Source organism: Mesocricetus auratus, unplaced genomic scaffold, assembly GCF_017639785.1.
Source record: "Mesocricetus auratus isolate SY011 unplaced genomic scaffold, BCM_Maur_2.0 Super-Scaffold_6730, whole genome shotgun sequence".
In the NCBI taxonomy this organism is placed as follows: Eukaryota; Metazoa; Chordata; class Mammalia; order Rodentia; family Cricetidae; genus Mesocricetus; species Mesocricetus auratus.
In genome coordinates this window covers 111,082,602-111,154,690 of record NW_024429184.1, presented here as the reverse complement: position 1 = coordinate 111,154,690, position 72,089 = coordinate 111,082,602, and the positions used below count along the sequence as shown (strand labels likewise).

Sequence of the window (72,089 nt, the reverse complement as noted above, 5' to 3'; positions counted from 1 at the left end):
TGACAGGATGATCCTGATGGTACCCACACTGTTAACTACTCAATGGCACTGTAAAAATCATGAGGGCTAGAATCTTCTAGCTATCCAGGTTCAAGAACCAATTTGACCACTCTCTCTACACCCACATCCCTCACTCCCACGTACCACTAAACTCAGTGAGAAAGTTTCCCAGCTTTCTGGTTAGTGTCAGATAGTGTCTCTTTTTTGTGGCCTTCTCATTTCAAAAATAGAGCAAAAGCTGAAACCAAGACAAACACACCAAAGAGAACACAACAATCTTCCATTTCAACCTGATCCCTTTTGGCTTTAAGCTTTATGTTTTTCAGGTTAATTTTTTAAATTTAAATTAGAAACAATCTTATTTTACATATCAATCCCAGTTCCCTCTCCCTCTTCCCATCCTTCCGTGGTCCCCACCTGCAGCCCCCCACTCCCCATCTACTCCCCAGGAAGAGTGAGACCTTTCATGGGGGATCATCAAATTCTTTCACATAATTTGGGGCAGAGTCCTGCCCCCTTGTATCTAGGCTGAAAGTATCTCTCCATGGAGGAATGGGCTCCCAAAGTCCATTCATGTACTAGGAATAAAACTGGTTCCACCTCAAGAGGCCCCATACACTGCCCAGGCCTCCTAACAGACACCTTTGTTCAGGGGGCCTGGGTGGGTCTTATACTGTTTCCCCAACTGTCTGACTTGGGTCCATGAGCTCCCACTTGCTCAGTTCAGCTGTTTCTGTGGTTTTTCCCAGCTTGGTCTTGACTCCTTTACTGATCACTCCTTCCTCTCTACAACTGGATTCCAGGAGTTCCACTCAGTGCTTAGCTGTGGATCTCTGCTTCTGTTTCCATCAGCTACTGGATGTAGGCTCTAGGAAAGCTTATAAGGTAGTCAACATTCTCATTATAGGGGAAGGACATTTAAGGTAGCCTCTCCACTATTGCTTAGACTCTTAGTTGGGATCATCCTTGTGGATTTCTGGACATCTCTCTAGTGCTCAATTTCTCTTTAAAACTGTAATGGCTCCTCTATTAAGGTGTCTCTTTTCTTGTTCTCCTCTAGTCATTCCCTGACTCAATCTTCCTGCTCCCTCATGTTCTCCTCTCCCCCTCCTTTTTCTCCTCCCTCCTTCCCCCTTCCCTCATACTTCCAATTTGTTTGGGAGCTCTTGTCGATTTCCCCTTTTCTTGGGGACTATGTATGTCTTTCTTAGGGTCCTCCTTGCTTCTTAGCTTCTCTGGAGGTGTGTATTGTAATCCTTTCTCTATGTCTAGTCATATATGAGTGAGTACATGTCATGTGTGACTGAGTTATCTTACTGAGGATGGTTTCTTCTAGTTCCATCCATTTGCCTGCAAATTTCAAGATTCAATTGTTTTTTTCTACTGAGTAGTACTCCATAGTGTAAATGTACCACAGTTTCGTTATCCATTGCTTCTAGGTTCTGGCTATTACCTGAATAGGTAGGATCAACATAGTAAAAATGGCAATCTTTTTTCCCTCTCCTCTCTTTTTTTTAATTTAAATTAGAAGCAATCTTGTTTTACATATTAATTTAAGTTTCCTCTCCCTCCCAAGTTTCCTCTCTTCCCTGCCCACCCTTGCCCCCTATCCCAGCCCCTTTCTGCTCCCCAGGAAAGGTGAGGCCTTCTACGAGGCATCTTCAAAGTCTGTCACATCATTTGGAGCAGGTCCAAGGTCCTCCCTGTGTGTCTAGTATAAGATTGAACTTTGGGAGCCCATTCCAAATAGCCTTTAAACCTAAAGGCTCCTGTAGGGAGAGATCTTAGGTACCTGTACCTTCTACATACCTGTGACCATGCCCAAACAGCCATGGTCATGCTCTATAAACAGCCAGGGGGAGCAAAGGTGAGAAAGATGACAGGCCATTCACAAAGTCACACCACACGAGGTGCATGGAGACCTCACAAAAGGAAAGGGAAGTGTTGTGTTCTTGTCTTAACAGGAAAACCCATCTCCAAACAGCAAGAAGATACTAAACATGTAGATACTTAAAGAAGAGAAGATGGGTAGCCAAAAGAACCATCAAAGAGAAAAGAATCTGATATTTGGTATCGATGTCTAATTCTCTTAACCTATATCTTTACAAAAATCTATTTCTCTTTACTTCCTAGTACTCTTTTAGTCCCAATTCACTTAAACCAATGCTGGCTTTCAAGTTGGATTTGGCTCTCCTCCTCCAAATCCAAGAATGTTGTTAAAATAAATTTCGTAGTTTCTGTATTACATAAAGAAGTCAATTGATGTATGACAGAAGAAAACAAAATCTAGGGACTGTCATCTGCATACCTATAAAAGTTGAGATTTCTTTGTTGACATTAACGTTTAAGTCCTCCACAGAGCACAAAATAATTTCCTAACAGCAATCTTCGAACACTCTAGAAAGAAAATGGGGCTCCACTTCATCGATTCCAACTGATCCGATTTGATGCATCTGAACTGACAATTACCACCCTGAAACCAGTTTGGGACTACATCACTCTAGACAACTCCAAACAAACTTGTTGATATGGTGTACCTTCTTTTTACACTCTGGCCAGAGCCTCAGACAAGGACTTCAGTCAAGATAAGAAATTCAATCAAGAACTTCAATCAAGCATCTCCCACCAAACAGAGACTGGGTATAAATGTTGTTGCCAGTCCACTTGATACTTTCACTATTCTTAACATTTTCTTCCCACAGGATCCCATGAGGTTATCGGCATCCCATTTCAGCAGGAAGTAATTCTGAGAATACTATGCCTGCTTTCCCTACTGTTGACATTACAGGATAATTTACACCTGTTCAGAGTTACTTTTCAATTGTTTAGGGTTGGTATTGGAAGGAGGTGTTCAGACTTGAGCATCTCTTTCAAATAAGTTTAGGTTTAGATGGAACAGATATGAGTAGGATGGGATATGGGTATATTATTATATCTTCTGGGACTTACAAATTGTTTTTTGTAATTTGTCATACTGTGTAAAGTCTTTTTTCTATTAATGATGTTTGATGCATAAATATCCTTATCATCTTCTATGTATATATGGTTTATATATGTTTGAGACATTTTGTATATTGACACAATTTAGTTTTGTTTTAGGTCTAAATCTTTTCTTTAGACTAAAGGGATAATTGTAGGGAGAGATCTTAGGTACCCATACCACTGACCATGCCTGTTTGGACGTGTACACAGGTATATAGAAGGTATGGGGGATAAAAGAGCTGAGGGGAAAGATATGAGCTCTCTTCAGGATCCAATTGGATCTTGGAAAACAGCAGAGCACTGACCTTAGGTTGTTGGCTTCTCATGTAAGTGACTACTCCCTAATAAATGTCATATGACATCCCTACCCTGTGTAGCTTAATATACCTCAATAGGTTCTCTCTATTATGGTATCTCTTTTTCTTGGTCTCCTCTATTCTTCCCCCAATTCAATCTTCCTGCTCCCCCATGTCCTTCTCTCCCCTCCTCTTCTCCCTTTCTCTTTTTTCTAACTCCCTCCCCTCTTCCCTCATGCTCCCAATTTGCTCAGGAGATCTTGTCCCTTTCCCCTTTTCTGCGGGACAATGTATGTCTCTTTTAGGGTCCTCCTTGTTTCCTAGCTTCTCTGATGGTATGGATTGTAGGCTGGTAATCCTTTGCTCTATATCTAATATGCATATGTAAGTGAGTACATATCTTTTTGCAACTGGGTTGCCTCACTCAGGCTGGTATTTTCTAGTTCCATCCATTTGCCTGCGAATTTCAAGATTTCATTTTTTTTTTGCTGAATAGTACTCCACTGTGGGTAAATGTACCACATTTTCTTTATCCATTCTTGGGTTGAGGGGCATCTAGGTTGCTTCCAGGTTCTGGATATTACCTGAATAGGTAGGATGAATACAGTAACAACGACAATCTTACCAAAAGCAGTCTAAAGAGGTAGCACCACTCAGGATTTCAAGCTCTACTATAGAGTTATAGTAATGAAAACAGCTTGGTATTGGCAAAAAACAGACAGGTAGAAAAGTGGAATCAAATTGAAGGCTTTAAGCTTTATAATCAATTATTTTCTCCTAACTACAAGGCAGTTGCTTTTTAATATGCTTTGCTTTGCAGATACACTGTAGTGTAATCTCATTCTTGGCCACAAGAGAGGGCATGTGCACCACTGATTTGAAAGTGATTCTTGTACAGTTTCAAATTTCACAAATCCAAAGGATATCCCACGATTTGGACTTCTACTTTTTCCTCCATCCCCTCTTTAAAGCAAAACAAAACAATAATGATAAAGTCTTATGTATCCCAGGCTGGTTTAAAACTCTTTAGCTGTGGATGACCTTGAACCCTTGATCTTCTTGCCTCTGTCTCTTGGCTACTGAAAATAGAGGTACACACTCCTGTGAGGAGCCGCCCTCGCCATCGCTATTGCCGTTAGAAGATGGCGCTGACATCTGCTGTCAGTTGGAGTTAACCGTTAGAAGATGGCGCTGACATCTGCTGTCAGTTGGAGTTAACCGTTTAAGCTGTGCCTCTCCCGTGGCGTCATCTGGGGTGATGTGCAAACCACCAATCCCGGCTCTACACGTCTCACTCGGAGCTCCTAGGCTTATATAAGGGGCTGGGTTTCTTAGCTTGGGGTCTCCCTCTAAGAAGCTGATCATCTATCTCTCAAGATGCATTAAAGCTTTACTGCAGAAGGATCCGAGTGTTCTGCGTCGTTCTTGCTGGCGAGACGGTAGCGCGGGACATCTGGTGCCGAAACCCGGGAACTCTTCAACATCGCCGGCGCCGCGGGAGACCCCTCGGAAGACGGGGCGGATTCAGAACTGCAGGGACGTAAGTTCAGAGAGGTATGCTTTATCCTGAATACCCCCTTTCTCGACTTTGGCCTTAGTTTGTCATCACCGTGGGACGGGTCAGTGGAGGCTTTGGTGCTAGTCCTGTTTGTCCTTCTCCTTCATCGTGGCTGGTGCTGACAGAACGGTGCTGTCAGTCTGGTGCTGTCAGTCTGGTGCTGTCAGTCTGGTGCTGTCAGTCTGGTAACGGAGTTGAGCGCCGTTTTTTAGATAAGCCGCTAGCGCGATGGGGTTGTCACAGTCAGTGGTTACTGCCCTACAGACTGTGCTAAAACAAAGAGATCTTAAAATTGCACCACGAACACTTCAAAATTTTGTGAAGGAGGTAGATAGAGTGGCACCATGGTATGCTTGTTCCGGGTCCCTCACTGTGGCCTCATGGAACAAGCTAGGTAAAGAACTAGACAGGAAGCATGCAGAAGGAGATCTCCACTTAGGTACCAAAGCCATTTGGAAGCTAGTTAAAAACTGCTTGGAGGATGAGGCCTGTCACCCTGCTATAATAGAAAGTCAGGGAACCTTAGAGGAAGTTCAGGATAGCATGTCAGAAACTGAACGGAGTGAGAGAATGGGAGCTCGCAAAAGGAAAGACATGTCTAAGAAAAAAGGCCCTCCCCAAGAAGTTAAGAAAGGGGAGAGAAAGAAGGGAGTGATCATTCACCCCCTAACAAATCTAAGAAAAAGAAAAAGCCAGAATCTAGTCTATACCCTACAGTAGAGCTAGAAGCCTTGGAGCTAGATAATTCTGATTCTGACACTCTGTATTCTAGCGAAGAAGGTGGTCTAGAGGAGGAGGTGGCACGGTATGAGGAAGAAAGATATCACCCTGATAGACACCGGCCACTGAAAACAAAAATGAATGTGAGACCACCGCCTATAAATCCGGCGGGCTCACGCCCCTCAGCGCCTCCGCAGTATGAGCTTCGGCTGAATACTGGTACTGACTCCTTTTTACCTTTAGAGGAACGGAGAAAAATACAAGTAGCTTTTCCAGTATTCGAGAATGCGGAAGGCGGAAGAGTACATACCCCTGTAGATTACAATCAAATCAAAGAATTGGCCGAATCCGTTCGTAATTATGGGGTCAATGCTAACTTTACCACATTACAGGTGGAAAGGCTTGCTAATTTTGCCATGACTCCCACTGACTGGCAGACGACAGTGAAAGCAGTGCTTCCCAACATGGGACAATACATGGAATGGAAGGCTCTCTGGTATGATGCAGCCCAGGCACAAGCTAGAGTTAATGCCACGGCTGAAGATGAGAATCAGAGGCAGTGGACATTTGAAATGCTGACAGGTCAGGGTCAACATGCCCTTAATCAAACCAACTACATCTGGGGTGTCTATGGTCAGGTGTCGGCCGCCGCTATTAAAGCATGGAAGGCCCTCACAAAAAGGGAGAGTCCAGTGGACACCTTACAAAGATTGTCCAAGGACCCCAAGAGCCATTTTCAGACTTTGTGGCCAGAATGACAGAGGCCGCCAGTCGCATCTTTGGTGATTCAGAACAAGCTATGCCCCTGATTGAGCAACTTGTCTATGAACAAGCAACCCAGGAATGTCGGCGGCTATCGCCCCTCGCAAAAGCAAAGGTTTACAAGATTGGCTCAGAGTGTGCAGGGAGCTGGGGGGACCCCTAACCAATGCAGGACTAGCTGCCGCCATTTTACAAACGCACAGGCGTAGAGATTTATCTAGTCGAAAAGCTTGTTTTAATTGTGGGAGAATGGGGCACCTTAAGAAAGATTGTCAAGCCCCTGAAAGAACAAGAGAATCGAAGCTTTGCCATCGTTGTGGTAAAGGTTATCATAGGGCTAGCGAATGCAGGTCAGTCCGGGATGTAAAGGGAGGCTTCTGCCCCCTATTGAAGAACCCAAGGTACCCCAATCAAAAAACGGGTCACGGGGCCCGTGGTCCCAGGGCCCTCAGAAATATGGGAACCAATTTCAGAAAAGCAATCAAGAGGAAGTAGAGGCTTCCGAGGAACCCCCGGAATGGACTTGCGTGCCGCCTCCGACTTCTTACTCATGCCCCAAATGAATGTTCAACCGGTCCCAGTCCATTCCCCTGGACCTTTGCCCCCTGCCACCATTGGGCTTATTCTGGGCCGTGGCTCCTTAACTTTACAGGGACTCATTATATATCCTGGAATTGTTGACCCGTATCATAAAGAGGAGATTCAAGTTCTCTGTTCTAGCCCTCGGGGTGTATTTTCTATAAAGCAGGGAGATAGAATTGCACAACTGGTGTTGCTGCCCTCCCTCGGGGATGGAGAAACCTACACTTTACAAAAAAGGGCTATGGGATCTTCTGGAAGTGATTCAGCCTATCTGGCTATACCCCTAAATGAGAGACCTACAATAAAATTGTTAATTAATGGAAAAGAATTTGAAGGGATAATGGATACGGGAGCAGACAAAAGCATTATTTCACTCCATTGGTGGCCGAAGTCTTGGCCCACTGTTGTTTCATCTCATTCTCTACAAGGTCTTGGATACCAGTCCTCTCCTGCCATCAGTGCCTCAGCCTTAACCTGGCGGAATGCTGAGGGCAAACAGGGATGTTTTACCCCCTATGTGTTGCCACTCCCTGTAAATTTATGGGGACGGGATGTGTTACAAGCCATGGGCATGACCCTAACTAATGAATACTCCCCCCAGGCATCAGCCATTATGGCAAAGATGGGGTATACAAAGGGTAGAGGCTTGGGTAGGCAAGAACAAGGCAGAATAAAACCCATTACGCAACACGGAAATCGGGGTAGAAAAGGACTGGGTTTTATTTAGGGGCCGTTGAGGCTTCACGACCCATACCATGGAAAACAGAGGAGCCGTTATGGGTCTCTCAATGGCCTCTATCCTCTGAAAAATTAGAGGCTGTCACAAGATTAGTGCAAGAACAGGAACGGCTGGGGCATCTAGAGCCTTCTACCTCCCCATGGAATACACCAATTTTTGTTATTAAGAAGAAATCTGGGAAGTGGAGATTACTCCATGACCTGCGGGCCATTAACAATCAGATGCATCTTTTTGGCCCTGTTCAAAGAGGCCTTCCTTTGCTTTCTGCACTTCCTCAAGATTGGAAGCTTATTATTATAGATATTAAGGATTGTTTCTTCTCTATTCCACTTTACCCACGGGATAGACCAAGGTTTGCCTTCACTATCCCTTCTCTTAATCATATGGAACCAGACAAGAGATTTCAGTGGAAGGTACTGCCGCAAGGCATGGCCAATAGCCCAACAATATGTCAGCTGTATGTGCAGGAGGCTTTGGAGCCAATTAGGAAGCAATTTACATCTTTAATCGTTATCCATTATATGGACGATATTCTTATTTGTCACAAAGAGTTAGATGTTTTACAAAAGGCTTTCCCCATGCTGGTGGCTGAATTAAAACAGTGGGGATTAGAGATTGCCTCAGAAAAGGTTCAAATTGCAGATACAGGCCTCTTTTTGGGCTCAATGATTACTCCCAAAAATATAGTTCCTCAGAAAATAGAAATTCGCAAAGACCACTTACAAACATTAAATGATTTTCAGAAACTTCTGGGAGATATAAATTGGTTGAGGCCCTTTTTAAAAATTCCATCTGCTGATCTAAAACCCCTCTTCGATCTCCTGGAGGGTGAGCCTCATATCTCCTCACCCAGAAAATTTACCCCTGCCGCCCACCGAGCCTTACAGATGGTGGAAGAGGCCTTACAGGAAGCACAATTACAACGTATTGAGGAGTCACTACCTTTTAATCTGTGTGTTTTTAAGACAGCTCAATTGCCAACTGCAGTCCTGTGGCAACATGGACCATTACTTTGGATTCATCCAAATGCTTCCCCTGCTAAGATTATTGACTGGTACCCTGATGCTGTTGCACAGCTCGCGCTTCGCGGAATAAAAGCAGCTGTTACACATTTTGGCAGGGATCCTGATTCCTTGATTGTGCCTTATACTGCTGCACAAGTTCAGACCTTGGCAGCCACATCTAGTGATTGGGCAGTTTTAGTTACTTCCTTTTCAGGACAAATTGATAATCATTTTCCAAAGCATCCAATTTTACAGTTTGCCCTAAACCAGGCTATAGTGTTTCCACAAGTGACAGCTAAAGACCCACTCCCAGATGGGACTGTGGTGTACACTGATGGATCAAAAACTGGTATGGGAGCTTATGTGGTCAAGGATAGGGTTATATCTAAACAATATAATGAAACTTCACCTCAAGTTGTAGAATGTCTGATAGTACTGGAGGTTCTTGAGGCTTTTCCAGGACCCCTCAATATTGTATCAGATTCCTCTTATGTGGTTAATGCAGTTAATCTCCTTGAGATAGCTGGAATAATAAGATCCTCCAGCAGAGTTGCTAACATCTTTCAAAAGATACAAGCTGCCTTGTTAAATAGGAGATTTCCTGTTTTCATTACCCATGTCCGAGCACATTCTGGACTCCCAGGTCCCATGTCCTTAGGGAATGACTTAGCGGACAAGGCTACAAAGCTGGTGGCCGCTGCCTTGTCTACCCATGCACAAGCAGCAAAAGAATTCCATAAGCGCTTTCATGTGACGGCTGAGACCTTGCGCCGTCGTTTTGCTCTATCCAGGAAAGAGGCTAGGGAAATTGTTACTCAATGCCAGAATTGCTGCGAATTCTTACCTACTCCCCACATGGGAATAAACCCACGTGGCATTAGACCATTGCAGATGTGGCAGATGGATGTTACTCATATTCCCTCTTTTGGAAGGCTTCAATATGTTCATGTTTCTGTTGACACCTGTTCTGGCGTAATGTTCGCCACACCCCTAACAGGGGAAAAGGCCTCATATGTGATTCAACATTGCCTTGAGGCCTGGAGTGCTTGGGGAAAACCCAGAATTTTAAAAACAGACAATGGACCAGCATATACCTCTCAAAAATTCCGACAGTTTTGTCGGCAAATGGATGTTACCCATCTAACTGGCCTACCTTATAACCCTCAAGGACAGGGCATTGTGGAACGTGCCCATCGTACACTCAAATCATATCTGATTAAACAAAAGGGGAGTATTGAGGATGTTCTACCCTCGGTACCAAGAGTTGCTGTATCCATGGCACTTTTTACCCTTAATTTCTTGAACTCTGATGCCCAAGGCCACACTGCGGCCGATCGCCACAGTTTAGAGCCTGATAGGCCAAAAGAAATGGTAAAATGGAAAGATGTCTTGACTGATCTCTGGAAAGGCCCGGATCCTATTCTTATAAGATCCAGGGGAGCTGTGTGTGTTTTTCCACAGGAGGAAGAAAACCCCCTGTGGATCCCTGAAAGACTCACTCGAAGAGCTCCTTCACAACTCCAGAATAAGAAGGATGGAGGCCAAGTGGGTGATGAAGACTCTCCTACTCGGGATGATGGTTCCTAGTATGATGGGAGAGTTACGGTGGGCCATCATGTCTACCTTCCCCTACCGATGCCAGTGATGCAGAATGCCCAGGTGTTCCCTAGATTTTTCACAACTAATAGAGAGTTGGGGCTTGCCTTTTTGCCTTTAGATCCTCAGATACAGAGTTTTCAGGATGAGAGAACCTTGTCATTAGTAGGAAGCTTGTGCTTTACTGTGATTTCTTCATTAAAGGATAATTTTATTCATATGGATCCAGAAAGATCTAATGCTAATCCTTTTGAATTAATGGAAGCTGTACTGATCTTTCTCCTATGATAGTGAGAAGGGACAGATTACTTTTGATTGGAAAGGGGCATTAGGCAACAGTCTGAGTGAGGGACAGAGCTATGGATCATCTGATTGGTCCTCCTCCAATGTTAAGTATACCCCTTTTAAGAGAACTAATTATTCAGCTGCCCTTTATTTGGGTTGTGAGTAATGATACCTTAGGTAAGAATCAGAAAGAAATAAATTGCTCTGCTTAGAATTGTTTTTATGCATTATGCTGGGATGCTATTAAGCACCCTTTTGCTTTGGTAATGCGCATGCCTCGATTTGTTCCAGTTCCTGTTGAGACGCCAAGTAATTTGAGTTTGTTTAGGGAAAAGCGAGATTTTTGGGATCTCTGCTATTATTGTGGGCCTGATAGCCACCGCCGCGGTTACTGCTTCGGTTACCGCCTCGGCCCTTGCACTTTCTGCCACTGTGCAGACAACTCAAACCATTAATGAACTATAGGCCACTGTGACCATGGTCCTAAATAAACAGGCCACTGCCAATTCTCAGATACAAGGAGGCCTGATGTTGGTAAACCAACAGATTAATTTGGTTCAGGAACAATTGGATATATTGTGGCAGATGGCCCAATTGGGATGTGAACAAAAGTTGCCTGGCCTTTGTGTCACTTCAGTACAATATGAGAATTTTACAAGAGCAGCTAACCTGTCACAAGCTCTGTCTCAACATTTATTACAGAATTGGACTTTTGAGTTTGAGCAGACACTCCGTGAGTTGAGAATGGCGATCCTGCAAGTGAATTCGACGCATCTGGATCTTTCTCTGATGGAAGGCCTCTCCTCCTGGATTTCATCTGCATTTTCTTATTTTAAGGAATGGGTGGGGGTAGGATCATTTAGCCTAGTTCTCTGCTGTGGAATAGTGTTGATGCTTTGGATGGTGTGTAAGCTCAGAGCCCAAACAAAAGAGACAAAGTGGTGGTGGCACAAGCACTTGCTGCCTTAGAACACGGAGCCTCCCTGACATTTGGTTAACCATGTTAAAGCAATAGGTCGCTGGCCTCCCAGCTCTTGCACCCCACGAGGCTAGTCTCATTGCACGGGATAGAGTGGGTAGGCTTCAGCAGCCCAAGGAGTTGCAAGGCTAAGCACTGCACAGGAGAGGTCTGCGGTATAACGACTTTCTCCTGGGAGATAAGTCATCTTGCATGAAGGTTCTATGTCATGATCTCCTTCCCCCAGAAAAACGACATCGGACTGGTCAGGGCTCTCTCTGGGGATAAGACCCTGGAGAGGAGCTTTGTACATGTTCCGAATTTGCACATGGGGATTTGACCTCTATCTCCACTCCAAAGTTGTGGGTGTCCTATTGCTTCAAAAATAAATGAATAGGGGAGATGTGAGGAGCCGCCCTCGCTATCGCTATTGCCGTTAGAAGATGGCGCTGACATCTGCTGTCAGTTGGAGTTAACCGTTAGAAGATGGCGCTGACATCTGCTGTCAGTTGGAGTTAACCGTTTAAGCTGTGCCTCTCCCGTGGCGTCATCTGGGGTGATGTGCAAACCACCAATCCCGGCTCTACACGTCTCACTCGGAGCTCCTAGGCTTATATAAGGGGCTGGGTTTCTTAGCTTGGGGTCTCCCTCTAAGAAGCTGATCATCTATCTCTCAAGATGCATTAAAGCTTTACTGCAGAAGGATCCGAGTGTTCTGCGTCGTTCTTGCTGGCGAGACGGTAGCGCGGGACACACTCCAAACCAACTTTATGTGGCACTGGGAATCTCTGTTCTTAATAATTAAGAATTGAGAACAGGGCTCTTAAGGAATCAAAGATCTCCCTCAATGGTTGGGAGGCCTCAAGAAACTGGAGAAGTGTTATGCCAATGCCATGCTTGCCAGAAGCCCCTGCAGCTCTCCAGGGCTTCGTCTTGGTCATTAAAACCACAGTGGGTGTAAGCATGTAGGTAAAAGGAAATGGTTTCTAGCCAAGACTGTGATCCCAGTCCTGAACTTTGACCAAGAGCAGACTGAATTCCTGAGGGTCACTGAGTGTGGTCACTTTCAGTTTGACAACTATCAGGAGGGAACAAAAATCTGATTCTAAAGGGAGAAGGTGTCATTATTTTTCCATGTTATGATTTAGAATACAAAAGTATAAAACAAAGGTATAAGTGTCCTGGCATTGCCCCATACACCAGAAAGATCACATAAAAGAAATTGGTGACTACAGGGTACGTTTGGGAGGACCCTGTTTCTGGAAACCACTTGTAGTGTGCTGCTTACAGGTTTGGGTTGGGCAATGCATGAACATGGAGTCTTTCTGGACATGAGCAGGTCTCAATGCTTTGTGTTTCTAAATGAGTTTCTTTTCCCATTCAAGACCTCAGGTCATACCTTCTCAGATCCAGTATCAATCCCATTCAGTTAGTCATAGTTTATAATATTTGTGTCACACTTCCCAAATAAACCATCAGGTATTTGATTTCTGTGCTGGGCATGTGTTGTGAAGAGAATAATACAAAGAATAGAAAATTGAGAAACCCTAACCCACCCATCTTTGTTGTCAATCTACTGAATTACTTCAGTTTACTTTCGAATATGCCATTGCAAATTCTAGATTTTCTCCTCTAATCATTCAAATCTTTAAACTCAAGAACCACTTTCTTGGGGAAGTCCTGTGTATATGTCAATAAATTACTGCTGGCCAATAGGAATCTAGATAGGTGGGGCTAGGAGTTGAGGAGGATTCTGGGAAGGGGAAACACAAGAGAGTCGAGATGTAACCGCCATTGGGGTAGGAAGCTCGGAAACCTCTCCGGTAAGAGACATACTTAGATTAACAATTATGGGGTAAATACTTAAGTCAGAGCTAGCCAGTAAGAAAAAAGCAAGGCCAACAGCTTCATAATGAATATAGCTTCTTGTGTGTTTATTTGGGACTGATGCGGCTCTAGAACCAGGCTGGCGTGGCAGAGCCCAGGTGGATGGTGGGAGATAAACCAAAGCAGCTAGCAAGATAAAGCATCTCTTAACAAAATGATGTCAGGAGTGGGATCATGAATTTCCACGCAGAATGACAAAAGCTTTAAAGGAATTTTAGAAACAGAAGAACAGAGAGAAGCACAGATTTTGGTAGCAGCATTTTTCTCAGGTGTTTTGCTAGCAACAAGCCGAGATTCACGCGGCTCGTTTACTGGAGTCTTCCTGACTCGGCATAAAAAGAAAAAAAAACCAACAAGGTTATTTTAAGAGACTCTGCTAACGATTTAAAGGTGTGTACGTACAGCTGGAAGTGGCAGCTTTTGCTGGATGTCAGCATGGACTGAGGCGGTAAGCTGGAGTCACGCTTACGCCCGCCATCTTGAAACGGCAGTTTAAAACAGCCCCGGTTTTACAGATAAGACACGTGGCCAGAAAAACATAAAGATTTACAGTAAAGTCAGACTTGGATAAAGAAAAACCTCTAAAGGGTTACAGTGTGTTTAAAAATATATGTGAGATTGAGAGAGAAAATGAAACGACAAAGTGGTAAATAAATAAAAAAGCCGGCGTTGTGGTGGCGCACGCCGGTAGGATTTACTCCAGAGGCAGAGGCAGGCAGATTTCCAAAGAGAAACCCTGTCTCAGAGAAAAATAAATAAAAGTAAAATAAATAAAGTAATAATAGATAAATAAATAAGCCGTGCAAAGATGGAAAAAATACAGAGAGTCTGGATACTGTCCGGTATTTTGTTTTTCAGTTTTTTGCTTGCTCAGGAAGGAACTGCTACTAAAGTACACTTGCTTATAAATGCTGCTAAATTAATACAACTTGTATCTTTTGAAAATGCCTTGACCTCAAAATTTAAGTATAAGGATATGTTACTTGGAAAAGGAGAATTTGCTTATGTTTCTACAGAAAATGAAAAGCTGAGAATTCCTTCCAGGCTTCTGTGGTTTCACGAACCAAGACCCCCGGAAGCAGTGGACCAGGTGTTCCAACGACTGAGACAGCTAAGATGATACAGCTTTACAGACCCCGAAAATACGGACTTATACAGGTTTCTGAGTTTTGTCATTGTCCCCATGGTATAAACAGCACCCCCTTCCAGCAGGAAGCAGTTTGGAATGAGCGATGTCCCAATTCCCATCTTGTTTATAAATCTTTGTTTTCATTTAAATGGGATTGTTTATAATTGGCTAATGATCACAGCCAATCTTTTTTAATGGTAAAAAAGGGAATTAGGGTATGGGTATTGTTTTTCATTTATTGATACAAATTCAAAGTCAATTTTGTGATAAGTATATTTCTCCTCTTGACTAAGTATTGTACTTATACTGTTCTTTTAAAATGTAATGCATAATTAAATACAGACAATAGATAGTTACTTATAATAGTTAGAATTTATAGTTAGATAAGTTAGGTTTTCTAGATATACAAAAATATATTTTAGATGGACAGTCTTCAAACCTCTCAAAGACCTTCAGAACATGGCATTTAAAATGGTTTAGGGTTTTTCTTGACAATGAGAAATGTCTGCTCCTGGCAGCACCAATTACGTCTGAGAGGAAGATGGGCATCGAAGAAACTTGTTATGGAGTTTGCTTTCAACATGGCAAGATTAGCCATTTGGGCAAGAAACTGCTCTTGCCTAGACTGTTTGACTGCTGTTGTATACACTGGACATGCAGGACCCACAGGAAAGTGACTACTGAACTCAGTCTTACAGGGTTCCTGCTTCATGAAGAGTCTACGAGACTTTCTGCAGGACAAAGAAAAATGACTGACAGACTGCCAACGCAGATGGACAGTTTGAAATTTCCTGCTTTGCTGAGAAGTGTTCCAGACACATTGTGGCCTATGGGCTGAAGATGGATGCCCCAACGTTACAGAGGAACTTTGGGTGACTGTCCAGGCAGTAAGATGTCTCTGTCAATCCTAGTGTTTATATATTATCCTTCTGTGGTCTTTGATGGAGTTGAAGACAGATAGTTATAATTATAGTTTTCCTTAGTTATGATAAAAGATAAGCTACATATAGGACTTTGGACTCACAAGGATGGGATGGATGATATTTTCTTTAGATCTTGCTAAATGTTAATAGACAAAATGTTGTAACTGTGTTCTTACTTGATAACTGTTCTGTCATGTACAATTTGACTATGTTAAAGTTAAGACCTTTCTTTTTGTTTAAACAGAAAAGAGGAGATGTTGGGGAAGTCCTGTGTATATGTCAATAAATTACTGCTGGCCAATAGGAATCTAGATAGGTGGGGCTAGGAGTCGAAGAGGATTCTGGGAAGGGGAAACACAAGAGAGTCGAGATGTAACCGCCATTGGGGTAGGAATCTCGGAAACCTCTCTGGTAAGAGACATACTTAGATTAACAATTATGGGGTAAATACTTAAGTCAGAGCTAGCCAGTAAGAAAAAAGCAAGGCCAACAGCTTCATAATGAATATAGCCTCTTGTGTGTTTATTTGGGACTGATGCGGATCTGGAACCAGGTGGGCGGGAAGGCTCCACTCAAGGAAAGCTTCTCTTAACACCACTTGAAGCCATGCAGCCTCAACCAAAAACTCCTCATAATAATAAACTTTGCAGAGCTCTATTAGAATCCAAAATGAGCAAACAACCTTCTCAAGATACTCATAACTAAACCTCAGAAAGGAGATTTTAGTATGAACATCCATGATACAAAGAAAGGTTTTAGCATTTCCAGACCAAACATGTGAGAAAGGGTTTGAGAATTCTCAAAGAATAAATTTTAAAAAAGATTTTATTTTATATATATTCTTACCAGCAGATTGATTGACCATCAGTGTAAATAGATTCTGGATCTGGTACAGGAACATGGCCTAGCATAGGGAGGGCCTAGGAACTCACAGGATCAGCGAGGTCTTAGAGAGAGAGATGAGTATGTAAAATGTGGCCAAGAGCTCTTCTTGCTGTTTCCAAGGGAAATGGTAAGAAAAATAGAGAAAATGAGTTAAAGAATGGCTAGTTTGAACAGTTTCCATGGGCTCCAGATCTACTGAACTTCCTTTAGTCAGCTAGCACATGACTGCAGTGACGAGGGCAGGGAAACAGAGATTCACAGTGTCTTAATGACATAGCTCCTGCCCTGGGAAAGCGTTTGGACTCTACACTGTTTGTTTTGCACATGAAAAAGTGCACTTATGGGTGAGTTGCTCCCAACCTCTGGAAATTAGAAATTTGAGTGAAGTCATTGTCTTTGGCCTCAGCAAGGGTTCTACATGTCTTAAATATAAGAAATATGGACTAAAAAGGCAATTTACATAAGAGTTCAGAACATTAGAAGCACAGATGAGACCTTGGTTGGAGGGAGCTAGAGGCAAGGAGAACATACAGTGGCTGCTGGCATGTCACCTGAAACAGGGAAATGGAAACTCTAGAAATCACTATCAAGAAAATTCATTGTATTACATCAGAAGAGAGAAGGGCAAGGCAATGATTTTTAAATCAAACTAGCCCATGGCAGCCTTGGTAAAAGACACTGGATATTTAGTATGTCAAAAGAAATGATGACATAACTTTCTGGAGACAGCTTTGAGAAGTCAGCGTAGACACATTATGTACTAAGAGGGTATTAATATGTCTGAGAAACAGAATAGTACATAGCAGAGAAAGCAGCACTGAGTTTGCACAGAAACAAGCTTTAGTCTTTTCATTTAGTTTATCAGTAGCTGAATTTAATGACAGGACAACAGTACAATTTAGCAATGTATAGAAATTAGTAACAGGCTATATATTAATTTTGATTTGATTTGGTACACATATGTCTTTGTGCATTTTGTTAAGTCTTCATAGCAATATCATACCTTCATATGGGGGCAAGTTATGACAAGTTTGATCTCACAACATACTTTGTCTTCTTGGCATTTTGTCGTGTTAGAAATAGGCAGTAAAATATGACGAATGGATTCTCAGCTCATTCCAGGAACCACATGGACTCTGTTCTGTTTCTCCTATTGAATATTCTCTTGTGCCCTGTTCTTTGCATTCAGTGCTCAGCCAATGCCCCCAATGAATTCCAGTAAGTGTAGTTTACTGATGTGGTATTTCTGATGTCCCATGGCTGAGTTCTGTGAGGGCAGTCATGGAATTGGGTTGCTTCTCAGAATGTAGATTGATATAGAGGTTATAGAAGATGCTATAGATGATGCTGACATAGACATAGACATAGACATAGACGTAGATGAGGATGATAGATAAACACACCCCGAAATCTCCTTGGATTACTAGAGGTCACCAGAAAGGTAACAGAGATCTGGTGACTTTGTCATAACCAATATGTGATTACTGATCTGTGGGTAAATTCAAGAGAAACATGGCAGTGTCATTAAGCGAAATCTAGGCAGTGCATCAAGTAATTCGATTCTCTAAACTTTAAATAAAGAGAGAACAAACTGGAGGAAAGTGTGCCTTTGTCCTGACATAAAGCCGTCACGTCTTCTTAAGTGTTCTTCCAGGAGAGCAATTCTTTGCCGTCTGCCGTGGCTTCTATGTGAAGGATTGGGAAAGAACTACTTGAGACTACTTCCGTGTATGGCTTTGCTTCTCACAAGGATGTGATGAAAAGCAGAAAACTCTCCAGAGTGTTTACTTAGGAAGCATGCCCTTCATGTTCTTCTCTGCTGGGGGTGAGTCAAAAGGCAGTGGTTGAAAGTCAGGTATTTGCTGCATATATTAGCACCTGTGTGGGTAATCATCCATTGCTGTGACGGCAAGCAGAACTCTTGACTCTGTGGATTTGATGCACTTTAGCACTGCATCCCGAAGTCCAGGAAAACATCACAGACACTAGCTATGAAGCTGCTATCTGTCTTTCTGCTGGTGACCATCGGAATTTGTGGTTATTCTGGTAAGTCTCCATCTGGAGCATCGATAGTTCTTTACTTTTCTGTTTCTATTGTAATAACACAATGGCATACCAGCTGTGGAGTATGATAAAAGGCATTTCAGATTCACAGAAAACGCTGGTAAATGTTGGAGGATAGTGGAGATCCTCTATCGGTCAAGCTAAACCAATGTAAGTACTACTTCCGATGCACAGTAGATTCACCAATTCATGCTGAGGGTCCACAAAGCCCATTCTGTTACTGGGGAATGGACATCCGTTTTTCTTAATCCCTAATAGATTTTTGAAGTTATTCTTGCTATTATCTCCAATTAGTCAGGTTGTTTGGTGGATTCCCTTGAAACAATTACATTTATCAGCTATAAAAGCTGTGGTAAAGGTGCTTACAGTTGGGCATGGGATGAGACTTCTACAGAAATTATTGTGCTGCACGCGCTAGTGAGGTATACAGGCAGAGCGCAGTGGGTGTACTGAAGTGTTTCATTTTCTAATAAGGTACAGAGGCTGGCTTCTTAGCAGGCGGAGCCACTCCTTTTAGAGGGAGCCACTGTAACTATCAAAATGAGATGTTTGGGTTCTGAGAAAAATGCTTGATGATAGCCATTGTTTACCAAGGGTAAAAGGTTCAAAGAGTGTTCCTCAGAAAGGTGTAGACACTCACAGACATGTTTAATGTGACCGGTATGAAGATTATTAGCATGAGATTCCAAGTGTTACCTGCACAAGGATCCTGACCTAAGGTCATTGTTTGTATTGGATGTTTTTATGAGAAATTTATCCCGTTTTGAATATTTCATTGTTGTGCAGTGTGCAAAGAAAGCTTTTGTAGACAAATATGTCAGCAGAAAGGAACATGGGTCAAAATAAGAACCGCCCTATGAGGAGAACGTTTGAGAGGGAAAATAGGTGATAGAAGATGGAGGCAGGGTGTGGACCAGGCTCAGTTTCATAATTCGAATCAGGAAACAAGAAGCTTTTCAAAGAAAAAATGAACCATGGAAGGTCTTAGCTAGCAAGATACAGATTGTTATGTGAATGTTCACATATTAGCATGTATTTACGTATCTGCACTGGTTTTCCAAAAAATATATCATGCATTTTCTATGGTTTATTTTCTATGCAAAGTAATTTTCTTCCTTTTTACCAGGAAAATTATAAACCATTATTTCAAATTGCAATCATTATCTTGTCAATTGTATTAATTAATAGGTTTTATATGATATGTGCACATATTAATACATCATGAACTAATTATGTGCATTTTCCATTCTCTCTACATGTCCCTTCTATAAGTACCTTGCTAAGGCTCTAAATATCCCTTCTTATTTCTTCCTATCTTCACCCTCCATGCCCCTTCCTACTTCTAGTGAGTACTATTCCTTAGAACAAAAATGTCAAATGCAATCGTCCCATTAAAAAACATTGATAAATCCCTACTGTCCTCTGGAAAAAGTTCCATAATTATGGGTATGGTACTGCAGGATTTAAAAAATCTTATTTTAATAAAGTTTTACAGCACCACCCTGTCATCTATGTATTGGTCATACCCAATGAAATTCTGCACTTTGCTCTCCCTCTCTGGACAGATGACTATACTAAGTGTGTGTGTGTGTGTGTGTGTGTGTGTGTGTGTGTGTGTGTGTACATGCATACATACATTGTCTAAGTGACTCCTTTCTTTAGTCTCAGAACTGTTTCTGCTCTAACTGGTGGCAATTATGTGTGACATTGAACTGAGTTGATTTCATCGACTGTAACCTAGTGCATCCATGCTTGGCCTTGAATGGAGAAACATTATGGAACCTCTCCTTTGGCCTGAAAACTGTGACTGTGGACAGCATATATACAAAGTGCTTTCTTTCTTATCCAATCACCTGTTAATATATACTGAATTAGTTTTCAGTACTTTCTCTTATTACATGCCCCAGTCAATTCTGAGCATCAGGCACATCAACAAACACAAATACCTTAGTCTTGTGAAGTTTCTATTCAAATGAGAGGACTAAGCATGTAAAATAGCATGTATATGATATTGTAGATAACAATAAAAATATGAGAAAAGAGTGAGAGAAGATGCTGTTCAAATATAATTGCTGCTGCGGGCTTCTCTGAGAGGTAACATTTAAAAGCAAACCAGACGGCAGGAGGAAGAAAGGACTATAGTTACCTGGAGAGAGAAGGTTCTAGGGAGACGGGCTGCTGCCTGCAAAGTTCCAAAGGCATGAATATTCATGAAAATACAAATGAATGGATGCAGGAGTGAGATTGTGATGGGTCTCAGACAGGAAAGGATGCACCATGTTTCCCTCTGTTCTCCTTTGCTCTGCAGCCACTGCCTTCCTCATCAACAGTGTCCCTCTTCCCGTTGACAAACTACCCTTACCGTTAGACAACGTTATTCCCTTATTTGATCCTTTGAAGATGCTTCTGAAAACCCTGGGTATTTCTGTGGAACATCTTGTGCAAGGGCTGAAGAAGTGTGTGGATGAACTGGGACCAGAGGCTTCAGAGGCTGTGAAGAAGCTTCTGGTAATTACAACTTGGATGGGGGAGGTCTTGTTTCCATGGGAGAAGCCTTAGTTACCCAAATGCCCTCTCATTGCTTATAAGTGTATTATTTCTTCTTCGTTGATTATACTCATGAAATTTGCATATCCCAGAGACTTCAAAAAGTAAAATATCTACATTTATGGCAATGACATTTGAATAGTACAAGCTGTGACTTTACCTGATTGGACAACTTCAGGATCCTTGATAAGGCATGCTGAGTCTTTGCTTCAACATCAGCAAAAACTTGTCAAGTAGAAGAGTGAAAGTGGATATTTTTGAAACTTGCTAATTACATGTAAGCTAGGCCTGGCATTTTATCTTTATACTTCTATTTTCCAGGAGGCCCTGTCACACCTGGTGTAACATCGGCATAAAGAGTGAAGGCGTGAGTGGACACAGAAGGATGTGCACATCCCTGAAGGCTGAATCTCATTCTACCATTTGTAGACTGAATGTCTTAAAGTGTAGTGAGTCTAGAAAAGAATGAATAAAGCAATGAAAAGATCTGTGGCTCAGCCTGTGTTCATTCTGGATCATAACTAGACAACTTTCCTTTTGGGTCACAGTCTCTAGAGACTGTTATTGGATGGATAGTCTAGCGCATGAAGGATATACTCATTACTTTCTCTTATCAATGTATCAAATATCTACATTCCCTACCGTTCTTTTCTAGTGGTATTTCTAGATTCATCATTTTCTTATTCTATCGTTAAAAATTGAATTTCAAAATGAAGAAAATGAAGTAATGTTTAATAAGGCTAAGATCATGTGATATAATGCAACCCTATGATGCCAATTTCTATTATGCCTGGAGCCACATTAAGTTCATCCAGTAGCTTTAATGGTCCTTATCTCAAGTTAGGCCTTTATTACACTGTCCTTAGATTTGTGTTTCTAAATCTAGCATCTGCAACAACGATGAACTTGCCTTTCCAAGGCAGAATTTTTGCTTCTGCTATGACCACCTGCAGAATAGATTTAAACCTTCTAATTATGACATGTAGAGCTCTTTACACACATTTCTAACCTCATCAGTATCATTTTTATGTGTATAATCCAGTCCCAGACACATAAAACATATCATTGAACCTCTTTCGTGCTAACAGACCATAAAAACTCAAGTTTTTCTTTCCTATGGAGAGTGTTACTGCATTCTACATCCTTGGGCCTATCACAGTCTTAGAACCATTTGCTATCAGACAAATTTCTTTCTTCTTCCTCTGTTCTTGTTTCTTTTGAAGGAAGAGAACAAACAGCATGTTATTTGTCGCAGACTGAGCTTCTGTGGTTCACCAGTCAGTAGACTTTGGGAGGCCCAGAGAATTGACAGGCATTGAAGAAAGAGTAATCTACTGTTAGAGTAACTCCCTTTGCTTTCCATTGGTGGAAGTCTCTGAAAGTGTGGGCACACGTTCAAGTTTTTGAGTTCTAGTGGTTAGGACTGCAGTAAACCCAAAAATTTCCAGGAGACTCCAGTCTCTGTACTCTGTGATGGCATATAAGGTAGTCATCAATATAATTATCGGGGGAGGGCCTTTAAAGTAGCCTTGATGCAACTTGAAGTCATCCTTGCAGATCTCTGAAAATATCACTAGTGCCAGATCTCTCTTTGAACCTATATTGGCTCCCTCTATTATGATATCTCTCATCCTGCTCTCCTCTATTCTTCCCCTGACTCAACCTTTCTGCTCTCCCATGTCCTCCTCTTCCCTTCTCTTCTCTCCCTCTTTTTTCCCCCATCTCTCTCTCCTCTTCCCCCATACTCCCAATCTGCTCAGGAGATCCTGTTCTCTGGGGTACCATGCATATCTTTCATAGGGTCCTCCCTGTTTCCCAGACTCTCTGGCAGTAGGATTGTAGGCTGGCATTCCCTTGCTCCATATCTAAAATTCATATATGAGTGAGTACATACCATGCTTGCCTTTTTGTGACTGGGTTACCTCACTCAGGATGGTTTCTTCTAGTACCATCCATTTGCCTGCAAATTTCAAAATTCTGTTTTCCCCCCCATGGAGTAGTACTCCATTGTGTAAATGTACCATGTTTTCTCTATCCACTCTTCAGTTGAGGGGCATTTAGGTTGCTTCCAGGTTCTGTATATTATAAATAATGCTGAAACATAGTCATTTCTTAGGAAAAAAGGATGTCCAGTGGTCAAAAGAATTGGTACAATTTGAAGTCTGTTCAAATAGAATCTCTCCTTTTGACCACCACTTACATGAAGGGCATAATGCAGATCTACAAACTGTGGAGTGAAGGGAGGAACTTGTGAAGTCAGAATAAGTGGTGTTAATCATATCCACCAAGGCCATAGATGCTATGTCTGGAGTCACACATGCTTCTTTGATGTTCACTCAGTCTCTATTCCTGCCTTTGGAGTCCTGTGCTTAAACCCAGTTGGGCACAGGGAGCCTCTCTACCTATCTTCAATCACACTATGAAGTTTCCTTGAGACCACAAGATCATAAAAGAAAAACATTATTCATATAAAAAAGCTTTTCTTTTCAAATTGAATATATTTGATGCCTGAACATGTGGATCTTAATGGAGTGTAAGGAAAAGGTAACAGCAGAGGCTGAGAAATTTTTTTTGTAAAGAACTGAGAATTGCCTGGCAGTGGTGGTGCCTAGAGGCAGGAGGATCTTTGTGAGTTCGAGGCCAGCCTGGTCTACAAAGCTACACAGAGAAACCCTGTCTTGAAAAAACAAAAACAATAACAAAACAAAACAAAAATGAATTTCCAGAGTTCTTGAACAGCGGTTGCTTAGCTCTGCTCCAAATCCTTTATCGACAATGAACCTGTTCCTATTTTCAGTCCCACTCTGAAAGAGTCGATTCAGAATGGATGACAAGTGTGTTGCTTACATGGTAATGCATTGATTTGTTGTAGTAAAATTACTTTACAAGTACAAATTAGTGAGTTAAAGTCTGAAGGGGACTAAGGATACACCTCAGTGTCTAAGAGTGCATGGTGTGCAATAGTAAGGGCCTGAGTTTGGATCCCAGCACCCAAGTAGCAAACTGGGTGTGGTCCTGTCAAGGCCTGTAAACACAGCATTGGAGGTAGAAAGAAGAGACTCACATGAGCTTGCTGACTGCCAAGCGACCAAAACACTCAAGTTCCAAGTTCAAGGACATACCCTGTCACAAAGAAATGAAGCAGAGAATGGTAGAAATAGAGAAGACTGATATATACTCTCCTCTGGTCTCCATGCAATGGGTGCTCCTGATGCCCACATAGGTGCGAATGCTCTCTCATTCTCTCTCTCTCTCTCTCTCTCTCTCTCTCTCTCTCTCTCTCTCTCTCTCTCTCTCTCTCTCCAACCTTCCTCTTTTCCTCTTCTCCTCCCCCCTATTTTCCCTGTCTCTATTTGTCTACCTGTCTCTGTGTCATCTCTGTCTCTATCTTGCTTAGAGACAGAACACGTGCACAGCATGTAAAAGACTCTGGGTTTAACCCACAGTACTACAAACAATGCCTCCCCCCAAAGACCCATAAAGCCCTGAAAATAGATTTTAGCACGATTGGTACAGAGAGGCATTCTAATTGTCGGATGCTGAGTTTAATAGAAATTTTAGGTAACTTGGTTAGGAAGGCTGTGACATTTAAAACTGACATCATTCTCCAAAAAAATGCAAAGAGAAGGTCATCCCAATTCACTGTAAAATTCAACGTTCATTTTCATTTCCCACTGGTTCAGTATTCAATCTTGGTTTGTCCATCTATATCATTGACAGTTCTTTGTGCTGTATGAGAACCTATCACAGATAAATAAAAACAGCAAAATAGATAAGTAATAGCTATGGAAACACCATGGCTGCATTCAAGGTGGCATTGGGAACAGGAACACTGCTTGAGAAGGACGGGACCCAGGGGCAAATCTGGTGAACTGAACAGTAGAATCAGAGTGGGTGCGTTTTCTAGACTCCGGGGCTGCCGTGGTCACCTTGCTCCATGACTTCAGTCTTGCTCTCCTGAACATACTAAGTAGGTGGGGGAGCATGTGTCTGTCAAGTGGGGCTGTGGCTACTCAAGGCTCAGCTCTGTGCACTGAAGTGGTCGTGTGAAGGGGCTGCACTCAGCAATTTAGACACTCTCCCTCCTCAACACCTTGACATTCTAGAAGGAGAATAATGGCCATGGAGGAGAAAGAGACACTTGGATGAATAGAGGAAAATCAGTGAATCAATGCTGAGTTCACTGACACAGGGCATGAGGCTCAGATATTTTTAAAGAAAAACTTTTTTTTAAAAATGTGTAAAACAGTGAAACGTCATATATCTTTAGAAATTAAGAAATTAGTTTTTGGAGCAAGATTAAAATCCTCTGTCTACAACTCCTTGTCTTTTTTATTTTAAATATTTTACTTGGTCCTTTAGAATATGTTACCATAATACTTATATTGTACATACGAAGAAGCCTTGAGTTTGCTTATGTACATATGTATATGTACTGTATAATCTCATTTTTTTGCTTCATTAAACACTCCAGAGAAAATTGCCAGGAACCCCAAATATGTAATTCTATAATTCCAAGAGGATACTTTTTTCGAACTTTGTAGAAAGAGGAATGTAAGGTCAAAGAGCTCAAATGGATTGCATTTGTCTGAAAGTGGGGATCCGTTCCTGGTGACTTGCTGGGAGCTGCCTTGAGGTCTCTGGTTCTGGATGACTTTGTGAAACAGAACTGGATGATCAGGATCTGGCTGTCCTTGCTTTGTCCAGCTGCCAGATGGGCGTGGCCTTCAAAACATAAGTAGAGAGAGGTGGAGAATTGACATTTTGCCTTAACAAATAGAGTGAAGACTTTCTACCTTTTCTTTAAAATGTTAATGCTTCTGCACTTTAAAGCATGAGAGGATTCAACTGTCAAACAGGTTTGAGAATATATGTAAAGTAACAGAAACAAACAAAAAAAGGTATGTAAGCAACTACTCAGTGACAAAGGCAAGTATGGAATGCAAGCGGAACAAACTTAAGGATGAACAAAGACATTGTCATGATGACCTGGACACTTGATAAATGGAAAAGACACAGTAGTCACATACATTTTGTGATTGGAGGAGACCAAAAGGTCCTAGGAGAGGCCATAGTGTGCCCAACTTTAATTGTGGTCATCAGCTGCATCAGAACTTTTCAATTAATTTACTTATTTTTAGGTATTACATAGTAAATCTAAGCACAAGACTTTGTGTGTCCAAAATACAGATTTTCTTAACAAAAGTAATGGGCATAGAAATAAAAAATTAGTAAAGGACATTCTTTTTCACTGTTTATGCCGAAGATCTTAGTTGACTAGTTAGCTAATGAGGTTTATCTCTTTTTTTGGGGGGGGGGAGGAGAAAAGGTAGTTTATAGCCAAATATGTCAAGTGACTTAAGATAAAAGAGGGAACAAATTGAATCCAAGTGGCTTCAAATAATTCAGGACAGTAAGAGTTCAGCGTTTTTGGAAACCCTATGCCTAGTAGAAGTCACATCAGTGTAGGGGAGCTGAGGTTGAGAGGATTTCATATTAATCAGGTGTTCAACTGCTGGAATGCCTTTATTTTCTGATCTCTGAACTGATCTCTCTTCATTCCCTGATACTGTGTGTAGACCTCACACAGTTAATCTTCTTTGTAAAGCATTTGTCATGCTTACCCATCCTGCAGGGGTTCCCTGTTGCCCAAGACATTTGCCAAGCCCTCCCATAGGTACCTGTAATTTACCTGCATGTTCTCAGGGTACACTCAGCTCAATGATAGCTCAGATGACAAGCTTTCTATTGGCAACACTGACAAAGTTAACATGTAATTGGAATAGATTAAATACTTATTAAAGGAGTGTGTGATTAAAGGTGATACATAGTACAAAGAAAAACCACATTGCTTAAAGAAATGCAGGACACCTATGGATTCTCTATCAATTATCTTCAATTGTGTATATTTTTAAAAGATTTACTTTAATTCTTTTTATATGCCTGTGAATGTCTGTGTGTTTGCATGCATATATTCAGGGAGACTAAATTTCTTGGCTGCCCTGTAGCTGGATTCATGCACTTATGAGAGACTCCACATGGGATCTTGGAAGCAAACAGGCCCTTTCAAGAACAGTAGTCACGCAGACTTTTGAAATAATGCTCCAGCCACATTAATCTATATATCTTAGTTTAAGAAATAAATAGAAGTCTGTTCACACTTTCTGAGCTGGAGAAAGAGACATTGCTGTGAATCACTTAATTGTAAAGTGATGACTTGCTTTTGATTAGATCAGACAGTTACCATAGAACCAAAACTTCTCAACTTACCCATTAAGAGCTATCCATAAGTGACCATGTCCTGGTCATTTAAAGAGATACTCCTTATCCAAATTGTATTTATTTATTCATTTTTTACAACTCCATATTCAACTATTTTTCATGAATTCTTAAGGCATCTAGGGTTCATTCAGAAATCTATTTTTTCAAGACTTTTTTAGTGGGTAGCTAAAAAAACAAAATCCTCCTATTCCATTCTGGAATCACTACATTCCTCTAGTGTTTCAAATTCAAAAGGAGAGAAATGAGGTTTCAGGAGGTGGAGGCCCTCATCAGTGGAGGCACAGACAGCAGGTGTCCACGGTATAGGCCGAGCTTGTACCATTTTGCTGCCAACGGATCTTTTACTCCTCCGTAATGCCTCACCTACTTGATTCCTCCTACACTGAAGCCTAGGTTGGCCCTGCAAGGATTTGGGACATGGGCACAAATGATTACGGGTGTATAGCAGCATTCTGAATGAAGACAAGGTATTAGGACACTTGAAACAAGAGGAAAACTCTTTCCCAAGGAGAAGGTGGAAACATGAACCCACAAGTGAATGTTTTTGGAAGTGTATCTTGCTTTGAGCAAGAGTTGGGATTATGTGTGTAGGGCCTATCTTGATTACAATGTGCAGGCCTTATTTCCATCCTTCAAAGTTCATGAAAGAGTAGGCTGTGTTCTGGCACAATGTAATAGTGGCTTTCTGAGCTCACATTGGCCACACCTAAATTATGAAATGGAGCCAGTAGAGAAAAGGAACTTTCCCAGCCCAGATAACAACAGATGTTGGGAAAGGCCGTGATTTCTGGAGGTGTACATAAAGCAAATCAACTAACCAAAAGGGAAGCATTTCATTTAAGCAAGCATCTTGGCTTAATCATTACTCTCAGCTGCTTCCTCATATGCCATTCTCTGCTCTCTAGTGGTGATAGATGGCTTAGATATAGGACGCATATCCTGGCATGGGACTCAATACCAGTCTCTTCCTCCTTCCTTATTGATGTGGTCATATCAACAATTGTTCCCATACCTTCCTTTTTTCATTTGTGAAACTTAAGAAATGATGTTTATCTTCTACAGAGACTATAAATTAGGTATGTATCCAGCACTTAAAATGAATCTGTAGCTCATTTCAAGTCAGGTACTGATACTGCTTTTCCATCTCCTAAATGTTTGTTTTTATATCGCAACCCAAGTTCTCAGGAGATAATTGAATAAAGAAAAGAATGTGTGTTCTGGGAATTCAAACCACATGGCTTGCACACGTGTCTATGTGTGGCAGAGAAATTGCCGGTGTTTTCTCCATGGACTGACCACAGCAAATTCGTCTCCTCCCATGACTGACTAACTGCATGATTTCGTGAGTGCTTAAGATTTTTTTTACTGTTTAAGTGTGCACTGCCCTCATATTTCACAGGTGGGCTTGTACAAAGCAGGCTAGAGTTAGGATGTGGAATGCTCTCCCAAAGGCCCAAGTGTGAAAGACTTGATCACTAGCTCAGTGCTATTGGGGGAGGAAGAAAATCTTCAGCAACTCTGGTTTGCCTCTCATTCTCTTCTTGGCCATGAGCTGAGGGCTTCACCGACCCCTGCTATGATGTATCCCCTAACTATTGTCCCAAAGCAGTGACACCAGTGCACTGGAGAGTGAAATCTTGAAAACTGAGAGCCAAAATGAATGACTACTCTTTATAGCCTGATTATGTCAGGCTTTTGTCAAGGGGACAGAAATCTAATAGCAGGTTCTGAGGAGAACTGTAGCGGGGATCAGACTTTTTCATCCCCATAGCTCATTGTTTCATGCCACACTTCTCCCTTAAGAACCTCCCAGTAAGTTGACAAGTAAGATGATAACAATATAGACATTTCAGTGTAATTCTAGAAACAAACTACAATTAGGACAAAGAAGGAACAGAAAAAATACCTACCTTTCTGGTTATAATTATGTATGAAATCCTGGAAAATCAATGAATGTAATTACCCAAACCCCTGTATTCTGTGTCTAAAATGCTATTATTTTACCTGCAAAGTATAAGTTAAATCACCTTAGGGTGTCACTTTTGAAGGTGGCTGTCCAGGGTCCTCATCAAGTTCCATAAAACTTCTTGAGAAAGAGAAGAAGAAGAAGAAAAAAATAAGCAGGAGTTATGCAAATTTATGAGAACGTCAGCATGATCTCATTACCACACTGTCTCATTTTGCCTTTTCTTTCTTAATTTCTTTACATTTGAAGCTTTCACTTTTACTATATTTTTGAAATTGAGTCTCACTTGTTCCCTAGCTAGCTTCACATGTGTGACTCTTCAGCCTCGGTCTCTCAAGTAATCTGGGTTACAAACCTGTACTGCTGTGCCTAGGACAAACCTTCTCATAGTTGAGGTTTAATTTTATTTTCCTGATTTTCCTATATGAAAGTAAAGTAAGACCTAAGATTTTCACAATAGTTTATAGCTGTCAAGATATTTGGGCATGATTACCTCTGAATTCAGTAACAAACCTATTAGTTAGTGATCCTTTAATAAAATCCTCTAAGCAGCAAGCATTATGTATGTATGTGTATATATATGTATATATATAGTGATAGCTATGCATATATATGTGTGTGTGCTATCTATGCATACACACATATGTATAATGCTAGCACTTAAAATGGGATCTAACATACAATACGAATCTGAGTATGTTTGTTTTACTAACTTTTATAATTCTTTTACAGGTGAAAAAAACTCAACAAAAAATATGAAACCACATTTTCACAACAAATGGCTGATAGACTGCAAAGTTCAAAGCTGAATTCTCTAGAGTGATGACTAAATTCCATACACACTACCCTCTATAGTTCATAGGCAGGGAAGCAGGGTAGGTTTTGAGATAATGAAAGATGATGCAAATATAGTTTGATGCAAATACCTGGTTTTTGAATAAACTGCAGCCTAATGGAGAACAGGAATGTGTTCAGGGACAGGTCATTTAAAACAAATATGGGAACACTATTTTACAGATTCATATTTAGAATGGAGAACTCCCAGCAAGAAGCTGCATTTTGGCTGTGAATGAAAGCTCCCTAAAGGAATCTGTGTCTACAGAGACTGGCTGGCTGATCAGAATTGTGAAGAGATTGGAATATTGCCATTCCAGAGGCTAATTACGTTATCTTGAGCTAGGTCTCACCTTCTAGAACAGTCATTACATACCATTACCCATTTCCCCACCCACCCCACATGAGAACTATTATCTTGTGACAGTAGATTAAAGCCTTTTGGAATCTTTTAATTTAGAAGACCACTAGTTTCTACTAATCCAAAAGCTAAGAATATCATCAGATAGCATTTTGAGCCCATAAAATAGATTTATCCATCTCAATGTACCTGCCTCTGTGACTTACACCTCAACGTTTTTAAACTTGTCTTGATTTATGACTTTCTCTGTCCTGTAACATTACAAAAACTTCATGAAACTGCCTTCATGTGGGAACATGGAATTTGGGGTAACCTAAATCTGTGCTCCTTGGCCATGGTCACTCAAAGTGTCTCCAGAATAAACCATCCCTTACTCCACTAAGGATGATATCAGTTGCTTTGTATCGACAATACAAAGTATTGTGGATTCCAAGCTGCAAAACAAAACAAAAAGATCCTGAATTTTGTAACCCCAAAATTGTAGGAATCTGTAACTTCTCAGAGCTTGTTTTTGAACTGGGCCTTAGAAAATAATTAAGTTTGTTGAACAGATAAAGAATGGTAGACTGCAGACTAAACTGTTGGCAGAGGAAGGAAAAGCTTATGCAAAGTCATTGAGGGTTCCTACACATATCATCTGTGTGTCAGGCTGAGGTATCTGGTGAGATGGATGGTGGAGATAACAGGAAATACAAGGACATCTAGGACAGACCTTTACCATCAGTCATAGGCATGTGCTTTGCTGTGTGATTGGTGGAAATTCATGGAAGAGTTTCAGGAATGGTAGTGAGTGAGCAGCTTTGTGGGTTTTTTTATTTTTGATGATGACATGAACAAATTTGTATATATCTACATTTTATCTATTTTTAACTATCTAAATTATAGTTTACATTTTCCCCTAAGAGCTTTCCAGTGGGTGCTGGCCCCATTGCCTACTCTGGAAATACTCTATGATATGCAGATAGAATTTATCTTGCTGGTCATTTGTAGTTGTCTTTGTATTAACTTATGTTATCTAGCCATAAAGACTAAAGACTTTTAAAGAAGGAATTTGCATATAAGATCTTATCCTTCACAGTTTACATCCTAACTTTTCACTCATTAAGATCCTAGCAAAGCTTTTTTTTTGGAAGCCTCCTCTCATGCAACACCTCCAACAACACCTGTGGTCTTCATCTGGGAATGAACTTCTGTAGTATGCTTGACATCCTGACTCCACCCTTAACTATATTTGTTCACTTGAACAAGGGATATTTGCTTTTGAACAAAACCCCTTAGGTTTCCATAGTTGATTTAAAATACATGGGCTTTAGGTACAATCTCTAAGTTATTTTCTTTAACTATTTCATCAAATGGATAATTATTTACTAATTGTCTGACACCATGGGAAAGATGCTCTGATATTATATTTGTACTAGATAGACCTATCTTGTTTCTGTGTTTCATTAAGCTACATGAGTACAAACAAATAGTTTTAGAATATTGCAAATAATATTACACCTTCTAAAAGCAAAATGACAGAGAACAGTGAGCAGGGAGGGAGAGCATAGTAATAAGAGGATAACAGAATTGTTTTTTGAGGAGTATGAAGATGAGTGAGCTCCAGAACCAAGCAGTAAGAAGTACACTGTGCATTGAAGGTAGAAGGCAGCCCTAAGGCAGCATGCCAGACCTCATCCAAAGTTCTAGTATCTCAAAGCAGAACTCTGCTCTGAATATGATGTAGAGAAATATAGACAAGGAGGTAACATTTCTTTTTTTTAACTTTTTCTTTCTTATCACTTTAATTTTAAATAGCTTGCTTCACATGTCAATCCCAGTACCCCTCCACCATCTCCCCCAGCCTCCCACCCTATCCCCACTTCCTTCCACATAGGGGATATCCAGAGTCTGTCATTTCATTCAGGGTAGGGTCCAAGCACTCCCCTAAGAGTCCAGGCTGAGAGAGCATCCCTCTTTGTGTTATGGACACATGAAGTCCTTTTGTATGCCAGGGGTAAACACTGATCTACTGCCCAGGGCCCCTGAGCTCAGAATCTCCAAGTCCTTAACGCAACGCATAGTAAACTTTCAGGACAGTACAATGGTGTATTTGACATATTATATAAAGGGACTTCCCTAGTGGAGGGGAAGTAATTATTTTGTCTCCTTGATTTGCTAAGCTGTGTAGATGACATTATTAGCTGTTTTGTATTTTGCATAGATCAAATGTTTTACTTATTCATTTCTTATGACTTTCCTTCTTGTCTTTACTAATAATCATGAGGAGACAACATATGTAAATAAAAATTACCCAAAAGGAAATGAAACAACAAAATATATCAACTTTGAGTTTTAATAATTTGTGGAGAAGGTTCATAAGCAGAACCGTATATAAATAAACATATAGATTTTAAGCATATCAAAGACTAAAAGAAGAGAACCAACTACTCCTTTATAAAAATGTTTTATTTGTTCTTGATTGAATTTAAGAAGTGATGTAAACATGAACAGAACTTCAAGGTTTGGTATAACTTTAGGACTCAGCTCCACAGCTGAGCACCTGGTTAGGTGTGGCTTTCGTATAAGATTTACCCAGAAAGCTTATGAAAAACGGTACTGCTAGCCCTGACTTTGATAAGCTATGCTATGGAATGCAGAAAGACTAACTCAAGCATAATTATCCACTGTGTCGTGAAACTGGTAGGTAATTAATCAGAGTTTTGTAAAACTCCACTTAGGTTTCTAGATAAAAATGAATTAAAATCAGCAACTTTCAGGGGGTACAGACTGAAATGTATGAAGAATAATGAGAGGTGATGTCAAATCTCAGGTATGTCAAATCTAAGGGGTAATAAGAAGCAGACTGGGAATATTAGAAAGACTCTGCGTTGCATCATCCTTCCTGGTGGCCAGTGTGCTACTCCTGGGAGTTCTGCACATTATGTCTGAAGAGAGATGATCAGCTACTTCAACTAGACCTCCTGAGGTACTCAAACTAGAAACCAAACACAGGACTCCTCACTTTCGTTATCAAGGGCACAGCTTGTCTTCCATTTCTCGTTTCAGAGTCCGTTTGCCCTCCTATTAATGACCCTGAGATTTTAAAATATTGCCTGAAGGATCTACTCTCACTCTAGAATTCAGGGCAATTCATTCATATGTAAACTGTACTTAAGGTAACACTTTTTTCCAAGAGGAATGCATGCATTAGTTGCATTTCATTTGGTTTCATGAATGCAGTTATTATCTACAGTGAAGCTGGCAAAAGCGAGGTGAATCTCAGTACTTACGACCCCCTGGACATTGACCGAAGGATGAAATCTACTGCATTCTCTATGATCTCAGAACCCAAGAGGCTTAAGAATTTTGGGAACTCTGGCTCTGGTTTTTTACTGGAGTCTTCTGGCTTGTTATCTGATTTCTCATCTGAATTGTCATCTTCCTTTGGTTTATCATCTGAAAACAAAAAATAAACAGGAAAGATTCTCAGATGCCGTTGTTAGCAACTAAAATGGTAAATCTGTTTCTCATGTGGGAGCTGTTGAGCTCTTTGGTATCCACCTGGTTCCAACTCATTAGTTATATCTTCCTGTTGCTGAGCATCCAGTGCCTGTCTGGCTGACGTCTTTACAACATTATCTCATTATTACTAAAAGCAAATGAGTAACAGACATTTAGGTAGATATTGGCTACATTTGGTTAACAAGAAAACAACACAGAGGTAACTTTCCTTTTTTTGTAAGACTTTTACTCCTTGAGAATTTCATGCAGTGTATTTTGAGCGTGTTCAATCCAGCTCCCCCCATTTACCAACCTTCCCATGCTCCCATCCCTTCCCATCCAACTTTGAGATTACTTCTATTTCCTTTATTCTCTCTCCATCAAGTTCAGTTTGTGTTTCCTAGCTAGTTTTTAACTTGTATCTGTTCTAGTGTCTGTCAGCCTATCAGGGTGAGGTGTTAAAGAAAAGTGACTTCTCTCAGTAGCTATCAAATGCCAAGAGTTCCTCAGCTAGTGGTGGGTTTCATGTCCAGACACTCCCTGCCTTTCCCCATCATTGCAGAAAGATTTATCGGCTTGAACTGCATTAAACAGTATAGATGAAAAGTCCAAAATTATATTTCAAAAATTAACAATATGTCTATTTAAAAATCAACCTTATTTAAGCTGAGATTTTATTTTGTTGGAATTGTGAAGGTCTTGTGCATGCTGAAACAAGCTGCTGTGTATCTACCCTGGTGTGTCTGGAAAACAATGGTTTCTTTATGTTATCAACTACTTCGGGCTTTTACTATCCTTCCAAGGACTTTTTCATGAAGCTCTCTGAGCCTTAGAGAAGAATGGTGTGATAGGAATATCTGGTTTGGGGCTGAGCACTCCACAGTCTTGTTCTCTGCATGATGACAATTGTGTGTGTGGAGAGTGTATCTGTGTTAATCGTCATCCACTAAAAGTAGAGGCTTCTCTGAAGAGGACCAAGACAATCTTTTTTATTTAAATTGAAACAATCTTATTTCACATACCAATCCCAGTTTGCTCTTACTCCCATCCTCCCATTCCCCCCAACATCTCCACATCTCACCACACATCCACTCCTCAGAGAGTGAGGCCACCTACGGGGTTCATCAAAGCCTGTCACATCATTTGGGGCAGGGCATAGGCCCTCCCTCCATATCTAGGCTGAGAGAGTATCCTTCCATAGGGAATGGGCTCCAAAAAGCCCATTCACATACTAGGGATAAATACTGGTTCCACTGCGAGCAGCCCCATAGACTGCCCAAGCCCCCCAACTGGCACCTACATTCAGGGGGCCTGGTTCAGTCTTATGCAGGTTCCCCAGCTGTCAGAGTGGGGTCTCTGAGCTCCCACTTGTTCAGGTCAGCGGTTTCTGTGGGTTTCCCCTTTGCTCATCACTCCTCCCTCTCCACAACTAGATTCAAGGAGTTCTGCTCAGTGCTTAGCTGTGAATCTCTGCTTCTACTTCCATCGGCTACTGTATGAAAGCTCCAGGACATTTAATGTAGTCACCAATACCAATAGATGCTCTTATCTACAGCTACATTGCATTACACTAATGTCAGTATCAGGTTTGAGACATAGAAAAGCTAGCTGTCCATGTAATAAAGGACTCCATTGTTTTCACGTGATTTCTTTGCCAATGGTAATATAAAGGAGATAAAAATCTTCATTGGTAGTCCCCATGTTCTGTATCAGTTTATCTTCACAATTCCATGTGGTAAGAAAATTACTAAGCCAATTTAAAATTGAAGAAGTAGAGGTAGACAGAGATTTCAAAGCTGTTTGAAAGAGAAAGAATTACCAGGTGATAGAAATATAACCCCAGGTCATGTATGTCTGATATCTAGATTTTTACAGTATTCTGTGGAAGAAACTGTGTGCTCTTTGCAGGAAAGGTATACAACCTGAACTTTATTTTTGAGATTAAACAGAAGATAAAGGACAAATAATTTCTGCCAGTTTTATATCACCTATTAATTTTATGAACAATGATTTTTACAAATCTTGTGCAAGTTTTCTCCCTGGGTAATGTTTTAAGATACAAAATTTTTATCATATTGGATGGAGAAATTGATAATATTTGGGGACCAGAAGGCTGTGTGAAAGTAAGAGAAGAAAGCATGGTGACTATAGGACTCATACACCTTGTCCTTCATCATCCATGACTAGGGATACATGTGTGTCCCTTGAGTGTTAATGGTAAAAGGAAGACCAAAGAAGCCAGGGATTTCTTTCAATCCCTGAGGATCATAACATCAACTGGTCTTGAAAAAAATGAAAATGATTAATTGTGAGCATCTGCATGGTTTTATACATCTGACAAGAAAGTACAGAAAAGGTAAAGACCTATGTTAGTTAACTGTCCACGGAATCACACTCGCAGACATTAAACTTCAGTACATATGAGATGGTATTCAGACAACCATGTCTCACTAATACTTTTCTCCTTGGTATGGAAAATGTTACCCAAGATAGAAGACATCAGGATGTTGGCTCCATTTTAGCACTGAACTGTCTCCTTGCAGTCAAGAGAGATGAGACCACTCCACTGTTGTTTTCCATTAAAAAGCACAGGATGATTAAACTTCTTCTTTTTCTCTCCCACTCTGGAAGTCATCTTGGAAGAATCCCACACTGTCCTTATAGTCACTGAAACAGCTACTGAAAGCATAGCCTGAGTTCATCCGCTTTAGTCTAATCCAGAGGCCAAAAGTCAAGAGTAAAACAAGAACCAGACCAATTGGATGCATGCTCTAGTGAGCCCATCAAGATATTCTAGTGGGCTTTGATTTGGGTATTCTAAAAGCATCCTCTGCTTTAGCTTCCCCTGATTCTTTGCTAGGGCCAGCAATGCTAATTAACTTTGTCTTCTCTTTCATACGTTTTTCTGGGCACTAGTTAAGGACTTCCTTACCTCTCTAAACATGGCTTTATCGAAATTGCCAATGCTCATTTGGGGCCTTTTAGATAGACCCACTGAACTGGTTCCTGAACTGTGGTACCCAACAACCTCTTTCAGCTATATGAAGCCATGCTGGCCATTGCCATAGTAATTGCATGAAGGAATTTAGAGTCTCCTAGAGCGTGAACAGGAGGTAGAAATCACCTAAGCAGTTTAAGTTTTAAAAAAACCTGAAAGTACTCAATTCTTTCTCTGCTAAAAACAAATGAATTTGTGTCTCTTAGCAACCTTGTCTTTACCAGAGGCCAAAGATGCCAGAAATGTTTTGGGGTCTCTGCCTGACATGGTTCCTAAATGGTTCTAAGGTTAATGAATCATGTTAGAGTAGCAACGAAGGTCAAGAGGATAGAATTTCTGGCCTGGGTGGAGACCTAACATTTCACTAGTACCGTGTAGGTCATCTGGCTAAGGGACCACCCCTTACAAAGAAGGAAGATGAGTTTCCCTTAATCCATGCCAAAGAGATGTCTGGAATAAGTTTTGCTTTAATGAAACATTGTACTTTTTTCCTCCCAGAATTCCAAATCCTTGGCACAGTAGCTTACCAAGTTATACCCAGGCAGCTTGGTGAGACAGCCAGATTGCCTGAAGTACTCAAAAACTGTAACTTTGATCTTATTCTGTCTCTATATTAAGCATGCACCTTTCCCAGTCACTTTGGGTTTTTCTGGTACTTTAGGCCTTTTTAGCTCCTTTGCTTAAGCCGCCTCCCTGTCCTGACACCATGTATCTGATCTCCACACTGGCAAAGAGCATTCTATACAAACTCACACATACACATTGAGACAAACAAACTGTCTGGGGTGTTTTTCTTTTAAACTCTAGTAAAACTGTCCTCAAGCCTGAAAATAATTTATTTATACATGATAACAAGAACATTTAGTATTTATTCAGTGATTTTCTTGGCCAGGCACTACTCCAAGCTGTTGTCTCTTTTATTTAAATTTTATGACCTATTTGTGTGACTGCTAGCAATTAATGTTCCTTATTTGTGTCACATCTAGAAGTATTAGATATCATGCCTCAATTTAAATTTCTATTTAGCAGTAGAACCACTATAGAGTGCTTCTGGAAATTATCTTTGTCATTGAATATTATTAATCATAATCACTAAAACATTCCACAGACACTTCTCAATGAATTTATAATGTCATAGTGTCACTTCATATCTTAAGAATATAAGAAAAGAGACTCATTCCAAACACCATACATTTACTATAGTTGGTTGATACAATCAGAATCAAGTTTAATAAAACTGCTTTCTGTATTAGATGTGTTTCCAACCTCCCAGCCCCAGTGTTCTTTCTGTGATGCCAAATATCCCTCCCCCTTTATGTTCTGAGCCAGCTTCCACCCAGCATTGCTAACTAAGGCAGAGTTTCTGGAGTTTCTGGGCTGTGATCAGAAACACTTACCTGCCTGGCTTGTCAGGATTAGGGCACACAGTCCCAGGACAACTGTCAGTCGTAGAACTGAGACAGCCATTCCTGTAGTCCTGGGTATTGGTGCAGATAAATTGCTTGGGTGCACCTGAAGCTTTGCTCCATTTATAGGACAGTTGTGGTGACATCATCCGCTGTGGAAATTAGGCTGTTGCACAAGACGTATGCACAGCTTGCTCTGAGATCTCTACCAATGAGCTCTGCCCTGGTTTTCAGTATCAAAGCAGTTTCTTTCTTTCCTTCTTCCTTCCTTCCTTCCTTCCTTCCTTCCTTCCTTCCTTCCTTCCTCCTTCCCTCCCTCCCTCCCTCCCTCCTTTCTTTCTTTCTTTCTTTCTTTCTTTCTTTCTTTCTTTCTTTCTTTCTTTCTTTCTTTCTTTCTTTCTTTCTTTCTAGTTTTCGTTAGCTTACAAAGAATTGGGTTTCGTTTAGGCATTTTCCAAATGAAATTTGCATTGTCATCTCTCTCCCCATCCTCTCTATCCCTCCATTCTGACGTGTTGCACCCCTAACAGCCTCCTATCAGTTTTCCCGTCACATGTGACCTTTTGCATTACGTCACTTTCGCGTTGCTTCTCCTTCTTGTTGCCCTCTCACGGCTGCCTGCCTGGTGTCACAGTGCACACCACGCCCCACAGCTGATCATCTACATGTGTGTGTGTGTGTGTGTGTGTGTGTGTGTGTGTGTGTGTGTAAGCATGAAAAGTTAGGGTTTTCTTATGAGGCGAAACGTGTGAATTTTGTCTTTCTGAGACTAGAGGGCCTTCTACTTTCCAGAAACCCTAAAATTTCATTTATTTTCCTTAGCAGGCTACATTTCACTATGCAGGCATCTGTGGATGAAAATCCATTTTCTAGATATTGTGAATAGTGCGGCAGCAGTGACCGTGAGTGTACGTTTATCTGTGGTAGTACACATAGTCTTTGAGTATACCGAAGAATGGTTCAGTTTAGTCATATGGTAGTTCTACTTTTAATTTTTTGCAGGAACCTCCATATTTGCTTCAACAGTTTACACACCCACCAACAGCGATTAAAGGATTCTTCTTTCTTCATAATCTTCTTGGTCTTTGTTGTGCTTGTCATAGCCAAATTGACGGGGGTGATATGGAATATCAAAGTGATTTTAATTTATATTTGCCTTATGATTGTTAAGGATACTAAACATTTAAAATATGCATAACTTGGCTTTTTTGTTTCATCTTTTAAGGACTATCTGTTCATCAACCCAGTTATTAAGTGGCAGTTTTGTGGTTCAGGGTGTTTAATTTTTTCTGTTCTTTATATATTCTGGATGTCAGTTTCATCTCTGAGGTAGTTTACTAACTGTGCAGAAACACTTTAATCTCATCTAGTCCCATTTGTCTATATTTAGGGATATTTCCTGTGCTATTGAAATCTTGTTCAGAAAGTTCTTGCCTGTACCTGTAACTTCAAGTGCATTCCCTCGTTTTCTGCTGGAAGCATCAGCATTTTGGGTTTTAAATTCAGGTTCCTGATCAATTTTAAATGGAGTTTTTCTGTACGGAGTGAGTGATATGGACCTGAGTTCATAGGTACCTCGTTCTGCCAGTACCGTATGTAGAACAGATGCTATAGACATGACTTGATTTCCTTCAAAATCCCAATGAATTTCCTCACACAACAAAAACGAAACAATGAAAAAATATATATTTGGAAACATGAAAGACCATGCAAAGACAGAGCATTTTAAATTTATTGTTTATTTTAAGTAATGGTTCTATTTATTTGATACTTTTATATGATGTACTTTGATAACATTCTAGGTCCTCCCGAGGTCCTCCCAGCTCCTCCCCCACATCCACACATATCCAACTTCATTGTCTTTCTCTTTCCTGAGTAGACAGAAACAAACAGACAAAAAAGCATGATGTCCAATTTTTACTGTATGACCGCTCCTGAGCAAGGGAGTTTGCCCTGGCGTGTGGTTGATAAACCCACTGTCACTCCACCTAAGAAAAGTGATTTTCCCTTTCCCAGCAGCTATCAATTACAGACAGCTGGGGAAAAAAAAAGAGTTCAGAGACCTCCACGAACTGTGTCATGGATTCTGGCATGTGGCTATGTTTCTAGAAAAACAATAATATGTGAGGACATTCCAGAGTGGCATGCTTTTATAAAGCACCGATGGAAAGAAAAGCTTTAGACATTGTAATTTATGATAGAATTCTGCTGGCCTATTGGAAAATCAACAGGATGAAGCAGGTGAAACCCATGTGAACTGCTCTTATTAGTTGGGTAGCAAGAAAATGGCATTGTCCTATGTATCAGATTGCTAGTACCATGTCTACATGTAGAAGATAACTAATAAATATATAATGAATAAATGAAATAATGAATATTTTTGAGATGAGAAACCTACAACTGGATGCCTTAAGTATATCTGTCAGCCAATATCTGTGTTACAATGACTGGTGCCACTCTGAGATCCGGCTGCTTTATCTGTAAAATCAGAACATTATGTTTATTGACATATGTCTCCATAGTACATTAAAAGCAATGATGGAATGCCTGATAATCTGCATGGAGTCTGTCATGAATGCCAGGCTAATGGCAGTTAACCAGCTATGCCTTATCAGTCACAGGCATAAGCAGATGAACTTGATTTAGATAAAGAGAAAAGAAAGAGAGCTTTACCCAAACTGGTAAAAGGAAGCAAAGGATCTTTTGTTAGGATGTGTCTCTAACTTGGTTAGGAAGTATGCTTTAGATCCTATGAACATTGACATAGCCCTCAATTTTTCTCTACCTTCGGTTCAATGTCTGAAAAATAATAATATTTATATTTCTTGTGATTGTCTATAGATTCAACAGGAAAATATATGTGGGCAGGTAGCAACTTCCTTGTACATAATAAGGGAAAATAAATGATTGGCATATTATTTTCTCCCCTCCCTTGCCCTTCTCTCCCCTCAACCTCCTCTCATTATCCCCCTCCTCCTCTCCTCTACACCCTTCTTTCTCCTCTCCTGTTTTCCCTTCCCTTATATTACACTTCATACAATTCCATCCCACCCTTTCCCATCCTGTTCACTTGGATTGTCCCAGGAAAGAAGTGACATTTAACCATGCTAGAAACGTTGAGATTAAGACTACTATTGCTAATAGAATACTCTGGACACACAATAAATAAGGTACATGACATAAACAAAGAAGCCTGAAATTGCCATTATTATCTTCATTTTATATAATGAAACACAAGTTTAGAAAGACTAGGTAGTTTGCTAAAGGTCACAAATTCCAAGTTAGACAGAGCAGGGCATTGATCCCAAGGTTGTGTGACTCCAAAGAATCTGCTAGAACCATGGCATTATATTACACTGGCAGCCACTGAGTTGCCCTGGTAGAGTGTCTGGATCAAGCAGGGGGAACTGCGGTCCCCCGCCTACTTTACTAATTCATCTGCATCTGCTCTGATCCATGCATTGACCTCTTCAGTTCTTATTGGCCTCTGAAGGAAGTGTTAGTCTTCTGCACCCATGTTAGCTGGACCAGGATGCGCAGTGCTCATAGTGCCTTCTTAATTCTTGACAGAAGGCAAACAGGAGATAAAACTTGGGGGCAACACGTGATAACTAAATACACTGGAGAAGTTCAAGTGAGAATTATATCTCAGAAATAAAACTGAGTTTTATTCTTTTAGCCAACATTGCAGTTTAATAGAAAAATTCTATGCTTATTTGTGGAATCTAGTAACTATGTTTCATTATGCCCTCATAAATGTTTTTGTACATAAAACTTTATATCATGGAGTTATATAGAGGACCAAAGTAAATGGTAAAGAAATGGTATATTAAAAAATGAGCAGTGTGTGAAGAGCCCAACTCATGCATGGCATTAGAGCTCTTTGTTGGATAACTGGGGTGTGCTTTCCTCCGAGAATTCCCTAAGAGAATCCTACCTGGAATATATTGGCCTCCTTAATACTGATCAAGAAGTCACAGGACCCTCTCTTATTCCAGCTCCATTTCAGCTGAGGCTTCAGACCTGCCCTGAAAGGGATGTTTACAGTTCAGGTGAAACTCATTCTCAGTTGCTGAGGAGTGGCAGCACTCTGCCATTGTAAGACCTTCCTCTCTGTGGCTTGTCACTTAGCCAATTTTCATAACATAGATTTGTTCATTATTTATTCAGTGTACATTTTTGAACTTGTGCTATTTGCAATGTATTCTGCTTAGCATGGGAAATGCATAGCATTAATCCATTTTGCTTAACGAGACAAACTTTTAACCCCGAAGTTCCATTAACTACAGGAGACAGAGATGCTAATGGAGTCCTGGCAGATTCCTACAGGACATCAATCAACAGGGTGTGAAGGGTCATGGAGGGTCATTTGGGTGTTGAAAGGTAATTATATGAGTGTTGGCTATGTAAGCCAGGTATAGAGAATAAACTTTAGGCAGAAGGAATGGAACGTATGCAACAGAGGCTCCTGGAAGAGCAGAGCCTGATTCCAGGCATCAGCCCTCAACTTCTGGAGTGACCATGTTAGAAACGACTATTAAAACAAGCTGACTGAATTCTCAAATGTGCTTCAGTTTCTGTGCATATTACAGAGAAGTAATGAGGTGAGCAAAGAAAGAAGGAAGAAGAAAGGGGGGAGAAGAAGTAGAGAGAGAGAAATGTTTTTAGGCAGGGAATAAAGACATTCTCTAAATATTAGAACCCCAGTCAGTAGTTAGTATCCTGCTATGCTTCCTAACCAGAATTAAAAAAAAACACTGTCATCCATCCCATTACTACTTAAAAATGCAGACTTTCTTTAGCTCTTCTTTTAAAATTTTTCCCCTACCTCCACAGGAAATGGTACCTACTCCCAGAACTTCACTTGGTGCACACTTGAGAACAACCTCACGTCTCTGCTTTGTGGTAGTCCCCACTCCAGGGTACCCTCCACATTGCTGCTATGTTTTTCATTTCTAAAACAGTAATTATGTTTACCTCCTATGTTGTCTCCCTCACCTAATATTGTGGCTTATTGCACACATTTAACAGTTTTCACCCACATTTGCTGTTTGGGTTCCTCTCAGGAGTATAGTAGAATCATCCTTAAAGCACAGGTGAGATGACCTCCAATCAATGTGTGACTTCCCCAGAGTGAGAATTTGCCTGACATGCACTGGAATGCACACACTGGTTGTTTACATTCCATGCACAGTCTGGGTTGGTGTCTATACCCTACTTACTAAATCACTTAGTGTTCCTTGAGTTCCTGAGTTCTTATTTGGCAAGTAACGTATGCTCTCCAACTCATGTCTCCATTTCCAGCATGAAGATTATCAGAGTGTCAGCTTTACACACATTTTATAGGTATAACTGAGATTTTTCTGTGTTCCTAATAAATATTACAACACTTCAACATTTTTTTGATCATGTGTTAAACCCTTTGGCCTCCTTTATCCATGTCACTCCCTCTATCATCTTACCAGAGTATCTCCTGCAGGTGGCTTTACATGATTATCATTCTTTATGTTCTGCTTAGAATAATGAGTTCCCACCAACTCATTGTTTAAATATTGCATCCTTCTTAAAGAAATTGTGATCACATCACTGATCCAACCCGTGACAAATCAATCACTTCTTCTGTCAGCTCCCTCTACACACACCTTCATGATAACACACACTGTACTGAATCATGCGTTGTTGCTTATATATCTGCCACACCAGTTAGGCTACAGGCCTCTCAAGAATGAGCCATGCCTTCTTTATCCTTGAATACTCTTTGCCTTTAATACTTTGCAATGACTGGTAAGTCAAGAGCATTGATTAAATGCATTGAGTGACCAGTAGGTGCCTGCTAAATAGCAATTAAATCCAGAGCTGGTTTCAGATGCTCTTTAGAAGGAGATTCTAAGCTTGAGCTAGAGGATCAGGCATAAACAAGTAAGGTGGTTAGGTGTTCAGTGACTTTTGTTTTGCTAGTAGCTAAAACATGGCTGTGCGAGGAGGTGACATTCCAGATGATGAACTATGTCATAGCTCACTTGGATAAATGAGATGGAATGAGAGAGAAAAATGTACACACATACATATCTGTCATCTTTCTAAGAACTGGTCAGCACTTTAGGCACATTAAACACAAATTCCATCAGAGAACTACCCCCTTAGTCTCCTCTCCAGTAAGTTCTCTTTCTGTTTCTGTCTCTCTGTCTTTCTTTCTTCCCTTCTGTCTCTCTCTTCATTCTCCCCACACATATGTATAAAAATATATACTATTTTGTCAAATTAATTACAGAATTATTCCTAAATATTGAAAATCAGAGCACTCAATTATCATTATAAAATTTCAATATAAAAGTAGGTGAAAAGGATGTGATTGCAAAAGAAAACATATTAATAATTACATTAAGTAGAAACAAGAAAGTCAATAAGTAGATAAAGAAACTTGCTACCAAGAATAATGACCTAAGTTCAATCCCCAGTACCTATATGATGGAATAATTCCTGTGTGATATCTTCAGACATTCACATAGCCTGTCCATTGCACACATATCTCCAATAAATAAATGAATGCTAAAAAATTTTTAAAGAATACAAGAAGATGTAGCATCAAAGACCAAATAAAAGAAATCCATGTAGTTTATGTCAATATCAAACACACAGTATTCAGAGCAAATAGTATTCAGAGGTATGGAGAAGCATTACAAGATTACAAATGAGTTAAATAACTAAGAATAAATTATGTGATTGGTTTATATGAATAACGGTTTTACAAAGCCTACGAGGCAAAAACTGACGGTCAACGACAACTCAAGTTTTTCAGTGATTCACAGAACAACATCAAGAAGAATGCTGAAGAGTTACTAGAGCAATCCTCCTTTTTCTTGGTTTGCTTGCCATCAGTGGATATGCACAACTTCAGATGGTGTCAAGCCTTACACATAATGTTTTAATATCCATACGTTGCAACCCAGTTTAATTCACAAATCAGCACACTAAGAGTCACATAACTCTTGATCGCTAACAATATAGACAATTACTGACAACATACATGATACAGTTTCCTTCCTTATTAAGGCTTCACACTTAAAGGTGGCTCCTTTGTAGCTTAGCAGACATGACAGCATGTTTCTCTTGACCTGTGGACCATTATAAGGTAAAGTAAGATTTACTTGAACGGAAGAACTGTGACCAAGTGGCACTTGATCTGATAATACAGTTAGCTCTTAAGTGACTGAAAGATGATAACACATCCATTGTGGATATGCTCAACAAAGGGAGCATTCTTATTCCAAGTGGGTTGTAGCCATGAGATTTCATCATCATGGCACTCAGAATGGAATGTGATTTAACTTTAGCAATTGGGCCAGTAAGATGACTTAGAAGGTAAAGGCTCCCGCTGCCCCCAGGCCACACATGATTCCTGTTCACTGTCCTCTGACTTCCATATTCACTCTGTGGCACACATGTGGCATGCATGGGGGTGACCCACATAGACCACTGTAAAAATGTTAAGACTTACCAGTTTCTGCAGTCACAAGCTCAACCTCTCTACATTCAATGAACTGTATGGATATTGTCCTTGCCAATGTACAGTTGTCACCAGAGAGGCTTCCTCCACTGCAGGGAGCAGGTGCAGAAAACCACAACTAGACATTAGGAGGGGAAAGAGTCTAAATTGGAGATCTCCATTGGGTTCCTCCCCTTATAGATCGGGGACCCCATGGAACAGGGGGAGGAATAGACTAGGAGCCAGAGGGAATGGAGGATACAAGGAGAACATGGCCCACCAAATCAACTAAGTAGAGTTCACATGGGTTCACAGGGACTGAAATTGCAGATATGGGGCCTGTAGGAGCTGCCCCAGCTCCTCTGGGATTATGTTACTGCTGTTAGCTTAGCATTTTTGTGGCACTTCTCGCAGTGGGTACAGGTGTAGCTCTGATTCTTTTGCCTGCTCTTGGGACTGTTTTCCTCCTATTGTGTTGCCTTGTCCAGCCTTGATATGAGGGTATTTGGTTAGTCACATTTTATGTTGTTTTGTCATGTTTGTCTGTTGTCTCTTGGAGGCCTGCTCTTTTCTTAAAAGGAAACAAAGGGGAGTAGAATTGGGGGAGAGGAGAGGCTGGGGGATCTGGAAGAATGGATGGAAGGGATATACTGTGTGAAACCATTTTAAAAGCTAAAAACCAAGAATTGTCAGTTTCTGGAAATGTTCATGCACTTTGTTTTGACTGTAGTTGATTATAGATAGGTAAATAAAATGACAAAAAGTGAAATCTTGGATAATGTAGCCTGCAATACCACAACTAACCACACTGAACGAATTAATATTTATGGAAATAGAGAGAAGGCTTGCAGTTAAGAGAATAACACTCTTGAAGAGAAGCCAAGTTTGGTTCTCAGCCTTGTATCAGATGGCTCACAAATCCAGGGGCATTCATACTTATGCACACACATATAGTCTCTCTGTCTTTCTCCCTTACTCCCCCCCTCAAACGCACACACGCACACACACACACACACACACACACACACACACACACACACACACACACACACACACACACAAACTAGTTAAAAATCCCAGCACTGGCGAGGCAGAGGTAGACAGATTTCTGTGAGTTTGTGGCCAGCCTGGTCTGCACAGTGAGTTCCAGGACAGCCTCCAAGGTTACACAGTGAAACCTTATTTCAAAGAAAAACTGCCAAACAAAAATAATTAAAATAAATAAATAAATATAAATCTTTAAAAATCTTAAAATATCTCAAATAGTGATATATACATTTTACATATTGAAAGGGAACATTAATCAAGATGAGGTGGACATTAACAAATTTATCAGAACTGAAGTAATAAAAAGAATTTTTCCCTGCAGTGGAATCAAACAAACTAGAGATCAAATTATCACTTACATTGGAGGTCTCAAAATGCTTGGAAATAAAATTGTAATGTTTTATATACGACTGGGTCAAAAAGATGTCTCAATAAAAGCTGAAAGGCATTTAAAGCGGAATAATAATATTCCAAATGCAAACTTGTGGCTGTCAGTAAAGCAGTGCACAGAGGGAAAGTCATGATTAAACACTTCCAATAGCAGTGTGGAAAACACAGTGATGTTACTTCTGTCTTAAGGTACTACAGGGAAGAAAGTGAATTAAGCCAAAAATAATAGAGTAATTGAAACAATAAAGGAAAATAACACAGAAGCTGGAGGGATGGCTCTGCACTTAGAGTTCTGCTCACGGGGAGAACCCCTGTTCAGATCCGAGAACTTCATATCCACCTTTGACTCACGCCCAGGGGTTTGGACACCTCTGGTCTCCAAAGGCACCTGCACTCTTGTGCACTACCCATGCACAGATATGTACAAATGTTTATAACTAAAAATGTGTAATTTAAAATAAGAGATCACGGGGAGAAAGAACATACATCAGTTCAATTGATAAGAGAACAACCAATGAATCAGAATCTGATCCCAAAGTCTCCTTGAAAGTGATGGATCAGTTTTTAAGGTGAAGAAGGGAGATAGGCAGGGAAGAAGAGAGGAGAGGAAGAGAGAGGGGAAAAGGTGAGGGAGCGACTGGGAGTCGGAGGGAAGGGATTGAGAGGGAGAGAGATAGAAGACAAGGTACTAATCAGAACTTAATTTAGGACAAACAGAAACTGTCCTTGAAACAAAAATGGGTAAGGATGATTGAAGAAGTAATGAATAGACTGGTAGGATAGCTCAGAGGATCCAGGATGAAGAAATGAATTCGATGTTCAGAAGCCACTTAAAAAATGAGTGTGGTGGTACAACCTACAATCTACAAACCACAGCACAACCGAGGAAGGTGCCCCGGATTTGCTATCCAGTCAGCCTAGAAACTTAGCGAGCTCTAATCTACTGATGCACTGTTTCAAAAGACAAGGTGGACAGCCCCTGATGAGTGATGCTAGAGGTTGGCCTCTGGCCTCTGAATGCATATGTATACATCTCCATCCACATCTGTAGCCCTACACACTAGCATGTGCATCCCTATACACTCTCATGCACACAGGTATGCACGTGCACTCACAAAGAAGGAAGAAAATGGAGGAGGAAGAGGAAGGAATAAATAGCCCCAGTGTTCTGTGTCTATTAAGAAATTAAACACAGACTTGAAAACTTCATGCATGGTGGTGCATGCCTACAATTCCAACACTTGAAAGACCAAGGCAGAAGATGAATTTGAGGCCACATCTACCTGTCTGGTAAGTTCAAAATCAGTCTGCACTACTTAATGAGACCCTGTCTTAAATAAGTGAAAAAAAAAAAACAAAGCAAGTAGACTGAAACCCTGAGGACTGAGGATAGAGCACAATGGTGAGGTGCTTCCCTAGTTGGCAGGACAGTCTTCAGCGATCACATATTTTAACACTGTCAAATGAGTAATAACATATCTACAACTCATCCACAATATGTAAGAGGATAGAACAACTTTCAACCAATTTTAAGAGTTTTTTTAAAGGCTAGAGTGCACAGACCACACCTCTGAAGTATTCATTTCTGTATTTCAATACATCCATGGACCTGATACAAGCAGTTTCAGAAAGTTTTCATGAATTACAAAGAAACCCATACACATGAGAAGTTGTGGTTCATCTCCCGCTGAACTTTTCCCTTCCCCACGCTAGCAACACTAACTATGTATTACCTGTACAGACTGGACTGTTGCTGGTTTCTTAATATAGAAATAATGCAATATGTGGCTTTTGTGTCTAGCTTCTTTCACTTATTATGATGTCATCAAGGTTCGTGGGTATTACTTTATTTTATTTCTGAATAACAGTCCATTGCACAAATATACTAAACTTTAGTTATTAATTCACAGGTTAATAGGCTGTTTACATTATTTGACCATTAAGCTTCAAGGAGATGAGTATTAACGTACATGGCAATAGAAATAGAATTGCCTGCTCATCTCATGGCTCACTTTAGCCTTAAGAAGACTTTCAACATCTTCTAAACAACTGTATCATTTTACATTCATAGGAGCATGTTAGGAAGTGTACAAGTTTCCTCTCTGTATAACCCAGTCACTATCTCTTTCTTTGTACTGGCTTTTCTAACTGATGTGAAGTTTTATATAAGTTTGATTTTGATTTACATCCTGGTAGTCAATGAAATTAAGTGTATTTCATTGTGATTATTAGCTGGATCATTTTTTGAGGTCAACATTATCTTGATACCAAAATAAGAAAATGAAATGGCAAGAAAATTACAGGTCTGGTTACAATATAGACATACCAAAAAAGAAAAAAATATCTTTGTAATTAATACAATAGTGAAAAACTGTCATTTGACAGTTTAATATTCATTGTATGCATCTCTAGATAAAATATACAATATTGTGTGTATGTTTCTGTGTGTTTCCCTGCATGTGTGTGCATTTGTGTATATGTGTTTATTTGTGTGAGTGAGTACTTGCTCATAAACAAGGAACTGGAAGGAAATTTCTCAACATGATAAAGCAAATTTATGAAACTCCCTTGGCTGGCATGCTTAGTCATGATGACAGCCTCTCCGCTAAGATTACAAATGAGGTGCAAATATCCTTTCCCGCTGTCCCTTAATGTGCTATACTGGAAATCCTTTCCAGAGCAGTGAGGCATGCAGTTAGGAAGAATGGAAACAAACTCTAGTCATAGAAACAGACTTTATAGAAAGTCTGAGAGATTTAACAAAAGTGCTAACAAAACATGTAGCCAACTAAGTGGCAAGAGTGAGCTTTAACACAAGAAAACCAACTTTACTTATATGTATGGGCTGGTTAGAAATAGAAATTTAATAGTACTGGTCTCATTAACACCAAACACAAATATACTTAAATATACATCAAAGAAAACAAGCATGTTGTGTATGCATAAACCTGTATTATCCTGTTGAAATAAGCAAGAAATTTAATGTCTTCATGTTATAAAATTAGTTTTCCCCAAATTATCCATAAATTAAATATAACTCATACATTTTCTTTCTTTTTTTGGTTTTTCAAGACAGGGTTTCTCTGTATTGCTTTGGAGCCTGTTCTGGAACTCACTTTGTAGACCAGGCTGGCCTTGAACTCACAGATATACACCTGACTCTGACTCCTGAGTGCTGGGAATAAAGGCTTGCGCTACCAACACCTAGCTTATAACTCAACCTTCTAAGAGGATGTTGTTCAGAAAAGAGTAAAGTTATTTTAGTAGTGGAATTGACAGGTCATTGAAAATCCATCTAACTTGCTATTTGAATAGAAAAGTAAAGAACAAGTGTAGCCAGAACGTGTGTGTGCGCGCGTGCGCATGTGTGCGTGCATGTGATATGTGTGTGATGTGTGTATGTGCGTGTGATGTGTGTGTGATGTGTGCATATTTGTATTTATGTATGTGTATTTGTATCCATGTGTTTGTATATGTGTTATTAATAAAATATGAAATGTTTGAAGACAGGAAGACTAAGTTTGTTTATGGAATAGAATAGAGTCCAAGAGTGTGTCAATATTTTTGTGGTCAACTGATTTACTGAAGGTAGACAGGTAACCCAATGTACAAAAGACTCTCTTTTTAGCACATGTTAAATATGTGAATATTTTTAGGCAAAAGTAAAAATAGTTTGGGGCTATACTCTTCTATGTATAAATTAATTCAAAATGGGTCACATGCCTAAATATAAAAACTTTAAATTTTCAGGAATAAAATTAAATGGAAAAAATCTTTCAATTATAGGCTAGAAAAGGGTTTCTTTTTTTAATTTTTATTTTTAAATTTAAATTAGGAACAAGGTTGCTTCACATGTCAATTTCAGGTCCCTCTCCCTTTCCCTCCCTTCCTCCCACCAACCCCTGCAATACTCCCTCATTTCCCCAGAGAGGGTGAGGCCCTCCATGGGGATGTCAATAGTCTGTCATTTCATTCAGGGCAGGGCCTAGACCCACCCCTAAGAGTCCAGGGTGAGAGTCCATCTCTCATTGTTGGATCGGCACTCAAAGTCCATTTGTATGCCAGGGATAAATACTGATCTACTACCTAAGGCCACATATATTGCCTAGGCTTCCTCACTGACACCCACATTCAGGGGGTCTGGATCAGTCCCATGCTGGATTCCCAGGCATCAGTCTGGAATTCAAGAGCTACCCCTTGTTCAGGTCAGTCTTAACCACTTTGCTCATCAGTCCTCCCTCTCTGTCACAAGGGAGGAGACTCAGGCAATCTATGGGGTTTTTGGGTAGCTTGTTCCTAATTTAAATACATAATAAAAAGTGTAAAAAAAGAAGGAAATATTGTACATAGAGGAAACAGGTGAACCATTAGTAGGGGGAGAGGAGGATATGGGAGTATGTGTGAGCATGAAATGGTTTCTTTGAGACATGTGTCATGACTGTAAAAACAGCTACAAAATTTGTTGTGCTTGGAAAACTCCTTTGGGATTTATACCTTAAGAATTCAAAACTGTGTGCAAAATGTATATGAATATTTTATTCCGTACAAATTATGTCTTAACAAAAGAAAAGAAGATGATATTTGTAATAACCTTGAGGATAGTGGTGTGGTAGAATAATCGTGGACTGATAGTATATGCTATGTGCCTATTATGCAATTAGCTTGCTGTGTGAACTTGAACTCATCCTTTTTCTGTTCTTGGATCCAAATTTCTACAGTTTTCCAATGAGGAAGGCAGAAAGAATGGTGACTGGCATTCACTCTGGTCTTGGCACCATCTGATGACAAATGAAGTGATTTCTTCCTTTATTTTGCCCCAATCTTTGAGAACTGATCCTTTGCCAGAGTCTGGGTTGGGTTTATGTCCTGGCATATTACCATACATTAAAAGTATGTGTATATTATAGGTGACTGGGCAACCTGTGTATGAGTGAGCTCAGAACATGCATTGTCATCAACTATCCAGGGCCTGTGAACGAATTTAAAAAAACATACAACAAAAACAAATCCCAAGTAATTATCCTGTACATGAGGTGTTCTGTTTCCTTTCCTCTCTTTATTGACTAGCTCAAATAATTTAGTAAGAATAATTTCCATTCTTTAGGCCCACTCCCATTTGGAACTCATACATTCCTCACAATTACCTTATCCTGAAATATAGGTCAGGTTGGGTATAATTATACTCATTTTGTAACTACAAAAAAATCTAACGATAACAGTGGCAAATTAAACTGAGGTGTGGACATTTTTAATACACAAATCAGTCTCACTGCTGCTAAAAGGCAGAGATTGAACTTACACTCATTTCAGTAAAGGAAGTTCAAATAACTGGTTTATAACATGTAATGTAAAGCCTAGTGACTTAGTTAGGGTTTCTATTCCTGTGAAGAAGCACTATGACCATGGCAACTTTTATAAAGGAAAACATTTAACTGGGTCTGACTTTCAAGTCAGTGGTTTAGGCCCTTATCATCATAGTAGGAAGCATGGTGAGACACAGGCAGGCATAGTGATGGAGAAGATAGAGAGAATTCTATATCTGGATCCACGGGGAGCAGGAAGAGAGAAAACACTGGGCCTGACTTGAGCTTCTGAGACCTCAATGACCACCCCCAATGACACACCTCCTCCAACAATACCACATCTACTCCAAGAAGGCCACACCTCCTAATAGTGCCACTCCCTGTGAGCCAAGGGGGTTGTCAACTATGCTGAAGTGTAAAGGGGGGGGGGTAGGTAGAGGCCGACCAAGATTTACAGGCAGAAAAAGGAAAGTGGATAACAAATCAAAGGGCTTCAGGATAGTGTCATAGGTAGTGTGCACACTGGAAAATGTCCAAGACTCCTCTCATCTGGAATTCTGTAAGCTGGCTTACATAGCTGGGATTTCTGCTTAAGACAAAGTAAAAGGGATTCAAACGGAGAAGTGTTGTGGCCAGATTGCGTTTGTTAGATTATTTATCTGTAGCTGAAGCTGACAGTAAGCCAAGACTGAAAGCAACAGGACTGTTCTGGAGATTTTCATTGTAACAACCACACTGTCACCACAAGAGTACTGGGGAGAAGAGTAACGGGAGGGAGAACTGTAGCAGTGATGATACAGATGAGAAGTCTAGGTCTTTCCATAGCCTTTTGACTTTGATACTTTTGCTGTTGTGCTTTTGTTTTTGTTTGTTTGTTTGTTTTGTTGTTGTCTTGTCTTATAAGACAGTGTCTCATGTAACCTAGCCTCTAATTCACTATACAGCAAGGAATATAAACTCCAAATCCTCCTGCCTGTTTACCAAGTTGTACAAGATCTTTGCTCACACACAAGAGTTTCAGGTGGTGGTGCAATGAACCCCCTGTCATTAGAGTAGTGGGAAGCGTTTGTGGGGAACAAGGAGATAGACTTCATCAGGGTTAGCGTTTCCTTAAAGCTTAGTTTTGGAGTCTGTGAAACACAGCTGCTGACAGCCACTTTCAAATAGGATGAATTTTAACCTTGACATACAGAAGAGAACAAGGAAAGTTTGTTTCTTGCTGATTCTGCTGTTTCCACACTAGATATCTGGCATAGTTAGGGTTTTTATTGCTGTGATAAGACACCATGATCATAGCCACTGTTACAAAAGAAAACGTTTAATTGGTGCTGGCTTACAGTTCAGAGGTTTAGTCCATTTTCACCATTGGCAGGAAACATGGCAGCATGAAGGCAGACATTGTGCTGGAGATGGAGCTGAGAGTTCTGCATCTTGATCTATAGGCAGCAAGGAGAGACTGACTTGAGCTTATGAGACCTCAAAGCCTGCTCTCACAATGACACACTTCCTTCAGAAAGGCCACACCTACTCCAACAAAGCCATACTGCCTAACAGGGCCACTCCTTATGGGCCAAGCATTCAAACACATGAGCCTATGGGGACCAAACCTATTCACACCACCACAGTGTTTCATTGAATGCATCTCTGTATGTTCAAAACCTATTCTAGCTATCAGGTCTCATGGCAATTGGAAGGCTAGAGTGTTGGGATTATAACTTCCAATTATCTGTCCAGAGCCTCTCTTTTTTGGCTCTTTGTGGATCCCTGGGGAGCTCACTGGGAGCATGTGGCACAGACTTTTAAGTTAAAAGAATAAAGTTTGGATGCTGCTTCAGCCAAACATTAGCCAAGAGATCTTTGGAAGGTTATTGAAGCTCTTTAAGCTTTAATTTTACTGTCTGTTGCTTGACACTTGCTAAGAGACACAGATTTGACAACATATGTAAAACAAACAATATAAGCTTTGGCAATGAGATCATGTTGTGAAGAGTACCTTTTGCTTCAATTTTCTGGTAAAATATTCTTTGGTTATTTTAGCTTCAAGAGTTTTCCTTCTATCTCCTTGTCACAGCTGTTGCTCTTAGGTCTGAGCAAGGAACACAATACTCCCCACAGAAACTCTTATTGCCTTTTCTCTCTAATGTCTGTAACTTTTCTCAAAGGATGGGCATTAAGGTTCATTTACAACCTTCCTGCTCTTTCCAAATGTGCTCTAAGGCATTTCTATCCAGTCAGAATAGAGATGGTGCAGATGACCTGACTACTAAGGATTGAAAAACTTCCTTGGAGCTGTCTGGAGATGCTAAAGAGACAAGGCAAACAAAGAGTCTCTGGTATTAGAAACGTGTGAGATTCCACAAAAACACCAGTTTAGACCTTCTTGGGGAGCTAATTGTATTCCTTTGACAAGGAAATTCCTTGGTATTCCTGGTGAATGATCTCAGACATTTTTGCACATTATAGAAATATAATAGATAAAGGAAACATAAAGGACATAAAGGAAAACAGAAGGGAAAAACAGGAAACTGTCTATGTACATAAAATGAAATCCAATACAAACAGAGTGGCTTGGTAGAAAGCAGCCAGTGGGAGGCATTGTCAGATTGGACTGTGAGTTCCTTTTCCTAGAATTTTGAAAGGACACATTTTAATAATATTTTCTTAAAATAACTTGATTATTGATACTTTTATAAAATTTTATAAATAACAGGAAATTACCAATAAATAGTTGTGTTGTGGACATTAATATTTTCATATTTGTACTTGACTTACAAGGATAGTTACATTTATGTGATGTTTCAGCAAACAGAAACTATGGTCAGTTGGAAAGAATTAGATTGCAAAAGAAGGTGGGAAATGGTTGTAATCAAGGAAAATGTCGCTAGGGTAAAGTTGTCCTGTCTAATGCTGTGGCCACCAGGCACATGTGACCATGTATTCTAAAATGACTTCACGTGAATTAAAAACGCAGCTCTTCATCCGTACTCATCACCTTTCCGTGCACAGGGGTCAGACAGGGCTGGTAGCTTGCTTATCAGAGCACAGCTGCTCACATGACACACCCCAGAAGATTCAGTTGTGAGGTGCTGTCCTGAGAGTGGTGAAACACACACACAGAAATTACAAAGGTTGTTTGTGATCAGAGGGCACACACACTAGGTTTCTAAAGTTTAAACTTCATTGCATTGTTAGATGAAGTAAAATGTTTTTCATAATGAAGCATTCAATCTGGCTCAATTCAGTCTGGCTTAAACAGCAAGAGGGCATGCAACTGTTTAAAGGGTTATAGAATGGTTCGTTCTTTTTTTACCTTTATTTATTTATCATCTGTTTTCATTCATCCTTGGGCTGACTTTCTACTACAGAAAAATGGCGGGGGGAAACATTTATTTATTCATGTAGTTTGTGTGTATGTGTGCTTGAGTAGTGTACACATGAGTTTGTGTGCACCACATGTGAGCAGGGTCCTGGATAGGCCAGAAGAGGGCATCTAATACCCTAGAACTGGAGCTACAAATGGTTTCTGAGCTTCCACTAAGTTCCGGGAATGAAATTTGGGTTCTATGCAGGCACAGTAAGTGTGCTTATCCACTTTCTCACCAGCCCCCGGGGTAAGTCTTAAGTTCACAAAAGGCACAGTTCAGACAAAGACAGCGTTTCTTCCTCCCAACCGTGGTGAAGAAAATCCCTGCTCCTTCTCAGACTTGCCCTTTCATGTGCCTGCCCACTCCTGTTCGATTTTATTATGGCTAAGGGCGTGCCATTTGCTGACACATCCAGCATGGCATACGAGACAGGGAGTGTAAATAGGCTTAGGCTGGCAGGGCCAATCTCTGCTCTGAGGGTGGAGCTGCACCCATCTATCAGCCATCTGGCCATCACCCAGGCTGTGTGGGAATGGAATGGGGCATTGGAAAGCAATTCGAAATGCAGTTCAGGATATGAAGCCACTGTATGACTCTTATTTCAGAAAACAAAACACACACACACATACCAGCTTATGAAATTGATTCCATTTCTAAAAATTTAAGGTATAATACAAAAGGATAATTTTATACACTAAAAAACAGTTATGTTGTTTTAAGATACCATATAGTTTTATTTAGAACAATGCTTCATACACACAAAAAATAAGTTCAGTGTTCGTTCAAAGGTGTGGTTCTCCAGCAACTTTGCGCATAATATATCTCCAGCAACTTTGCCACATGAACACCATGAGAACCTGTGAGCTACATGGCCAAATAGAATAGTTAGCTATTTTACCGCTTCTCTTCAAAACAAAGAAAATAAACTGCAAAAATATGGGATTAAAAATTATTTAAAACTATTGCCAAATAAGCCATCAATAGCAGTTCCTTCGATCTGGAGATTTTCAGTTCAGCAGTGCAAATGATGGAGTTGTCACTCAAGATGGGAACTATTCCCATTGCACACGTGCTGCAGCAACTTCTACTCCATTCAAACATAGTCTGAATGCAATGAATCGTGGGAAACCTATGTAAAACCCACCACACTTCATGTACTAATAATCACTAGCTAAACAAAGGCACACAGTATTAGCCATGGTTGCACTGGCCTGCATCCTAGCACCTACTTGGGTATAGCCTAGGCTTTATGATGAGATCCTATCTCAAACCAATGAGATGGAGTTACTTATACCAGTCAAGAAGCTATGCATAAATTGTTCTCATCAGGGTTACTTGACACTGAGTTTGTTCTAACTTTAGACCCTACTTACATTCTGTTCATAGTATTGTTTCTGACATAGACATACTCCACCTCAAGACACAGGTGTGGAAACAGATGGTAGAGAAAAGTAACCAGCTGGTTCTAGGTGAAGATATCCCAAAGAGACACAATGTCCATCATTTCTCTTGCTTATTCTTAAAATGCTGTATCCCAAGAAACTGGAATCCTTCCAGGATCTTACGCTTAGAGAAGAGACAGCCAGAGGCAGCAGAGGAAAAAGTTCTCCCAGAAAGAGATTTGCACCTTTTCAAACAATCTTACTAGAGAGACAAGGAGAGACTGACAAGGGCCTAGATTGTACTATGGACAGGCATATCAGGCTCTGTATCATTCTATGCCTCAGCTTAAACCTGAATCTCATGTTGGGACCCACACAATGGACTTGGAAGAGTCACTGAATCCCTTTGTCCCTCTTTTCAACATGGTCACATTAAAAACACATCTCCCTTTTTCTGCTCTTCCCTATTAGGAAAATGAAATTCAGAATACATTTCTATGAAATTTGACAATGGGATCACTGAAACTTTTTCTCTGTGTGCAATATCATCCTTAATTTAACAGGTTAATAAAACTTATCTTAAAAAATCATAGTATCACAAAAACGCAGAACAGATTTCCTATGAAATGTTACATGTTGCTTTGCACGGAAGTGTTTGACAATCAGTAGCACTGGGGAGTCAGGCTTTAACTGACTGTGTTATTTCTTTCTCTGTATTATCCTTACCATCTATTTCTCTTTTATCCCTTAACTATTCTCTTCTCTTTTCACAGCTCTGAACAGGCTCTGTGGTGGTCCTGTTGTCATCCTCTTCCTTATTTAGGTGGAACTGGTCATCCTTCACCTTGGTTTTGTTAACTTTATTTCCATCTTCATCTTTTTCTTCACAGTTGGCAAGTAGGATTTTACCAAGAAAAGACGGGATAATGTTTCTGTACACTGTGTGAAGATGTGTCTCTGTTTTACCTCACCTGCCTAAGGCATCTTCTGGTTGGTATGAAAAAGAGCTGAATGGTCAATAGCTAGACAGAAGAGGTTAGGTGGGACTTCTGGGCAGATATAGGAACCTAAGAAGCAAGTCTCCAAAACACCAAAGAATCCAATTAAAGAGTGGGGTCCAGAACTAAATAAAGAATTCTCAATAGAGGAATCTAAAATGGCTGAGAGACAATTAAGAAAGAGCTCAACATCCTTAGCCATTAGGAAAATGCAAGTCAAAACAACTCTGAGATAACACTTCACTCCTGTCAGAATGGCTAAAAAAAAAAAAAACACCAATGACAGTTTATGCTGGATAGGATATGGAGAAAGGGAAACACTCCTCTACTGCTGGTGGGAGTGCCAACTCGGTACACCCACCTTGGAAATCAGTATGGGGATTCTTCAGGAAAATTGGAATCAGTCTGCCACAAGACCCAGCAATTCCACTCTTAGGCATATACCAAAAAAAGATGCACATTCATTCAACAAGGACATCTATTCCATTATGCTCATAGCAGCATTATTTGGAATAGCCAGAACCTGGAATCAACCTAGATGCCCCTCAACTGAAGAGTGGTTAGAAAAAATGTGGTATATTTACACAATGGAGTACTATTCAGCAGAAAAAGCAATGGAATATTGAAATTTGCAGACAAATGTATGGCACTAGAAGAAACCTGAGTGAGGTAATGCAGTCACAAAAAGACAAACATGAGCCTTCATCCAATGGCTGATGGAAGCAGAAGCAGACACCCACAGCTAAACACTGAATTGAACTGGAAACCACTTGCAGAGAGGGAGGGGTGATGAACAAAGGGATCAAGACCGGGCAGGTGAAGCCCACATAAACAGCTGACCTGAACAAGGGGGAACTCATGAATCCCAGATTGATAGCAAAGAGGCCAGCATGGGACTGATCCAGACCCCCTGAATGTGGGTGTCAGTGGGGAGGCCTCAACATTCTTTGGGGCCCCGGCACTAGATCAGTATTTATCCCTGGCATCCAAATGGACTTTGGGAGCCCATTCCACATGGAGGGATGCTCTCTCAGCCTGGACATGGGGGAGGGTCTAGGCCCTGCCCAGGATGATATGACAAACTTTGGAGATCCCCCATGAAGGACCTTATACTCACTGGAGAGTGGAGTGGGGATTGGTTGAGGGGTGGGGGAGTGGAAGTGGGAGAGGAGTGGAGAGAGAGGGAGCTGGGATTGACATGTGAAGCAAGCTTGTTTCTAATTTAAAAAAACAAGCATAAAAAGAATGAAAACACACAAATAGCAAATAAGTGCATGAAAAAGTGCTCAACATTTTAGCTATCAGACAAATATGAGTCAAAACCCATGTTGATATCTACCTCACCATAGTCAGAATGGTTGTCATTAATATAAAATGTAAATAACTAAAAATATGGAAGGACCAAAAGTGTTGGTCAGGATATGGAGGGAAGAGATCCGCATGTGTGTTTGGTGTAGATATAAATGAGTACAAACAAGACAGAAATCAGTGTGGTAGTCTGTTAAACTTACAACAACCACATTACATAGCACTATTCCTGAGCACACACATAGAGACAGCAAATAGGTGTAGACTTGTCTGCATATGCAAGTTTATTGTGGCACCACTCACAATCACTGAGCCAAGCTGTTGAGTCAGCATAAGTATCCATCAACAGAAGGATAGCAAGGAGATGGTGCTGTGAATACACAATGGAGTGTTATACAATCATTAATAAGAAAGACACTTGCTGTTTTCCTGAGAATGCATAGCTTTAGAGCTCATGCCCACTCTGTTGCTTACCAAAGCCCTCGTGCTCTGCTCTGGCAGTTAGGATACTCTCTCACTAACTTTTAAGACTGAAAACCTTTAAAAATAGTAAGGTAATGTGTTACTGTTTTAAGTGTCTGCAGAACCTGATAATCAAAGATCTCAGTTTTGTCTCCACTAATTCAGTCACTAATTCAGTTGACTCCTCATGGGAACCCTTATCTGTTGGGAGGAGTGGATGGGGGGAGCGATGGGTTGGATTGGAGGTTCGGTGGGTGGGGGAGGGAGTAGGTGTGGGCAGGGAAAAAAACTGTGGTTGGAATGAAAAATGAAATTTTAAAAAATAAATAATTTAAAAAATGCCAGAATCTCTTCCTTCTTCTCTTCTATCTCTCATTCCACTTATCCCTTCATCCATCTTGTGGCAACTCCAATTTCAAAATTAAAAGGAAAATCAAGAAAAGGAAGACAGATGTATCATTCACCAACAACATAACAGTATGGGAGAAAAGAAGCAGAATAGCTGGGAGTCCAACAAAGTGAGATGAGACCTTGAACTTCCCTTCCTCCTCAGTCACACAAATCCACAGTTCCTCTCTCTTCTATGACTATTCAGAGACTTGCAACGTGTTTTAAGTATAGTATGATTAGATTACATTTTGGAATATTATGCAGTAGAAACACTGAAGTAGGGAGAAAGTCAACAAGAAGCAGTTAGATAATGAAAGTTTTGTGGTTAGCTCAAACAAAGGGGGAAAGGCAATTAAGCAACAGGCTTCCATAGAAGATACAAGTAACAGTGGTGCGTGCACTAGAGATTGTCAGGCTGGATTTATCAGACTTGGTTATCAAGACTATGACAATGATTTCATCAGGAATAAGAAGCAGGGGAGGAAAATCAGAGGAATGAGGGCAAATTTCAGTTGATCATTTCAGCTGAGGTTTGGGTTTTCTTAAACATCTGGATACTGTTCTTTCGGCACATGGAACTAAAATAAAAGAATGGTGTTGAGACTGGGCCCCAAAAGATGGAAGGGCTAAAGTTTTCAGAAGACAAAAGTTTGAATGGTTAACAAATTTTCTAATCCCTGCATATCAAGGATAGATAGTGATCAACAAATTTGGGAAGAAATGCTAAGATAAACTGTAAGAGACACTTGAGAGTTAATTCTCTAGGGGAGCAGATTAAGGGAGTTTTGTGCTGTTGTTTAGTAAGACTGGGAAAAGGTTCCAAATCAAAAGTTGTATTTTATTTCCCTAACAGGAATGTGGTCCAGTTGTAGGTAAAATACACTGGAACACAATAAAAGTACACTCCTTATCCCCGAATTTTTAAAAATTGATTCCACTCTAGGTCAAAGAAGAAATACAAACCAACTTGATCTTTGCTCCATCAGGTAGCATCAGTTTGCTAATCCAGAGCCATCTACCACCATACCTAGTCTGTTCCTTGTTCATTGAAGCCAGCTTAGCTGGTTTTGTTAATGGGTTTCCTCTCTTCCAGTTTTTCTATAGCATTTGTACAGTCTGACTCATTTGCAATTGGAAAGTGTTGCGGTTACTTTCCCTCAATTTGTTCCTTGTCCTTTTATCGTGTGTTGCTTTATCCCTCCATGGTGTCTTGTCTGTAAGAGGATTCAATGGAATTCTGGCTAGGTATAGCTTAGTGTGGTGATAAATGAAAAAAAGAGAGAGAATTGAAATATCAGGTTACACATTTATGATTTACCTGCCTAAGTTTGACTTGAAGACTCTTCCATTCTCTGAGTACAGACTGTATGAAGAGAATGTGTAGACAGGAAAAGTCTGGTAACTGTAAGAAATGCCATTTCAGACACCACTAAACCTGTTGCAATCTACACTAAAAAAAGATACCCAGACTTTTGGAAAGACTGAGTGAAGAGAATTAAAAGGGTTTAGGGAAATTCTGTGGTAGTGCTAGAAAGACTAGAAAAAAGTTCCAAATGAAAAGTTGTATTTCCTGTCTAAACAGGAGTATGGTCCAGTTGTAAGTAAAATACACTGCCACACAATAAAAAGCACACTCCCTCCTCCTCCTCCTTTTCATCTTCCTTCTTCTTTCTCTTCCTCTTCTTTGTCTTCATCATCATCATCTTTTTCTTCTCCCTTTTTTCAGTAATAGATACAACATGACCATTGGGATGAGATTGATTTGTTTATTTGTTTATTTTTTGAGTGTTTGTAATTATCAGCTGTATATAAATATGTAGTTACAGCTTCCTTCTAAATGTCAAATTTATATCTTAAAATTGCAATAATATTAATCTTACCACTAAGAGTCAAGATGACTGTGTGTTTCTGTTTTGTCATGCAGCAATTACTCACTAACCAAACACAGTTAAAACAAATATAAAGACCTTAGCCTACACTTGTTTCTATGACCAGCTCTCCCACACAAGCAAAGCAAAACCCAACTCCATGTGAACAATAATGCAAAACAGAAGCCTAAACAACCAGAAACTACCAACTAATTTCTAATTAGAGACTCTCCCCTGGATTATACATGAATAAGGCAGACACCCACCTGTATCCAATCTAATGTCTCACCTCTCTTTGTCTTCTTTCTCTGGACGTCTGCCACCCACCCAGGCTGCAGAACACAGCTGTCTACACCTCTACTGCTTCCAAACTCTGATGGACTCTTGAGTCATTCTTCACTAAATCAACTGTGTTAAATTTCAACCAAAGTTTTTCTTTTGAATTATAGAGACATTGACTGTTCCAGCCACTATGCAATGAGTTCAAGAGTTAAGAAGGCTGGCAAGGCTCCTGAGCTCTTGAAACTAAAGCTGGGTTTCAGGAAACTCCTGGACTAAAGTTTTTTTGTTTGTTTTCTTTTGTTTTTGTTTTGTTGTTTTTGTTGTTGTTGTTGTTGTTTTGGTTTTTCAAGACAAGGTTTCTCTGTGGCTTTGGAGGCTGTCCTGGAACTAGCTATTGTAGACCAGGCTGGTCTGTAACTCACAGAGTTCCACTTGCTTCTGCCTCCCAAGTGCTGGGATTAAAGTTGTGTACCACCACTGCCCGACCCTGGACTAAAGTTTTATGGAATGCTGTAGTAGACCTGATATTGATCTCAAAGGGGGAAGACATGTGGATGGCTGGCATCATTTAACAAACATGTTGAGGAAGCTCAACCAGATTATTTCATTTAAGTGACCACTGCAGGCGTTTGTCAAGACTAGTAGATTACATTAGCCTTCCTACAACACTGACCTTCTGAGCTTCTTCACAGATGGGACCAGAAAAACCACTATTATTCAAAAGCTTGGAAATTTCATTTTCTCATAGGGCATCACAGTATCTTTTAAATCATATTAAAGACCAAAGGAGCTATAAAATAAAATATATTTTAAACAATGCAATCCAACATTTCTGTCACTTTTAATAGAGTATTGATAAAGCCCTCCCTTGATCCCCAGCTCCCTGTCTCTTGTTGTCTCTGCCTGTGTTTCTCTGTCTCTCTGTCTCTCCATCTTCTCTCTTTCTCTGTCCTTTTCTCTACCTTTTTGCCTTCCTCCTCCTGTTTGTCACAGTAATTTGTGGATATGTGGGACCTCTTCTCTATGACCATTCATTCACTTGGTGGTTTGAGACTCTATCAGCTAATGAGGAAGGAAGAAGTTTTCCAGGAAAGGGTAACGCTTCATCTCTACTGAATCAAATGGCCAAGATAAAGCACTGGGCTTAGCAGGAGGGCAGGGACTCCGAGTGAGCACTTCATGACGTGTCTCACATTAAGTAAGTCCCTGGTCTTTGGCTTCTGTGTCTGTGAGAAGGTGTGAGAGGGCATGGAAATGCCCTCTCAGCTCAGAGGCTAGATCTGTGTCTGAGCTGTTTAAAAATACCAACTCTGAGGACTCCTCCCTGGCTAGGTGTAAGAGGGAAGCCATGCATGAGTGCCTACAGAAGGCAAAGATGATTTCTGGTGCTCTTCTTCCTGTCAATTCGGAAGCAGTTTTCCCCCAGTGAAAGCTGGACTTCCTTTGTCAGTGGAAGGGTGGGGTGGCCTACATTTGGCTTGACATGAGCCCACAGACTTTGATTAACTACCCAAGCCTGTACTACTGGCTTACCATCTGTTTCAGAAACAGGACATGATCTAGAATGAAGGTCATCTCGTCTCAACAGGTGTTGGGGTTTTGTATTTCTCTCATGCAAAGCTCACAAGGCCTCACTGTGAGGCAAATAAGCCCAACTGCTATCTTGCTCTGCTCCCAGAGCTTAATTTTCCTGTCTGCTGATACATGGAGAGTGTGCCGACAGGTCTGTCCCGTGCAAGTGTCACAGGAATGGAAAATAGTTCGTGAGACATGAAGTGAAAGAGCAATGAGGTTAGGCAGCCCAGAAGGGAGCATGGATAAGGGGGTACTGAGTTAGTACCTGAAAACTCATGCTTATTGCAGTCTTATTCACAATATTTAGCTTTGGTCCACAACAGGTGAATGGATGAAGAGAATGTGGTACACACAGTATTAATTTTTTCTCATTTCTGCTCCAACAGCCTACTCCCCATCTCTCTACTGCTCATTTGTTCCCCACCCACTCTTCCTCTTTCTTTTCCCCCCTCAGTAGTAACAACTTGCAATAAGAACAAAGTTAAAGGCTGGCTATGCCACTTACAGAATGGATGACCTTGTGCAAGCCGTAGGTGACCTTGTGAATGCCATGCAACTTGAGTCTGTTTTTACACCTCTTGTACAATGGTAGGGGTGTCCTTGTTTTTTTTTCAAACAATTTGTTGAAATTCTGATGATCTGAAACAGACATTTGAAACAATATAAAAAGCAGCAGATGTACTCAAGTTTCATGTTTACTACATTTAACTTTAATGTAATGAAGGAGCCTATTTGCCCAATATTGGCTTATTTGTATTAATAATATGTATACATATATATGTGTGTGTGTGTGTGTGCACATGTGCATGTATGAATGTTTTGTCTGTATATATGTATATCACATGTATGCCTGGTACTCAGAGAAACCCTAAGAGTGTGTTGGATCCCCTGATACTGGAGTGACAGGTGGTTTTGAACCACTATGTGGGTGATGGGAATGGAACCTGGATCCTCCAGAAGAGCAGTCAATGCTCTTAACCTCTGAGTCATCTCTCAAACCTGACTTATGATTATATTGAAGATGATATACACAAAAGAGCACAAGAGATCACTACTGGTTCATATTAGCCAGATATGAACATGAGTGCCTCCAACTGGTTGCTGTGTGAATTCAAGTACAGGAATTTGTTTATTTGACTTCAAATAAAGCAAGTCCAGCATTCAAAGTTTGAAAGTCATTCAAATCTTTCCACGAGTCCTTTGGTAGGGATCAACATGTACACCTCACATAACTAAAATCATCTTACTATACTTTTTTCCAGAACTCACAGCCATAGTATCACATTAAATTGCAGCAATTTCAATGTCTTTTCTTTATTCATTTGAACCTTTATGATCACACAAATCTCCATTTGATGCAACCACAGTGAAACAGAGACTGACAGACTCTTACTTGGTATTTCTCTTCTCTCAGTTTCTATACTTTGGAATTTTGCTTTTGTAAATACTTGCCTCCTTGGTGAATATTCCCTCTGCTTACATCTCTATTCATCCCTTTTCTCATTTGCCAATTCTACTTTAAAAAACAGGTAGAAGCAAATCCTAGAGTGTTCTGAACCCACCTGTTGAGGAGGGAGAAGTAATGAGATGTACAGATGAAAAGCATGTAGAATTCACCCTAAACTGTTGTGGAGAGCAGAGCTGATAAATCCAAGTCAGGCCGACACAGCTGTAGTTCTCGTGGCTTGTTACCATCTCTCCCAAAGAATGATTGAATGTGGAGGTTGACACATAAACTTTTTACTACAGGACTTATATGGGGCAGTTGTGCCAAATTACTCATCATTTGATGGATAGTCAATCGCTTTTCTATTATTCTGTCTTCAAATATCTATTTAAAAATACCTTCAGTTTTCCTACTCACAAACCTCTTTGTGCTGGCTGGTTTTATATCAACTTGGTATAAAGTCATCTGAGAGGAGGGAACCTCAGTTGGAAAAATATGTTTATAAGATTGGGCTGTACTAGGCTGGGCAGTGGTGGCTCACACCTTTAATCCCAGAACTCAGGTTAATCCCAGCACTCGGGAGGCAGAGACAGGTGAATCTCTGTGAGTTTGAGACTAGCCTGATCTACAAGAGCTAGTTCCAGGAGAGGCTCCAGAGCCACAGAAAAACTCTATTTTGAAATACCCCACCTCCAAAAAGAAAAAAAAAAGATTGGGCTGTACAAAAGCCTGTGGAATTTTTTTCTTGGTTAGTGATTGATGGATGGGGAGGTTGTGCCATCCCTGGGCTGGTGGTTCTGGGTTCTGTAAGAAGGCGTACTAACCAGGCCACGGGGAGCAAGTCAGTAAACAGCACTCCTCTGTGGCCTCTGCATCAGATTCAGCCTCCAGGTTCTGGACCTTGGATTCCTGCCTTCCTTCAGTGATGAGCAGCGATATGGACATGTAAGTCAAATAAACTTGTACAGCCCAACTTGCTCTGGCCACGCTGTTTCACCACAACAATGGACACTCAAGCTGAGACCACGCTCTTCAACCCCGGATTAAATGTTTTAATTTTCCCATTAACAAAAGAGCAGATACATATCCTGCTCAAAGGTAAAAGCCTTTCTCTTAAAACGAAGGTCCTTTGTTAGTAAAGGAAGTAGGACAAGCCGCTCTGTTGTGGAGCGCCATCTTGTGGATCAAAAATCGCAGAGAAGCAACGTGTTGGAATTCGCTGATTACTCTGGGCGAACTTGCCTTAGCTTTTGCATGCATCTGAAGACATTCACCAACCTCACGTCACCAGACATTATGGTAAACACACAGAGCTGCTGGCAGGATAGCTAATCAATAGTGGAGAAACCACCTTAAATGCCCATTCCTGATAATGAACTTGATGTCTATAACCATCCTAGAACCTTCATCCAGTGACTGATGGAAGCAGAGGCAAACATCCACAGTTAAACACTAAAATGAACCCATGGAACCCAGTGACAGAGAGAGAGGAGCGATGAGCAAATTGGCAAAGAATGGGCTGGCAAAACCAGCAGAGACAGCTGATCTGAACAGGGGAGAGCTCTTGGACCCAGACTGACACCTGGGAGGCCAGCATGGGACTGATCCAGACCCCCTGAGTGTGAGAATCAGTGAGGAGGTCTGGGCAACCTATGGGGCCCTGGGCACTAGATCAGTGTTTATCCCTGGCATACAAACGGACTTCGTGTGTCCATAACACAAAGAGGGATGCTCTCTCAGCCTGGACTCTTAGGGGAGTGCCTGGACCCTGCCCTGAGTGAAATGACAGACTCTGGATATCCCCTATGTGGAAGGATTTGGCAATAGGGTGGGAGGCTGGGGGGGAAGGTGGGGGTTGCCGGAGGAGGTGAGGGAGAGGAACTGGGATTGACATGTGAAGCGAGCTATTTAAAATTAAAATAATAAAATAAAATAATCCAAAAAATTAAATGACATTAAAATTTTTGTCTTTTATCATTTTTTATTTTAATTTTAAACAGCTTGTTTTACATGTCAATCCCAGTTCCCTCTCCCTCCCTCCTCCCACACTCCCCTTCCCCCCCAGCCTCCCACCCTATTGCCAAATCCTTCCACATAGGGGATATCTAGAGTCTGTCATTTCACTCTGGGTAGGGTCCAAGCACTCCCCTAAGAGTCCAGGCTGAGAGAGCATCCCTCTTTGTGCTATAGGCACACGAAGACTGTTTGTATATCAGGGATAGACACTGATCCACAGCTCAGGGCCCCATAGGTTGCCCAGGCCTTCTCGCTGACAGTCACATTTGGGGAGTCCAGATCAGTCCCATGCTGGCCTCCCCGCTATCAGTCTGGGGTCCAAGAGCTCTCCCCTGTTCAAATCAGCTATCTCTGCAGGTTTTGCCAGCCCATTCTTTGCCAATTTGCTCGTCACTCCTCTCTGTCACTGGGTTCCTTGGGTTCAGTTCAGTGCTTAATTGTGTGTTTGCCTCTGCTTCCATTAATCACTGGATTAAGGCTCCTGGATAGTTATAGACATCAAGTTCATTATCAGGAATGGGCATTCGAGGTGGTCTCTCCACTATTGCTTAGCTTGCCAATTGGTGTTATCACTTTAGATCACTCGAGGTCACTCTGGTGCCTGATCTGTCTTCTAACCTATGATTCCCTCTTCCCCCTATTCTACCCCCACCCACTCAACTTCCTGTTCCCCCATGATCTACTCTCTCTTCCTCTTCTCCCCCTCTCTTCTTCCCAGATCCCACTACCGCCCACCCCTCGATGTGTTCCCCATCCTTTCAGAGGATATTGTCTCAATCCTCTTCTCTTGGGTACTATGCATATATGCATATCTTTTAGGTTCTTTCCTGTTTCCCAGACTCTCTATCAGTGGAAGTGCAGACTGGCACTATCCTGATCCATGTCTAAAATCCATATATGAGTGAGTACATACCATGTTTGTCTTTTTGCGGCTGGGTTACCTCACTCAGGATGGTTTCTTCCAGTGCTATCCATTTACCTGTGAATTTCAAGATTCCATTGTTTTTTTCTGCTGAGTAACACTCCATTGTGTAAATGTACCACATTTTCTCTATCCACTCTTCAGTTGTGGGGCATCTAGGTTGCTTCCAGGTTCTGGCTATTACAAATAATGCTGCTATGAACATAGTGGAGCAGATGCCCTTGTTGTATGAATTTGCCTCATTTGGATATATGCCTAAGAGTGGAATTACTGGGTCTAGGGGTAGATTCATTCCCATTTTCCTGAGGAATCTCCATACTGATTTCCAAAGAGGCTGTATGAGTTGGCACTCCCACCAGCAGTGGAGGAGTGTTCCCCTCTCTCCACATCCTCTCCAGCATAAATTGTCTTCGGTGTTTTTGATTTTAGCCATTCTGACAGGAATAAGATGGTATCTCATAGTTGTTTTGATTTGCATTTCCCTGATGGCTAAGGATGTTGAGCACTTTCTGAAGTGTCTCTTGGCCATTTTAGCCTCCTCTATTGAGAATTCTCTATTTAGTTCTGTACCCCACCTTTTAATTGGATCCTTTGGTGTTTTGGAGACTTGTTTCTTGAGTTCTTTGTAAATTTTGGAGATTAGCCCTCTGTCAGATGTGGGGTCAGTGAATATCTTTTCCCATTTTGTGGACTACCTTTTTGTCTTGTTGACTGTGTCCTTTGCCTTACAGAAGCTTTTTAGTTTCAGGAGGTCCCATTTGCTAATTGTCGATCTCAGTGTCTGTGCCACTGGTGTTATGTTTAGGAAGTGGTCTCCTGTACCAACTCGTTGAAGAGTATCTCCCACTTTCTCTTCTAAAAGTTTCAGTGTGGCTGGATTTATGTTGAGATCTTTGATCCATTTGGACTTAAGTTTTGTACAAGGCAATAAACATGGATCTATCTGCGGTCTTCTGCATACCAGTACCCAGTTATGCCAGCACCATTTGTTGAAGATGCTTTCTTTTTTCCATTGTACAGTTTTAGCTTCTTTGTCAAAAATCAAGTGTTCATAGGTGTGTGGGTTAAAATTAGGGCTTTCATTTCATTTCCATTGGTCTACCTGCCTATTTTTGTGCCAATACCAAGCTGTTTTCAGGACTATAGCTCTATAATAGAGCTTCAGGAGGTATGGTGATGCCTCCTGAAGTTCCTTTATTGTATAGGGTTGTTTTGGCTATCCTGGGCCTTTTGTTTCTCCATATAAAGTTGATTAATGTTCTTTCCAGGTCCTTGAAGAATTGTGATGGAATTTTGATAGGGATTGCATTGAATCTGTAGACTGCTTTTGGCAAGATTGCCATTTTATTATGTTGACCCTACCAATCCAAGAGCGTGGGAGATCTTTCCATTTTCTGGTATCTTCTTTGATTTCTTTCATTAAAGACACAATATTCTTGATATACAGGTCTTTCACTTCCTTGGTTAACATTATCCCCAGATATTTGATGCTGTTTTTGGCTATTGTAAAGGGTGATGTTCCTTTGATTTCTTTCTCAGTCACTTCATCCTCTGTATATAATAGGGCCACTGATTTTTTTGAGTTTACCTTGTATCTTGCCACATTGCTGAAGGTGTTTTTCAGCTCTAGGAGTAACCTTGCGGAGTTTTTTGGGTCACTTATGTAAACTATCATATCATCTGCAAATAGTGAAAGTTTGACTTCTTCTTTTCCTATTTGTATCCCCTTTATTTCCTTTTGTTGTCTTATTGCTGTAGCTAGAACTTCAAGTACAATATTGAAGAGATATGGAGAGAGTGGACAGCCTTGTCTTGTTCCTGATTTTAGAGGGATTGCTTTGAGTTTCTCTTCATTTAGTTGGATGTTAGCTGTTGGTTTACTGTATATCGCTTTTATTATATTCAGGTTTGTTCCTGTTATCCCTGATCTCTCTAGAACCTTTATCATGAAGGGGTGCTGGATTTTGTCAAAGGCTTTTTCAGCATCTGGTGAGATGATCCTGTGGTTTTTCTTTCGCAGTTTGTTTATATGGTGGATTACATTGATAGATTTTCTAATGTTGAATCATCCCTGGTTTCCTGGAATGAAGCCTACTTGATCATGGTGGATGATTTTTCTGATGTGTTCTTGAATCTGGTTTGTGAGTATTTTATTGAGTATTTTTGCATCGATGTTCATGAGGGAAATTGGTCTATAGTTCTCTTTCTTAGTTGTGTCTTTGTGTGGCTTGGGTATCAAGGTAATTGTAGCCTCGTAAAAAGAGTTTGGCAGTGAGCCTCCTGCTTCTATTGTGTGGAATACTTTGAGGAGTATTGGAATTAACTCTTCTTTGAATTTCTGGTAGAATTCTGCATTGAAGCCATCTGGGCCTGGGCCTTTTTGGGTTGGTGTGGGGACACCAGACCTTGAGCAGAAACCCACTTTTCCTTTGGCCTGGGAGCAGGCATCTATGTATTGTTTACTGAAAACAATTTAGTGCTTTAAAGCTTGATAGGGCTCAGATAGGGCTGGCTCACTGAAATACCATGCCTTCCACACCTCCTATGGCTAGATGCCTCTTTCTGCCCCCTGTGGTGTCTCCCCGATTCTGGGGCCGGAGATTAAACCACCAGCCAGGAGGGTGAGAAGTGGAAAGAATGGTATGTAAATGGATGGCAAAAGTCCTTAAAAAGGGAAGCTCCTTTTTCTTAGAGAGACTTCTCCAGAGATTTCGCCAGAGACTTCTCCTGAGAGCTCTCCTAAGCGGACTGGGGTCTCCTCCTAAGCTGACTTGGGAAGCATAAAGTTTTCTTAAAGCAACCGACCGGTCTCTGTGTCATCTATCCCGACCACCTCGCTACATTCTCGGATGCAGGCCGCACAGCAGGTGCGACAATTGGAGGATCCCACCGAGATCATGAAAGCGAGTTAAGTGAGCGGGTTTGTCTCTTTTTCTGGCCAGGGAAAGATTGGGGGAAAAAAAAAAAGAAAAGAAACCATGGGGAATAGTTCTGGGAAGCTTAAATTACAGTATCAAGTTAAAAAGTTACTTGAAGGACATGGGACTACAGTAAAGCCTAAAACCTTGGAAGGCTTTTTAAAATGGATTGAACATGTCAGTCCATGGTTCATTACTGGGGAAGGCTTAAATGTCCCAGATTGGAAGGATGTTCGCTATGATCTTTAGAGTCGGGTGTTGGTGGCATATGCCTTTAATCTCAACACTCGAGAGACAGAGGTAGGTAGAATGGAGGCCATCCTTGTATATAGAGCAAGTTCCAGGACAGCCTCCAAAAGGATAGAGAGAAACCCAGTCTCAAAAAAAAAAAAAAAAAAAAAAAAAACGAAATGAAAAAAAAAAAGGGTAAAATAAAAAATAAAATAAAAAATCTCCAGTCTTTCGCCTGATCCACTGAGGTCAGGAAAGTAAAGGGGAACTGAAAGATCTAAAAGGCTAGCCAGTAAGGCTATGTGGATGTGTTAAAAAGGGGTACCAAGCTAGGGGTACCAGATTAAATGTCTAGGCCCTCACCTAACAAAGGTCAAAAAAGAAAGGGAACCTAAGATAAGAAGTTGCCCTCAGTTGGAGGGTGGATTGGAGGATCATCCTCAATGGGAAGA

General features: G+C 40.7%; 2 protein-coding genes and 1 long non-coding RNA gene across 4 annotated transcripts; 2 read left to right on the top strand and 1 right to left on the bottom strand.

Moving 5' to 3' along the window:
• Positions 1-18,192: 18,192 nt before the first annotated feature.
• Positions 18,193-21,403, top strand: Scgb3a2 (secretoglobin family 3A member 2). Its single transcript, XM_005069163.4, has 3 exons — positions 18,193-18,352; positions 20,679-20,878; positions 21,239-21,403. The coding sequence occupies exons 1-3, from the start codon at positions 18,298-18,300 to the stop codon at positions 21,260-21,262; spliced, it is 279 nt and encodes a 92-aa protein (XP_005069220.1). The 5' UTR covers positions 18,193-18,297; the 3' UTR covers positions 21,263-21,403.
• Positions 21,404-24,443: 3,040 nt separating this feature from the next.
• On the bottom strand, positions 24,444-38,383 carry CUNH5orf46 (chromosome unknown C5orf46 homolog). Of its 2 annotated transcripts, none has more exons than XM_040741859.1 (4): positions 38,239-38,383; positions 33,633-33,798; positions 29,204-29,285; positions 24,444-25,642 (listed from the first exon to the last, which is right to left on the bottom strand). In XM_040741859.1, exons 1-3 carry the CDS (start codon positions 38,306-38,308, stop codon positions 29,228-29,230), a joined length of 294 nt encoding a protein of 97 aa, XP_040597793.1. In that variant the 5' UTR covers positions 38,309-38,383; the 3' UTR covers positions 24,444-25,642; positions 29,204-29,227. The 2 variants fall into 2 exon arrangements, with proteins under 2 accessions (XP_040597793.1, XP_021082259.1); XM_021226600.2 differs by having other exon boundaries at positions 29,227-29,285.
• LOC121138877 lies at positions 27,531-30,742 on the top strand. The gene is made up of 2 exons (XR_005875756.1): positions 27,531-28,541; positions 29,898-30,742. It is a non-coding gene; the product is annotated as an uncharacterized LOC121138877 (long non-coding RNA).
• Positions 38,384-72,089: the final 33,706 nt, after the last annotated feature.

Excerpts from the sequence above, each read along its gene's own strand:
- Scgb3a2 (XM_005069163.4), top strand. The coding sequence starts at position 18,298 with ATGAAGCTGCTATCTGTCTTTCTGCTGGTGACCATCGGAATTTGTGGT. Across the intron at positions 18,353-20,678 it reads CGGAATTTGTGGTTATTCTG|CCACTGCCTTCCTCATCAAC; the intron begins GTAAGTCTCCAT and ends TTTGCTCTGCAG. Across the intron at positions 20,879-21,238 it reads AGGCTGTGAAGAAGCTTCTG|GAGGCCCTGTCACACCTGGT; the intron begins GTAATTACAACT and ends TCTATTTTCCAG.
- CUNH5orf46 (XM_040741859.1), bottom strand. The coding sequence starts at position 38,308 with ATGGCTGTCTCAGTTCTACGACTGACAGTTGTCCTGGGACTGTGTGCC. Across the intron at positions 33,799-38,238 it reads AATCCTGACAAGCCAGGCAG|ATGATAAACCAAAGGAAGAT; the intron begins GTAAGTGTTTCT and ends TTTTGTTTTCAG. Across the intron at positions 29,286-33,632 it reads CGGTCAATGTCCAGGGGGTC|AAGTTTTATGGAACTTGATG; the intron begins GTAAGTACTGAG and ends CTCTTTCTCAAG.